Below are 72089 nucleotides of genomic sequence, written 5' to 3'. Positions count from 1 at the left end.
AGAGTCAAAAGAAAGATTTCTTGGACTCTCAAATTCTGGAAGTGGTGCTCTTTTATTTATAAAATGGTACAGGACAACATGGCGACAGGACCCATGGGCAGTAAATAGTTGCTGCATGGGGACAGGACCTATGGGCAGTGAAGAGCTGCTGCTGCTGCAGCATGGGGAAAGGTTCCATAGGCAGTCAGAGGTCCTGCTGCTGCCCTGAGTTGAAGGTAAGGGCTAATTTTATAATGCATTGGTATGTGACATTTTTACTGGAAAAAGAAAATATGATTTTAAAAGTCATTAAATGATTTCAGTTCAGATGGGGTCTGGTTATTGTGTGGTCATATAGCATTAAATACCAATCTGTCCATATAGATAGGCATGTAGGTGAGCATGAAATGGGCTTCTATCACTGGGACACCTCTAATTCATACCAAAAAAAAAAAAAACACACCGGGTCACGTAGTTTGGTATGTAGGCCAGGTAACCTTGGGCTTTTCGAGCTGGGGCAGCCTTAATCCACATCATTCGTCATGGTCTTTCACAGCTATCTCCCATAGATATTCTTATCAGTCTTTTCTCCCCTCATTCCAAGTTATGAATTTTGTGTTTCTTTATTCACCATATGTTCTCTAGGGGTCCAGATTTACGGCCTAAAACTTTGGAGGCTGAAAGAGATTAGAGAAGATGAACTTTCAAGGATTGGTAATCACCTCAAAATGCTTAATGATGCTACAGAAAGGAAGACCATTACAAAGAGTTGAAGAAGAACATTACCTAGAGAACACGTTCCGTGCTAAACTCAGGAGCCAAAAGAGAAGGTTACAGTCCACAATGTTACTACTAATTACCATTACGAATAACCAAAGCAGGCCAACATCATCCCTAGTTCAGGCAAAAGTTTGATCCAAAAGTCCATTTCAGTGCTGGCCCTGTGGTGTACTGGGTATGTGCCCACGTTCCGCCTGGGCGGCCAGGGCTTCATTGGTTAGCACCACGGGTGTGGATCAGATTAGTAGCATTAGCAAATATAGATTTCACGGTATGGTGCGGAGAGACATCCTAAAGAAATCGAAATTTTGAAGAGATGTTATGAGTACACACCAGAAAAAGAACCATGGGAATATTACAAACTATGAATGCATCAGGAACACCTCCCCAAATAATGAATGAAGGACAATATGTGACCTGCCAAAGTGGAATTGTCAGACTGCTAGGAGATGACATGATCATTGTACATCAGAGGATTGCCTGGGAAGTCATCTTGGGAGGGCCTCCGGCACTTTCTCTTGGGAAAGTCCACCCATTTGGCCTCATCCACAAAATATAAGAGAGAAAACCCAGATTAATCCGAAAGGAAAGAAACCAGTGTCTAGAGGGAAGGTAGCAGACCTTTTCAAGTTTGAGGAAAAAGTTAGAAACAGACAAGAAATACATAACGACGAAAACTACCCTACCTGGAAAGGGGGAGTAATCAGACTGGGATGAGATGCTTCTGAAGAACTGTGTGCATATAGGTCTTCAGGACAACTTCGAATTCTGAGGGTGTTTATGATATCACTGTAAATATGTCACCCAAGATGGCCACAGGTTTCCAGCCCGAGGATTGACATAGGCTAGGATATTCAAGTGAGGGATACTCAGAAACAGCTTTTGCCCACAGAAACAGGGCACAGAAAGTTGAAGAGATCAAAGATACGGTAATTCAAGGGATAAGACAGGAATCATTGGGAAGAAGCCATAATAGAGGGACAAGCACTGAGAGGAGAACATTGCCATCTCCTCACGTCGAAGAGGAGGCCGTTCTGATTCAAGCTTGAAACTTGATTTGAAACAAGAGGCTGGAACTATGAGACCTATGTTGTCCTTCTGCCTCACTCATAATCCAAAGTCAAGAATGATCTCTTGAGGTCATTGTAGAGAAAAATCAAGGCCGCCGTCCTAGGCCACTAGCATTTTTTAAAGAGAAGTCTCACTTTGCATAGCTGTGGCATCACGGGTGCCCACTGGCTACATGCTAATGTGTCACAAGACACCTCTTTGAAGCCTGGAAGGAGTGGACCCCTGTCATGCTTAGGGTATGTCTCTTGGTTTGGAAGGACTCTAGAAGTTGCTCAAAAGCACCCTTTTGCAGAGGGGTTCATTCCTTGGTGAATGCTGCACTCCAAGGCTAGAGTCCTAAGTTGGGATCAATGAGATTCTCTCCCCCTTCTCTTGCCGTAGAAGGAGTATTGATTATGTGTTTCAACACCACATGTAACGATGTTGGCTGAAAATTAGAATATTATCATTATATTTAAGGAAAAATAAACACGCCACAGGTGAGGATATAAATCAAACAAATAACAAACCCTGTGGAAACAAAGTAAGCCAGTATCTAGACATAATCTAGCAGAGCGTTCAAGGATCAGGGGTGAAGTTCGAACTTTCCAAATCCAGAAATAGACAGAAGGATCTCTCACCTGGAAAGAGAAATTCATCAGATTCGTCTAATTTGTTGCGGAACCATTGTGTCCGTGAAGATGGTTGCCAGGACAACCTGAAATCTGGAGTTTCTGATCTCAGAATCTCTAACCAAGGAAGATGACCACATGTTCTCAGTGCTCAGTGTCACCTCGGCCAGGATAGCAGAGATTCCTTCAAGTGACCGATGGAAATTCAAAGACAACACCCAACAATCACGAAAGCACTCACACAACGGCCAACAGAACATATCGTGATCAAAGAAATGCAAAATTTATAACTTGGAATGAAAAGGGAACACACTGATAAGCATATCTAAGGGAGATAGCTTAGCAATACCATGATGATTAGCCTATGGAAAATAAAAAAAGGTCCCAGAAAATGTAAGGCAAACAGAAATCACAACTGAATAATCCACAGTGAAAGACGGCCGTGTTTAGACAGCTTCTGCTTAAACGTTTGAAAGTCAGAAAAGTCACAACCCCAAAACCTGCAGTGAAGGTCAAACCTGGGCTAAATGGAATGGGAGAGTTCTGAGACTGCTCCAAGCGGGCTCTGAAACCTTGTGTCCATGAAGCTTGCTGGCACAGCACAGACACAATTCTCAGAAATCCTATGACATCACAGTGGACCAGGAAAACAACATGGCTTCATCTACACAGGGCCAGAGCTGGGCTCCAGTAGCATATTGAAGTCACATTCCAAAACAGCAGGTTGCCAATGGAACATGAAAGGGGCTGGCCACTGCTGAAGCTGTGAAGTCCGTGCCTTCTGGGTCCACAGCCCGTGGTCGTCTTGGGGTTGAACCTCCTCACCGCTGGTACAGCCATCCTGGGAGAGTCCTGGGAGGTAGTGTAGAGGCAGATGGGAAGTGACGTTAGACAGTGCCACTCTTGCTCAGCAAATACAGCAGCACGACCAGCAGATGTGAGCACTGCCATAAACTTCTGCCAAAACAGAACCAATTAAAAGTTGCAAAGAATACAAAAACTGAGCCTCAAAAAAAGAAGCATGTCACTAAGAATAATAAGATATCTAGGACTAACCTTCACTAAACAGGTGGAAACATTGTAAACCAATATTAGCAAAGCTTTGGCTAAAGAAATTCCAGAAGACACAACAAAACGGAAGACTATTCCGTGCTGTTGGAATGGAAGAACTAACACACTTGAAACGTCCATAGCGGATAGAGGAATCTGTGGATTCCAAGCAATCCCAGTCAAAGTTACAGTGATCTTTCCCACAGAAATAGAAGAGAGAATAATAAAGTCTCTATCCAGAAGGAAAGGACCCTGAATACCCAAAGGAATCCTGAAGAAAATGAACAAAGCAGGACGTATCACACTTTCTGATTTCCACATATAGGACGAAGTGCTAGGAACCGAAACGGCACAGTCTGGGCCCAAAAACAGGCACACAAATCCATGGAACAGAATCGAGAGCCCAGAGGTCAACTCACGCATATATGCACATGCATACATGCACAACACATTTTCAACCAGGGAACCAAGAGTACACAGCGGAGAAAGGAGAGTCTCGACAAGAAACGGTGCTGGGAAGACTGCACAGCCAAATGTAACACAATGAGAGTAGAGCATGATGTTACTCTAGTCACACACACCACCTCGAAACGGATTAAAGACTTGAATGGAAGACTTGAAACCGGGAGACTTCTAGGAGAAAACCTAGGCAGCATGCTCGTTGCCATCTGTCTTAGCAGCCTATTTGGAAGAAGCGTGTGTGACAGGAATGGGCAACAAAGGAAACAGGCAGATGGGAAGCGACGTTAGACTGGGCCAGTCTTCCTCAGCAAATACAGCAGCATTGCCAGCCGATGTGAGCACAGCAGTAAACATCTGCCTAAATAAAACCAATCAAAAGTTGCAAAGGATAGATAAACTGAACCTCAAAAAAAAAAAAGCATGCTAGTAGGAAGAACAAGGTATCTAGGAATAACCTGTGCCAAACAGGTGAAAGCTATGTAAACCGAGAAGTAGCAAAGCTTTGGGGAAAGAAATTCCACAAGATACAAGGAAACGGAAGGGCATCAGTGCGCATGGAATGGAAGAAAACGAAGGAAGAATGAAGTATCATCACAATGATACCTTTCTTATCCCTGGAATCAGCATCTCTTTGATCTCTTCAAGTTTCTGTGCCTGGTTTCTGTTTGGAAAAGCTGTTTCTGGGTATCTCTCACTTGAGTATCCCAGCCTAAGCCAATCCTGGTACTGTAAACATGCAGCCATCTGGGGTGACACGTTCACTGTAATGTCATAAACACTCCCAGAATTCAGAGTTGTCCTGACAACCTCCATGCACACAGTGTTTCAGAGCCGTCTCCTCCCAGCCTGACTACTCCCCCTTTGCAGGAAGGATAGTTTTCCTTGTTCTGGATGTGTTGTCGGTTTTCAACTTTGTCCTCTAACTTGGAAAGGTCTACTACATTCCCACAGACACCGGTTTCTTTCCTTGAAGATTATCCTGGGTTTTATCGCATATCGTTTGTGGATATGGGCAAATGGGTGGACTTTCCCCAGAGAAAGTCGTGGACTCCCTCCCAAGTTGACGTTGCCCAGGAAATCCTGTGATGCACAATGATCGTGTGATCTCATGGCAGTCTGACAATTCCACCTTGGTGGGCCACATATTTTCCTTCCTTCATGATTTGGGAAAGCGTACCAGATGCGTTCATAGACTCCAATATTCTCATGGTTCTTTTTCTGGTGAGTATTGATAAGGTCTCCTCACAATTACTACTTCTTTATGATCTCTGTGCCAACCATACCTTGAAATCTGGATTTCCTAATGCTAGAAATCTGATCTGTACCCATGATGCTAGCCCCTGAAGCCCGGGCCACGCAAGAGGAAGTTGGGCACTTACCTGCTGCACCACAGGACCGGCAATGAATTAGACTTCTGCACCAACCTTTGGCCTGAACTTGGGAAGATGTTGGCCTGCTTCAATCATTCGTGAAGGGAATCAGTAGTAACATCATGGAAGGTATTATTTTCCATTGGTTCATGAGTTTAGGACGGAACATGTTCTCTTGCTAGTATTCCGCTTCATCACTTTGCGAAGGTCTACCTTTCTGTAGCATCATTAAGCACTTTGAGGTGATTAGCAATCCTTGGAAGTTCATCCTCTCTGATCTCTTTCAGCCTATAAAGCTTTAGGTCGTAAGTCTGCACCCCTTTTTGGAGTTTTGATTTTATTTGGATTGATTGCCGTAACCCTGCATTCTAACATGCTATGGCTTTCAGATCTACATCCTCATAGATTTAGACTTCTGAGTAGGTTACATCATCTTCACCACCGTAAGGCTAATTACAGGCTCTCACGATACTTGTGCCTAATCAACTCTTTCTCCCTCTGGCCCTCGCCTACTTTTCCTCTGGGAACTACCAATCCCATGTCACATGCTACCTGTTTGTTGGTCCGTTTTTCCTCTTCTCCTGTACGTGAGATCCTGTGGTATTTGACCTTACCCCGGCGCTTGTTTCAGTTCCTCTAGTACCCTCAGGAGCCATTCTGGTGGTCACAAATGGCTGGACTGCATCCGTTCCGACAGCTGAATGCTATGCCACTGTGTGGCTATAGCCTATCTTCCTTCTCCATTCGTCCCTTGATGGGCATCAGAGAGGCTTCCAAGTCTTGGATATCGGGAGTAAGGCTGTGGTGCACACAGCAGTGCACGGATCTCTGTGCATTACTGTTTCCATGATCTTTGGATATATACGTCACAGAGGAATAGCTGGATCATATGCTAGGTGGATTCTGAAACATTCTGAATTTTCACTCCTTTGTGTAGTGGCTGCATCGGCTCAAACTCCCACCTGCAGTGCAGGAGGCTTCCCTTCTCTCCACCTCCTCTCTGAAACATGTTGTTTCGTGTCTTCACCCTTATAGCCATTCTGTCCACTGTGAGCTGCTATCTCATTGCACTTCGGATTTGCATTGGCCTCAGACTTAATGATGAGGAACATGTTTTCATACAGCCTGTTGGCCATCTTTCTATCTTCCTGGGAGAAATGTGTGTTTCCATCTTTTGCCCAAGTTTTGTTGGGCTCATTGTTTTTTTTCCTGTGGAGATGTATGAGTTCACTGGATCTTATGGCTGTTCACCCCTTCTCCGATGTCTGTTCTGCAAACATCCTGTCGCAGTTGTTGTGCTGTCTTTGCATTGAGTCGATGGAGTCGTTGGCCAGGTAGAAGCTTCTGCGTTGGATGGAGTCACGCTTGTTTCTTGTTTCTTTTGTTGCCCTTACCCAGTCACACATGCTTCTTCCAAGTAGGCGGCTATGCCAGATGGCAAAGAGCAAGCTGCCTGCATTTTCCCGCAGAAGTTTCATGGTTTCAAGTCTTCCATTCAAAGCTTTAATCCATTTCAATGTGGTATGTGTGCCTGGTGTAACATCATGGTCTAGTCTCATTGTGCCACTTGTGGCTCTGAAGTCTTCCCAGCACTGTTTCTTTTCGAGACTCTCCTTTCTCTGCTGTCTCCTCTTGGCTCCCGTGTCGAAAATGGGCTGCCCATATATGTGGCAGTTGACTGCTGGGCTCAATTCTGTTCCATGGGTCTGTGTGCCTATTTTGGGGGAAAGGCTGTGCTGTACCGGTACCTAGTGCTTTGTCCTATATTTGGCAATCAGAAAGTGTGATACATGCTGCTTTGTTCGTTTTCCTCAGGATTCCTCTTCCTATTCAGGGTCCTTTGTTGCCACATAGAAACTTTAGTATTCTCTCTTCTATTTCTGTGGGAAAGATTGCTGCAACTTTGACTGGGACGACATGGAATGCAGACATTGCTTTTTCCGGTCTGGATGCTTAAAGTGTGTTCGTTCTTCCATTCAAAGAACATGGAATAGACTTCCGTTTCCTTGTGTCTTGTGGAATTTCTTTGCCCAAAGCTTTGCTAGATTTCGGTAGACATAGCTTTCTCCTGTTTGGCCAATGTTATTCCTAGATGTTTTTTTCTTTTTACTGGCATGCTTTCTTTTTTGCCGTTCCTTTTTTCTATTCTTAGCAACATTTAATTGGTTTGTTTTGGCAGAAGTTTATGGCTGTGCTCACATCTGCTGGCCATGCTGCTGTATTTGCTGAGCAAGAGTAGCGCGGTATAACGTTGCTTCCCATATGCGTCTACACTGGGTCGCACGCCTGGCCCAGAACGGCTGGATGAGCGGTGAGGAGGCTCACCCCCAGGATTCCACGTGGCCGACCCTGGGATGCTGACTCAGAACGCAGGGACTTCACGGCTGCCCCACTGGCTGGCCCCTTTCATGTTCCATTGGCAACCTGCAGTTGAGTGGAATGTACTTTAACATGTTACTTGAGCCCAACTCTGGCCCTGTGTAGATGAGGCCAGCTTCTTTTTCTGCACCACTGTGATGTCAGGGTATTTGTCAGAATCGTGTCTCTTTTCCAATCAGGCTTCGGGGACACAGGGTTTCCGAGCCTGCGTGGAGCAGTCTCAGAACTCACCCTTCCCAGTTAGCACAGGTTTGACCTTCAATGCAAGTTTTGGGGTTGTGACTTTCTCCGACTTTTAAACGTTCAAGCGGACCTTAACTAAACACTGAAGTCAATCACTGTGGATTATTGAGGTGTGATTTCTGTTTGCCTTCCATTTTCTGGGAGCTTGCTTTCGTTTCCATAGTCTAATCGTCATGGTTTTCAGCTATCTCCCTTCGATATACTTATCAGTGTGTTCTCCTTCATTTCAAGTTAGGAGTTTGGTATTTCTTTAATCACCATAGGTTCTGTAGGCTGATGTGTGAGTGCTTTCGTTACTGTTGGGTGTTGTCTTTGAATTTCCATCGGTCATTTGAAGGAATCTTTGCTATCCTAGCCTAGACCCAACTGAGCACTGAGTAAACGTGGTCATCTTGGTTGGTTCAATATTGTGAGATCAGAAACGCCATGTTTGAGGTTGTCCTGGAAACCACCTTCCCAGACACAATGGTTCCGAGACAAATTAGATGAATCTGATGGATTCCTCTCTCCAGCTGAGAGATCCTTCTGTCTCTTTTCTAGATTTGGAAAGTTCAGAACTTCACACCTGATCCTTGAACGCTCCACTAGATTACGTCTAGATACTGGCTTACTTTATTTCCACAGGTTTTGTTATCTGTTTAATTTACCTCCTCAGCTGTGGCATGTTTATATTCCTTTAAATAGAATGGTAATGTTCTAAGTTTCAGCAAACATCGTTATGTGTGGTGTCAAACACCTAATCAATACTCCTTCTATGGCAAGAGATGGGGGAGAGAATCTCATTGATCTCAACTGAGCACTCTAGCCTTGGAGGACAGCCTTCACACAGTAACAAAGCTTTCTGCAAAAGGGTGCTTTTGTGCACTCTTCCTGAGTCCTTCCAAACCAAGAGACATACCCCAAGCATGACAGGGGCCCATTCCTTCCAGGCTTCAAAGAGATGCCTAGTGACACATTACCATGTACCCAGTGGGTGCCTATGACGCCAGAGCTATGGAAAGTGAGACTTCTCTTCAGAGAATACTAGGGACCTAGGACCGGGGCCTCTATTCTTCTCTTCAATGTCTTCAAGAGATCATTCTTGACTTTGGATTATGAGTAAGGCAGAAGGCCAACATAGGTCTGATAAGCCCAAGGTCCGGCCTCTTGTTTCAAGTCAAGTTTCAAGCTTGAATCAGCATGGCCTCCCCATCGACTTGAGGAGATGGCAATGTTCTCCTCTCAGTGCTTGTCCCTCTGTTATCACTGCTTCCCAATGATTCCTTTCTTATCTATTGAATTAGCGTCTCTTGCATCTCTTCACGTTTCTGTGCCCAGATTCTGTTTGCGAAAGCTGTATCTGGGTATCTGTCACTTGAGTATCCAAGCCTAGGCAAATCCTCGGGCTGGAGACCTGCAGACATCTTGGGTGACATGTTTACTGTGATGTCATAAACACCCTCAGAATTCTAAGCTGTCCTGAAAACCTCCATGCACACAGTTCTTCACGACCATCTCATACCAGTCTGACTACTTCCCCTTTCCAGGTAGGATGGTTTTCCTTGTTCTGGATTCCGCGTCTGTTTATAACTTTATCCTCGAACTTTGAAAGGTCTACTACAATCCCGCTAGACACCAGTTTCTTTCCTTTCAGATTATCCTGGGTTTTATCTCTTATCATTTGTGGATGAGTCCAAATGGGTGGACTTTCCCCAGAGAAAGCCCTGGAGTCCCTCCCGAGATTGATTTTCCTGGTCAATCCTCTGATGCATAATGATCGTGTCATCTCCATTTCTACCTTGGCAGGTCACATGTTTTCCTTCCTTCATCATTTGGGGAGGTGTTCCTGATGCGTTCATAGATTGTAATATTCCCATGGTTCTTACTCTGATGTGTATTCATAACGTCTCTTCACAATTGCTACTTCTTTAGGATGTCTGTCTGCACCATACCGTGAAATCTATATTTGCTAATGCTACTAATCTGATCCACACCCGTGATGCTCGCCGATGAAGCCTGTACCACCCAAGTGGAATGTGGGAACTTACCCAGTACACCACAGGGCCGGCACTGAATTGGATTCTTGGACCAACATTTTGCCTGAACTGGGGAAGATGTTGGCCTGCTTTGATTATTTGTAAAGGTAATTAGTAGTAACATCATGGAGGTAACCTTTTCCTTTGGATCCTGAGTTTAGCACGGAACATGTTCTCTTGGTAGAGTTGTTCTTCATCTCTTTGCCACTGTCTACCTTTCTGTAGCATTATTAAACACTTGGAGGTGATTAGCAATGCTTGGAAGTTCATCTTCACTAATCTCTTTCAGCCTCCAAAGCTTTAGGCCATAAACCTGCTTGCCTTTTTGTAGTTTTGATTTTAAATGAATTGATTGCCATAACCCTGCATTATAACACCCTATTGTTTTCAGATTTACAACCTCCTAGATTTAGACTTCTTTGTATGGTACATCATCTTCACCACCGTAAGCCTAATGACATGCCCATACCACACACTGGTGCCTAACCAACTCTTTCTTCCACTGCCTTCTGCCACCGATTCTCTCTAGGAACCACCAATCCCTTGTCATGTGCTACCGGTTTGTTTCTCCTTATTTTACTCTTCTCCTTGTAAGTGAGATGCTACGGTACTTGACTTTCTCCCTGGGGCTTCTTTCAGTTCCCCTCATACCCTCAGGAGCCATTCTGGTGTCACAAATGGCTGGACTGCACCCTTTCTTGCAGCTGAGTGCTATCCCATTGTGCGGCTATAGCCAATCTTCCTTCTCCATTCATCCCTTGATGGGCCCCAGGGCGATATCCAAGTCCTGGACATCAGGATTAGGCTGTGGTGAGCACAGCGGTGCAGGGATTCCTATGCGTTGGTGTTTCCAAGTTCTTCAGATAAATATGACACAGAGGAATAGCTGGATCATATGGTAGATGGATTCTGAAATTTCTGCAGAAATTCCACACCGCTTTGCGTAGTTCCCGCACCGGCTTTCACTCCCACCAATGGTGCAGAAGGCTTCCCTTCTCTCCACCTCCTCTCTGACACTTGTTGTTTCCTGTCTTGTTCCTTATGGGCATTCTGACCACAATGTGCTGTTATCTCATTGCCATTTGGATTTGCATTGGCCTTAGTCGTAATGATTATGAACATGTGTTCATACAGCTGTTGGCCATCTTTCTATCTTATTTGGTAAAACTCTGTTTCCATCTTTTGCCCAGGTTTTAATGGGCTTGTTGTTTTTTCTCTTGTGTTGGCATGTGCGGTCGTTGGCTCTTTTGGCTATTCAGTCCTTCTCCGATATGTGGTTTGAAACATCCACTCGCAGTTGTTGTGCTGTCTTTGCATTGAGTGGATGGTTTCCTCGGCTGGGCAGAAGCTTCTGCGTTGGATGCAATCCCATTTGTTTCTTGTTTCCTGTGTTGCCCTTCCCCAGTCACACATCCTTCTTCCAAATAGGTGGCTATGCCACATGGCCATGAGCAAGGTGCCTGGTTTTCAACTGGAAGTTTCACGGTTTCAAGTCTTCCATTCAAGGCTTTAATCTAATTCGAGGTGGTGTGTGAGCCTGATGTAACATCATGGTCTACTCTCATTGTGTCACATATGGCTGTGCAGTTTTCCAGCACCTTTTCTTCTTGAGACTCTCCTTTCTCCACTGATCCTCTTGCCTTCCTCATTGCAAATGGGCTGTCCATATATGTGTGAGTTGACCTCTGGGCTCTCGATTCTTTTCCGTTGATCTCTGTGTCTGTTTTTGAGACCAGACTGTGCCATTTCGGTACTTCGCACTTCGTCCTACATGTTGAAATCAGTAAATGTGATATGTCCTGCTTTGTCTGTGTTCCTCAGGATTCCTTTGGGTATTCAGGGTCCCTTGTTGCTGGATAGAGACTTAAGGATTCTCTCTTATATTTCTGTGGGAAAGATTCTGCAACTTTGACTGGGATTGCATGGAATCCAGAGATTGCTTTATCCGTTATGGAGGTTTCAAGTATTTTAGTTCCTACATTCCTATAGCATGGAATACCCTTCCATTTGCTTGTGTCTTCTGGAATTTCTTTCCCCAAAGTTTTGCTAGTTTCCGATTTCCATAGCTTGCACCTGTTTGGCTAAGCTTATTTCTAGAGATCTTATTCTTTTTTTTCCTGAGGTTCGCCTTTTCTGTTCTTTTCAAGTTTTCATTAGTTTTGTTTCGGCTGATGTTTATGGCTGTGCTCAGATCTGCTGTCGATGCTGCTGTATTTGCTGAGGAATACTGACGCTGTCTGACTTGCTTCCCAGCTGCCTCTACACTACCTCCCATGCCTCCCCGAGAATGGCTGGACCAGCGGTGAGGAGGTTCACCCCCAGAATTCCGCATGGCCAGCCCCGGGCTGCTGACCCAGAACGTGCAGACTTCACCACTGCACCACGGGCCGGCACCTTTCATGTTCCATTGGCAACCTGCAGTTGAGTGGAATGGGACTTGAATATGCTACTTGAGCCCAACTCGGGCACTGTGTAGATGAGGCCAGTTTGTTTTTCTTCTCCACTGTGATGTCAGAGGATTTGTCAGAATTGTGTCTCTGCTGTCCCTGCAAACTTCATAGACTCAGGTTTTCAGATCCTGATTTTAGCAGTCTCATAACTCACCCTTACCAGTTAGCCTAGGTTTGACTTTCGCTTGGGTTTTTGGGATTGTGACTTACTCTGACTTTCGAATGTTCAGAGTATGTCTAAAACTGACATCTTTCTTTATGTATTATTCATGTGTGATTTCTGTGTGCCTTCCATTTTCTGGGAACGTTTTTTATTTTCCGTGGTACAATCGTTGATATGGGCTCAGCGAGCTGAAGACTCGAATGAAAGATTGCTTGGACTCTCAAGATCCTGCATTGGTGTTCTTTTATTGAGAGAACAGTACAGGGTAGCATGGGGACAGGACACATTAGCAGTGAAGAGCTACTGCTGCTGCTGCCTGGGGACAGGACCCATGGGTAGTCAGGGCTCCTGCTGCTGCCCTGACTGGAGGGTTAGGGCTAATTTCATAAGGCATGGGTATATGACTTATTTTTACTCGAAAAAGAAATAATGATGTAAAATGTCTTTAAATGATTTCAGTACAGATGGGGTCTGGCCATTGTGTTGTCATATTTTTAGATACGAATCTGGCCATATAGATCAGCATGTAAGTGAGAATGCCCTGGGCTTCTTGCCCTGGGGCAGCCCTAATTCATACCATAAAAAAATCCACTGGGTCCTATAGTTTGGCATATATTCCAGGTCACCTTCAGCTTCCCTAGCTGGGGCAGCCCTGATCCACATCATAAAACCTCCCTGAACCTATTTGGACTGGAAATCTTTGGGGATATGGATGATGGTCACTCTTCTGTGACTACTTCTGGCTGTACAGGGTCGTAGAGCTGTCCCTAAATGGGGCCATAGGTACACTTAGGCAGTTTAGTGGACCAGAAGGCTTGCCCCATTGAGTTCAAGCCTGACAAGTTATACAGATCCTCTGGAGATGAGAGAGTCATTGACAAGAGGTGGTCCAGGAAGTGAAACATTTTTGACATGCATAAGACAAACAATGAAACAGACAACAAAATATCATAAGAAATACAAGCAGTATGTTTAACCCAATGAATAAGGTTTTGAAGTAGTGCAGAAACCTTGTCCTGACTAGGAGTTCAACCAATCATTTAGATTTAGGGTTGGTCAGACATGGATTTAATTTGGTGGCTGGGATACCAAGCCAGAAATATTTTGATGGTAGTCAGGAATATAGACACAACATTCAGTTTTTATAATGGCACAGGTGCCCCCTTGTGCTGCTGTCAAGACATCCAGAGCCATTTGGATTTGGAGGACTGCCTTACACACTTGGGATACTTCTAAATTGAGCAGCGAAATGCTAAGTTGTGTATCATTCAATGGCTTCATACTAAATTTGTTTAGGACTTCCATGTGCAAGACGACACTTTCGATTCCCAATTGGTGAAAGAAAATTGCGGAAAGATGGTCATACCGATGGAAGACAGGGCTGGCCAAGTGCTGTTGCAAGTTGGGTAGGTTAGCAGGAGGAGATATAGTAAATATAGTTCCACCTTGCATCCAGACAAAGCCTAGAGTGCATCGTCCAATCCATGCAGGTGGTAGCCAAGGTCATAAATTGGAGCCACATATCCACTGAGCACTGTTAGGGGCTAACCAATGCGTGTTGAGCCATGTATCCCAGTCAGTCTGAAACCAATCAGTATTTTTTTTAAGGCTATGATATGAGAACACATATAACAGGGATTTATTCCCATAGGTCGAGTGCTATAAGGCCATGTATCACAGGGGTGATTTTTTTCCCCAAAAGAAAGTGGCCTTTTACTGAGTTGCCCACTAGTAGGAGTGAACCAAATATATTCATCCCAAAGTTTGTATTGTCCATCCTGTGTGTATTAATAAGTTGGGGACATTACCTTTGGAACTTGTTCTGTATGATCCAAGTGTGACAAGGCAAATCTAGTTAGTATTTGGACAGTAGTATTGAAGGAAAATGTTTGATTGTGGCCAGGGAACTTCCAGGTGTCAGAGGTAGATGGCCACAAGGAGACATTAATATTAATAATACATGAATATTGCAGAAGAAAAGAGCTAGACTCTAATATCCATGAATGCCTACTATAGCTTCTAAAGAAACATAATTTTTTCCTCTCTTAAATCACTCTCATTTTTACAAAAGATAGTCAAATCAGGATTAACGGGTTTGAAAATCAAGTGTAGTTTCAATACAACTTGCTCCAATTATTTACATAAGAGCAGCAAGAATAGTAATTGTTCATACAGGCTTTGTTAAATGTGCTTCACGGGATCTTTTCCTGCAGAATCTCAGATTGAACTGTGAAGGCCTCTAGAGGCCAGAAAAGCCAAGCCAAGGATTTGCCATCAGATTTGGCCTGCAGTACCTACAGATTTGAGTGGTGTTCTCTTTGAGGTCTCCCCAAATATTCGGAGGTTCCTTGCACCTGCCAGATAAGAAAGCTTCCTTACTTACCGGGTAAGATTGCCAAAATCTCAGTAAACAAGGTACCAGGTCTGTGTTTCCCAGTGGCTGTATTCCAGAAAGTCCAATCTTTGTTCCTGAAACGCTGTCTTGTCATGTCAGAGACTGTGTGTTTCAAATATGACATTCCAGTCAAAGCCTTGGTAATATAACCAATGTGTCCTGTTATAAGGAGAACAGATTCTTATGGAACTTATGCAAATATTGCCACGAAATGACCATACTCAGTCACAAAGGGTTTCCAAATTCAGGAGGGATAAGGTAGGCAGAAAAAGATAAATGTTTCAGTTTTGCTCATAAGGGTATAATTTCACCAAATGGCTGTAAGTTATAGTTAGCATAAGAGAAAAGAGAAAGAGATTTCCTTCATTATGAGAAAACAAAACAACACATCCAAATTCAACAATATTTCAAACAGAAGTCCTAAAAATTTATAATCGTCCTAATCAGTGCACACAGTCCTGTATAATCAATTCTTGAGCTGAATCTTCTGTTAGCAGATGGATGAGCATAGTTTCTGTTAGAATTCTGTCATTTCTTACTCCGTTCAGTTTTACAATCTGAAGGTTTATCAGAAACCTGTCGTTTAGACTCTTTGTGTCAGAATCATTTCCAGGAATTTTTCGGAAGTTGAAACATATTTGCAAAAGGAAAAAGCATCAGAGTAAAACAACAACTATCTGCAAATGGACAAAGAACTCAAAAAGGCAATTGGCAAAGAAACTTGACTACTTCTGTGACATATAACACTGCCAGATAATAAGTGAACTTATCACTGACAACCAGGGCAGATGAGAATTTTAGGAATGCTATCTAATTTTGGGACGTCTATATTAATAACATTTACCCATCAAATACCAGCTAAGAAAGTCTATTGTCGCTTATTTCACAATGTTTTCCATTTAATTTAATAGACCAAATAAGCCAAATTACTTTAGCATTTTCCTCCTTGTAGGAAGAGAGAGCAAATTTCTTTGAGAAGTCTCAGGGACCCTCTGAAAATCCTCAGAGTAATCATTCTTCTGTCTACCAGGTCTAAAGAACGCCTTCATTCAGGATTTGAATATTTCTGAGGGAGAAGCTTGTCACAACATATCAAAAGTTTTTTAAATGTTGTTCAAATAGCAAACAACACTCACTGTGAAACAATGCTCAGGTATCCATTCAAAGTGATAACAGAAAGAGTAAAAAATATTAAGAGTAACCTCAGCCATTATTTTCACAAAACAGATTTGTCTCTTAGGTAGACGTACTCAAAGGAACAGCTCTTACATCCTCTTTACCAAGAGCAGATCAAAAGTTCAAGAAAATGTATACTTTTAGAAAAAACCAAATTTGAATTTCTGCACCTACTTATGTTTCACATTCAAACTCATTCACTTAATTGAACTTACTTTAGTCTACTTGAGCAGGCATAAAACTCATTTCAGAATTCCTCCTTCACAAACCTTCTACATCTTTCTTTTTCATTTTCAGTACTTGTCCCAAAGTCTTTCTTTTTTCCTTTCTACTATATCAGGAGCAATTTATCTTTCTTAACCCATCAAACAAAAATATTTCCATTCTTTATACCTTTTTTACTGAAAACATACATTTTAACTTCCTTGAATACAGAGCTCTTTTGCTTAGTAATTTCCAGTAGCTTTAATTCCATAGGTTAGTTAGAACCTTTAACGCTTAACGGACCTAGTAAACACTAAAAAGGTAAACAATTATGAAATTTCTTTTATATCAGCATTCTAAACACTTCACAACTTAAGAAACATGACACTTCGCAATAAAACACAAGGCATGCTTTTTGATACACCCAAACGCTTTTAGCCTCTTCAATAAGAAGCCAAAAGTAGATAACTTAGATATGTTTAACAATAATGTGTGAGAGTTCCGTTCTATCCAAAAGTGACCCGCATATTCATCTTTTAATCATTTAACTTAACTTGGCAAAACTCAAGATTGTTACCAAAAAGGATTTCGAAGCTGTTTTTTTCCCCAAATATACAGACCATAAAAGTTATTGTACTCACTTTTATGAGTTTTATGTATGTAAACCATTTATTTCCAACAATTATGTTCAGATTACTACGGAAGCCTGATGAGGCATTAGACAAAACTGGTCATCATTTAAAGCTATTATTTTGCTGACAACTTCAACAGACAACGTGAACTTATATGACTAGTAAACCGAGCCTGAATGCCTGCATCCTATGCAAATACTGACAACTCTGACAAGAAGACAATTTTCAATGAAACCAACAAACTTAAACAAGCTTTCATTTACCAAAGGTTAATTCACGTCACGTTAACTTTGAAAGTCACTCTGTTAATTTCGACTACATTTAGAATTTAAGAAAGCACTTACTTTAAGCCAACGAAACAGAGATCTTAATTTTGGCCAGACCATCCAGGGGTTAAAATATCACACGTATGATGTACACGTAGACACCTGTACACAGAGACTGTACAACTATTGTTTTAAAAACTACTGCCATGAATCAGGTACAGTAATATAAAGGTCACCAGTTACAAATAAAAACTTTGTTTTGAGCCTTTTTACTAATACTTATGGAGAAGACCCTCAAGAAGCTAGACTTTTTGCAAGGGCACACTTATGGCCATTTATCCTTTCCCCTCCTTTTTTTTTTTTCAGTCTTAAGAAAGAGTGATATGCTAGATAGTAGTTCCTGGAGAGGGGGGAAGATAATCCTTTTCATGGTAAAGGAACAAGGTGGAATCTGAACTGCCTCTAGAACTGTATTTCCAGTCTTGCAAGGATTTTCTAAGGACGGTTGCTCTTGATTTCTCAGAAACTGGACTGTAACTTGAAGGACGTTCTAGGTTGATGTGCCTGTCCAACTGCACCAGAAAGACAGAGAGAAACATCACACATTTTCTACCAGCTGGAGTTTCTGGGGCATAACCCATACAATTGAAAGTGTTTCTAATTAGTTAGAATGACCCTGAGTGATGAGTCTTAAGGGACGCTTATCTCATTCTCCACAGCAGTAAAGCCAGTGTCTGACTGACAGTGAAGTGGAGAAGGGTGGAATGCATACAAAGGGCTTGAACTGGCTGGAGACCGGGGCTCCCAGTACCCGGGTTGAGAATGAAGTTCCTTGCAAAAGGTTTTCAAGTTTTCTGATTTTACAGAAGTTCCAGGTTCTGGTCAAGTCCAGCCTGAACTTAACCAAGACTTGGTGACAACAGAGGACATGATGAGCAAAACAAAGAAAGGAAATGAAGACATCAGACCTCACCCTCATGGCCGCTCAAAGAGGGTTCTCAAGAGAAGACTCACTCAACAGTTCCCATGCTCGGGCGCACTACTGTAGCATGACAGTTCACAGAATAACTCACAGGTCTGCTACCCTCATAGCCAACTCAGTAGGTGACTAAAACACTCAATGACTCACCCCCCAAGAGAGAGCACCCTACTTGGGCTTTCCGGGGTGATCAGGCCCAGAAATGCCAAGTTTGGGGTCCCAGGGGTGGAGGCCATGACTGTTGACAGATTTCTTTGCTTCCCTGTTGCAAAGCTCAAAAGGAGACGCAAAAATCCATTGCAACTCTAAGAAAGATGAAAGAGAGAGGTCCATTACCTTGAAAATCCCCCCTGAACCTGGGGCAGCATCCTACCTGTCATTCCTACTGTGGGGTTCCTATAACAAGGGGTGATGGGTGTGTCCCCCAGCATTGCCTCCATTGCATATCTTCCGTGGTATGCCTGGAAGTTACAGGTGCCTGGTGAACATCTTTCCTATTCTGCCTGGCAGTAATAGGTGCCTGGTGAATGGTCCCCAAGAGAAAGGGAGAAGTTCAAGAGAGAACAGGATGGAGAAAATTAGTGAGGCATTTTCCGCCGCTCTGGGGGACATTCTACCCAATTGCGTGTTGGAGGCATTCTCCGAGAAGGGCTTCCCATACGCAACCAAAGGTTAGACTTTGGTACTTTCCTTGAACTGGAGTCCCAATTGGGACATTCACACAGTTCAGATCATGGTCAGGTGCCATGGGAGGTATCCCAATCCAACCTTAGGAAAGGAACCTTACAGGGGAGTCTTGCAGATTGCTGACCATCCTAATGACTTAAGTGGCTGACCCGTGCCCACCTAAAATTTGTATATTAGAGATAGAGTCAGGAAGGAATGCAGTGATTCACTCTACATCGCCCTTAGGCTTAAGGTAGTGATTCTCTGCAAGCTGAATGCCATGATTTGCCCCATAGAGTAGCCATGGGCAGCAAACGTGGATTCATACAGCTATCAAAGACAGTTCCTGATGGAGAAGTGAATTTAGATTCATCCTCGAAACAGAGAGAGGCACAAGGAAGAAAAGGGCACTTACCAGAAGTTGAGCTCAGAAACCGATGAAGCAAGTTCCCGGTAGGGGGGCCACAATATATGATGGTGGGTCAGCGAGCTGATGAGTCAGAAGAAAGATTTCTTGGTCTCTCAAGGCCTGGCAGAGGTGCTCTTTTATTTAGAGAATGGTACAGGATAACATAGGGACAGGACCCATGGGCAGTAAAGAGTTGCTTCATGGGGACAGGACCTATGGGTAGTGAAGAGCTGCAGGCATGGGAACTGGACGCACGGGCAGTGAATAGCTGCTGCTGCTGCATGGGGAAAGAAGCCATGGGCAGTCAGATGTCCTGCTGCTGCCCTGAGTTGAGGGTAAGGGCAAATTTTATAAGGCATGGGTACGTGACATTTTTACTGGAAAAAGAAAAGATGATGTAAAAAGCCATTAAATGACTTCAGTACAGATGGAGTCTGGTTATTGTGTGGTCGTATAACATTAGATACGAATTTGGCCATATAGATAGGCATGTAGGTGAGCATCACCTGGGCTTCTCTCACTGGGGCACCTCTAATTCATACCAAAAAAAATTCACCGGGTCATATGCTTTGACATGTAGGCCAGGTAACCTTGGGCTTTTCGAGCTGGGGCAGCCTTAATCCACATCAATCGTCATTGTCTTTCTCAGCTATCTCCCATAGATACGCTTATCAGTCCATTCTCCTTCATTCCAAGTTATGAATTTTGTGTTTCTTTAATCACCATATGTTCTCTAGGCTGATGTGTGAGTGTTTTCATGATTGTTGGGCATTGCCTTTGAATTTCCATCTTTCACTTGAAGGAATCTTTGCTATCCTAGCCTAGGTCCAACTGAGCACTGAGAACACGAGGTGATCTTGGTTGGTTTGACATTCTGAGATCAGAAACTCCAAATTCTAGGTTGTCCAGGCAACCACCTTATGGACATAATGTTTCTGAGACAAATTAGAGAAATCTGATGAATTCCTGTCTCCAGGTGAGATATTTTTATGTCTCTTTTCTAAATTTGGGAAGGCTGGAACTTGACCCTGGATCCATGGTCCTCCTAGTAGATTACATCTAGATACTGCTTTACTTTATTTCTGTAGGGTTTGTAAGTTGTTTGATTTACACCCTAAGCTCTGGCATGTTTATTTTTCATTAAATATAAGTGTAATGTTCTAATTTTCAGCCAGCTTCCTCACATATGCTGTCAAAACACATAGTCAATAATCTTCTACGGCCAGAGATGGGAGAGAATTTCACTGGTGCCAAACTGAACACTCTAGCTTTGGATGTCAGCCTTCACTTTGGATTGGTGATTCCCAGAGGGAATGAAAAAATCCAAAAAGGCGTGCTGATTTGGGGCATAAAGGATTTGAGGCTGAAAGAGATTAGAGAAGATGAACTTCCAAGGACTGTGAATCTCCTCCAAACGCTTAATGATGCTACAGAAAGTAGACCATTGCAAATAGATTATGGGGAATACTATGAAGAGAATGTGTTCCATGCTAAACAGATGAACCAAGGGAAAATGTTACCGTCTATGATGTTACGAGTAATTACATTCACGAATAATCACAGCAGGCCATCTTCTTCCCAAGTTCAGGAAAAATATTGGTCCACAAGTAAAATTCAGGGCCAGCCATGTGTTCAGGAGTTTAAGTGCCCACATTCCTATTGGGTGGCCTGGGATTCATGGATTCGCATCACTGGTGCTGATCAGATTAGTAACATTGGGAAAGATAGATCTCACGGTATGGTGTGTACAGAGATCACAAAGAAGTCGAATTTGTGAGCATACATTAGAGATAGGCAATAGGAAAAAAACATGAAAATATTGCAATCTATGACACATCTGGTACACTTCCCTAAATACAGACTGAAGGAAGTGATGTGACCTGCATAGGTAGAATTGGCGGACTGCATGAGCTGACACGATCATTGCACATCAGAGGCTTGAGTGGGCAACTTCAACTTTGGATGGACTCCAGGACTTTCACTGGGGAAAGTCTACACATTCGGCCATATTCACAAAATGTAACAGATAAAACCCAGGATAAACTTAAAGTAAAGAAACCATGTCTAGAGAGAATGTAGTAGACATTTAAAAGTTCAAGGATAAAGTTAGAAACACACAAGAAATCCAGGAAATGGAAAACTATTCAAGCTGGAAAGGGAGAGTAGTCATGCACATAGAAGATGCTGGGAGAACTTAGAAGTTTGAGGGAGTTTATGACATCACAGTGAACATGTCACCCAAGATGGCCTCATGGTTATAGTCTGAGGATTGTCCTAGGCTACGATACTCAAGTTAGAGATACCCAGAAGAGAATTTAAAAACAGAAACCAGGCACTGAAACTTGAAGAGAGAGAATACACGCTGATTAAAGGGGTAAGAAAGAAGTCATTGTGAGGAAGCAATAATAGGGGGACAAGCGCTGAGTGGAGAACATTGTAATCTACTCAAGTGTATGGGGAGGCCATGCTGATGCAAGCTTGAAACTCGATTTGAAACCAGAGGCTGGACTTGGGGCTTATCAGACCTACATTGTCCTTCTGCCTTAATCATAATCCAAAATTAAGAATGATCTCCTGAAGACACTGTAGACAATGATTGATGCTTACTTTCCTATGCCCCTAGCATTCATTGAAGAGAAGTCTCACTTTCCATAGCTCTGGCATTACAGAGGCCCATTGGGTACATGCTAATGTGTCACAAGATATCTCTTTGAACCCTTGAAGGAATGGACCCCCGTCATGCTTCGTGTATGTCCCATTGTTTGACAGGGCTCCAGAATTGTGCTGAGAAGCACCCTATTCCAGACGGATTCATTGCTTTGTGAGGGCTGCCCTACCAGGCTAGTATGCTTGGTTTGGCTTCAATGAAATTCTCTCCCCGTATCTCTTGAAGTAGAATGATTATTAATATCGTGTATTGACAGCATATGTAAGGAGGTTGGCTCAAAATTAGAACATTACAATTATGTTTATAGAAAAATAAACATGCCAGAGCTGAGGATGTAAATCGAACAAGTAAAACACTCTATAGAAATATAGTAAGCCAGTATCTAGACGTAATCTAGTGGAACACTCAAGGATCAGGAGTAAAGTTCGAAACTTCCAAAATCCAGAAATGAGACAGAAAAGTATCTTACCTGGAGCGGAGTTCATCAGATTTCTCTAATATGTCTCGGAAACATACTGTCCGTGAAGGCGGTTGCCAGCACAACCTCAAATCTGGAGTTTCTGATCTCAGAAAGTCAAAGCAACCAAGATGACCACGTGTTCTCAGGGCTCAGTGTCACCTCGGCCAGGATAGCAGTTTCCTACAGGTGACCGATGGAAATTCCAAGACAACACGCAACAATCACGAAAAGACTCAGACCTCGGCATACAGAGCATATGGTGATTACAGAAATATAACAGTCATAGCTTGCAATGAAGGAGAACGGACTGATAAGCATATCGAAGAGAGATAGGTCAGAAAGACCATAACGATTAGACTTTGGAAAAGAGAAAAAAATCCTTGAAAATGGAAGGCCAATAGAAATCACATCTGAATAATCCACAGTGAAAGACTTCAGTCATTAGACAGACTCTGACTGGACGTTTGAAAGTCTGAGAAAGTCACAACGCCAAAAACTGCAGCGAAGGTCAAACCTGGACTAACTGGGAAGGGTGAGTTATGGGACTGCTCCACGCGGGCTCTGAAAGCCTGCATCCACGAAGCTAGACTGGACAGCAGACACACGATTCTGACAAATCCTCCGACATCACAGAGGGCCAGAAAAAGAAGCTGGCCTCATCTACACAGGGCCAGAGGTGGGCTCAAGTAGCATATTCAAGTCACGTCCCACTCAACTGCAGGTTGCCAATGGAACACGAAAGGGGACGGCCAGTGGGGAAGTGGTGAAGTCCGCGCATTCTGGTTTGGGAGCCCGGCTTCGGCCACATGGAATCCTGCAGGTGAGCATCCTCACGGCTCCTCCAGCCATTCTGGGGCAGATGTGTGAGGTAGTGTGGAGGTAGATGGGAAGCGACATTAGACTTCTCCACTCTTCCACAGCAAATACAGCAGCATGGCCCGCAGATGTGAGCGCAGCCGTAAACTTCTGCCAAAACAAAGCCAATCGAAAGTTGCAAAGAATTGAAAAATTGAACCTCACAAAAGAAAGCATGCCGGTAAGAAGTCAAAGATATCTAGCAATAACCTTGGCCAAACAGGAGAAAGCTATGGAAACAGAAATCCAGCAAAGATTCTGGGGAAGAAACTCCAGAAGACACAAGGAGACGGAAGGCTATTCCGTGTTCTTCGAATGGAAGAACTAACACACTTGAAGCGTCCATACCGCATAAAGCCATCTCTGGATTCCATGCAGTCCCAGTCAAAGTCGCAGCACTATTTCCCACAGAAATGGAAGAGAGAATCCTAGAGTTTCTATCCAGCAACAAAGGACACTGAATAGCCAAAGGAATACTGAGGGAAACGGACAAAGCAGCAGGCATCGCACTTATTGATTTCCAGATATAGGAGGAAGTGCTAGGTACGGAAACAGCACAGCCTGGCGCCCAAAAGAGGCACACAGACCCATGGAACAGAATCGAGAGCCCAGAGGTCAACTGAAACACATATTTACAGCCCATTTTTGACCAGGGAGCCAAGAGGAGACAGCAGAGAAAGGAGACTCTCGACAAGAAATGGTGCTGGGAAGACAGCACAGCCAAATGGAACACCGTGAGAGTAGACCGTGATGTTACACCAGGGACACACACCACCTCGCAATGGATAAACCCTTTAACGGAAGACTTGAAAACGTGCAGCTTCTAGGAGAAAACGCAGGCAGCTTGCTCTTTGCCATCTGGCTTAGCCACCTGTTTGGAAGAAGCATGTGTGACCGGGCAAGGGAAACAAAGGAAACAAGAAACAAGCGGGACTCCATCCAACGCAGAAGCTTCTGCCCAGACAAAGACACCATCGACTGACTGCAAAGACTGTGCAACAACTGACAGCAGATGTTTGCAAACCGCACATCGGAGAAGGGGTGAACAGCCATAAGATCCAATGAACTCATACGTCTTCACAGGAAAAAAAACAGCGAGCCCAATAAAACCAGGGCAAAAGATGGAAACAGACAGCTCTCCCAGGATGATAGAAAGATGGACAACAGGCTGTATGAAAACATGCTTGTCATCGTTAAGTCTCTGCTCAATGCAAATACGAACGGCACTGAGATAGCAGCTCACAGTGGTCAGAATGGCTATAAGGATGAAGACAGGAACCAACAAGTTTCAGAGAGGAGGTGGAGAGAAGGCAAGCCTCCTGCACTGCTGGTGGGAGTGTAAGCCGGTGCAGCCACTACGCGAAGTGGTGTGGAATTGCCTCAGAATTTTCAGAATCCATCTACCACATGATCCAGGTATTCCTCTGTGGCGTATATATCCAAAGATCTTGGAAATACTAATGCACAGAGATCCGTGCATCGCTGTATTCCCCACAGCCTTACTCCTGATATGCAACATTTGGAAGCCTCCCTGATGCCCATCAAGGGACAAATGGAGAAGGAAGATGGGCTATAGCCACACAATGGCATAGCACTCAGCTGTAGGGACACATGCAGTGCAGCCATTTGTGACCACCTGAATGGCTCCTGAGGGTATCAGGGGAACTGAAACAAGCACTGGGGTAAGGTCAAATACCACAGGATCTCACCTACAAGGAGAAGAGGAAAAATGGACCAACAAACAGGTAGCAGGTGACATAGGATTGGCAGTTCCCAGAGGGAAAGGGGTCGGGGGACGGAGGGACAGAGTTGATTAGGCACAAGTGTGTGGTGAGGGCCTGTAATTAGGCTTACGCTGGTGAAGATGATTTAGCCTACACAGAAGTCTAAATCTATGAGCATGTAGATTTGAAAGCTATAGGATGTTAGAATGCAGGGTTACGGAAATCAATTCACATAAAATCAAAACTCCAAAAAGGGGTGCAGATTTACGGCCTAAAGCTTTGGAGGCTGAAAGACATTAGAGAAGATGAACATCCAAGGATTAGCATTCGCCTCCAAATGCTTAATGATGATACAGAAAGGTAGACCTTTGCAAAGAGATGAAGAGGAATACTACCAAGAGAACATGGTCCGAGCCAAATCATGAATCAACGGAAAATGTTACCGACCCTGATGTTACTACTGCTTCCCTTCACGAATGATCGAAGCAGGCCAACATCTTCCCAAATTCAGGCCAAAGGTTGGTCCAAAAGCCCAATTTGGGGCCGGGCTGTGGTGTAGCAGGTAAGTGCCCACATCCGCTTGAGCGGCCTGGGCATCACCAGCTACAATCACGCTTGGGGATCAGATTACTAGCATTAGGAAATACAGATTTCAAGGTCTGGTGGTCACAGAGATCATAAAGAAGTAGAAATGGTGAGGAGACCTTATCAGTATGCACCAGAAAAAGATCCACGAGAATATTACAATCTATGAACGCATAAAGAACACTTCCCCAAATGATGAAGGAAGGAAAACATGAGACCTGCCAAGGTGGAATTGTCAGACTGCTAGGAGATCACACGATCAGTGTGCATCAGGGGAATGCCTGGGCAACTTCAACATGAGAGGGCCTCCCGGACGTTCTCTGGGGAAAGTCCACCCATTTGGCCATATCCACAAAAGATAAGAGATAAAACCCGGGATAAGCTTAAAGGAAAGAAACCGGTGTCTAGAGGGAAAGTAGTAGACCCTTCAAGTCCTGGGAGAAAGTTAGAAACCAACAAGAAATCCAGAGCAAGGAAAACTATCCTACCTGGAAAGGGGGACTAGTAAGATTGGGATGAGACGGCTCTGAAACACTGTGTGCATTGAGGTTGTCAGGACAACTTAGAATCTGAGGGTGTTTATGACATCACGGTGAACATGTCACCCAAGATGGCCGCATGTTTACAGTCCGAGGATTGGCCTAGTCTAGGACACTCAAGTGAGAGATACCCAGAAACAGCTTTTCCAAACAAAAACTTGAAAGGATCAAACAGACTCTGATTCAAGGGAGAAGAAAGGAATCATTGGGAACAAGCGATAATAGATGGACAAGCACTGAGAGGAGAACATTGTCACCTACTCAAGTAGATGGTGAGGTCGTGCAGATTCAATCTTGGAACTTGATTTGAAACAAGAGGCCAGACTTGGGGCTTATCAGACCTACATTGTCCTTCTGCCTTACTCATAATCCAAAGTACAGAAAGATCTCTTGGGGACGTTGAAGAGAAGAATCGAGGACTCCTTTCGTAGGCCCCTAACATCCTTTGAAGAGAACTCTACCTTTGCATAGCTCTGGCCTCACGGTGCCCAACTGGCTACATGCTAAGGTTTCCCAAGAGATCTCTTTGAAGCCTTGAAGGCATGGACACCTGTCATGCTTGGGGTATGTAGCTTGGTTTGGAAGGGCTCTAGAAGTGTGCTGAAAAGCACCCTTTTCCAGAGGGCTTCATTCCTGTGTGAAGGCTGCCCTCCCAGGCTACAGTGCTCAGTTGGGCTCCAATGAAATTAACTCCCCCATCTCTTGCCGTAGAAGGAGTACTGATTCTGTGTTTTGACACCATATGGAAGGAGGTTGACTGAAAACTAGAACATTACCATGATATTTAAAGAAAAATACACACGCCAGAGCTGAGGATGTCAATCAAACAGTAACAGACTCTGTAGAAATAAAGTAAGCCAGTATCTAGATGTAATCTAGGGGAGCGCTCAAGGTTCAGGGCTGAACGTCGAAACTTCCCAAATCCAGGGGAAGAGACGGAAGGATTTCTCACCTGGAGAGAGGAATTCATCAGACTCATCGAATTTGTCTCAGAACCATTGTGTCCGTGAAGGTGGTTGCCAGGACAACGTCTAACCTGGAGTTTCTCATCTCACAATGTCAAATGAAGCAAGATGGACACGTGTCCTCAGTTCTCAGTTGGACGTAAGCTAGGATAGCAAAGATTCCTTCAACTGACAGATGGAAATTCAAAGACAACATCCAACAATCACCAAAGCACCCACACGTCGGCCTACAGAACATATGGTGATTAAAAAAATACAGAATTCTTAACCTAGAATGAAGGAGAACCCACTGATAAGTATATCGAAGGGAGAGAGCTCAGAAAGACCACTACGATTAGACTAAGGAAAGAAAACAAGCTCCCAGAAAATGGAAGGCAAACAGAAATCACACCTGAATACTCCACAGTGAATGAAGTCAGTGTTTACAAAGAGTCTGCTTGAACGTTTGAAAGTCCGAGAAAGTCACAACCCCAAAATTTGCAGTGAATGTCAAACCTGGGCTAACTGGGAAGGGTGAGTTCTCAGACTGCTCCAAGCTGGCTGTGAAACCCTGTGTCCATGATGCTTGCTGGGACAGCAGAGACCCAATTCTGACAAATCCCAGTGGACCGGAAAAACAACCTGGCCTTGTCTACACTGGACCAAATTTGGGCTCAAGTAGCATATTCAAGTCACATTCCACTCAACTACAGGTTGCCAATGGAACACGAAAGGGGCCGGCCAGTGTTGCATAGGTGACGTCCGCGTGTTCTGTGTCGGCAGCGTGTGGTTGGCCGCATGGAATTCTGGGGGTGAGCCTCCTCACTGCTCATGCAGCCTTTCTGGGGCAGGCGTCCGAGGTAGTGTAGAGGCAGATGGGAAGCGACTTTAGTCTTCCTCAGCAAATACGGCAGCATTGCCAGCAGATATGCGCACAGCAGTAAACATCTGCCTAAACAAAACCAATTAAAAGTTGCAAATGATAGAAAAACTGAACCTCAAAAAAAAAAAGCATGCTAGAAAGAAAAACAAGTAATCTAGGGATAACCTGCACAAAACAGGTGAAAGCTATGTAAACCGAGAAATAGCAAACCTTTGGGAAAGAAATTCCAGAGGACACAGGGAAACGGAAGGGAATTCAGTGCTCTTGGAATGGAAGAAAACGAAGAAAGCATGAGGTATCATCACAATGATTCCTTTCTCATGCCTTGGATCAGCGTCTCTTTGGTCTATTCAAGTTTCTGTGCCCGGTTTCTGTTTGGAAAAGCTGTTTCTGGGTATCTCTCACTTGATTCTGCTAGCCTAGGCCAATCCTTGGACTGTAAACATGTGGCCATCTTGGGTGACATGTTCACCGTGATATCATAAACACCCTCAGAATTCTAAGTTGTACTGACAACCTCCATGCACTCAGTGTTTCAGAGCCATCTCATACCAGTCTGACTACTCCCGTTTTCCAAGTAGGATAGCTTTCCCAGTTCTGGATTTCTTGTTGGTTTCTAACTTTCTCCTCGAACTTTGAAAGGTCTACAACATTCCCTCTAGACACGGGTTTCCTTCCATGAAGATTATCCCCGGTTTTCTCCCTTATCTTTTGTGGATGTGGTCAAACGGGTGGACCTTCCCCAGAGAAATTCCTGGAGCTCCTCCCAAGTTGAATTTGCCCAGGCAATTCTCTGATGCACAATGAGCGTGTCATCTCCTAGGAGTCTGACAATTCCACCTGGGCAGGTCACATGTTTTCCTTCCTTCATCATTTGGGAAATTGTACCTTATGCATTCATAGGTTGTAATATTCTCAGTGTTCATTTTCTGGTGTGTATTGAAAATGCCTCCTCAGAATTTCTACTTCTTTATGATCTCTGTGCCCACCATACTGTGAAATCTGTATTTCCTAATGCTAGCAATCTGATCTGCAACCCTGATGATAGCAGGTGAAGCCCAGGCCGCCCAATCAGAACTTGGGCACTTACCTGCTACACCACAGGGCCGACCCTGAATTGGGCTTTTGGACAAACCTTTGGCCTGATCTTGGGAAGATGTTGGCCTGCTTCGATTATTCGTGAAGGCAGTTAGTAACATCATGGACGGTAGCATTTTCCGCTGGTTCACGAGTTTAGCATGGAACACGTTCTCTTGGTAGTGTTCCTCTTCGTCTCCTTGCAATGGTCTACCTTTCTGTAGCGTCATTAAGCATTTTGAGGTGATTACCAATCCTTCGAAGTTCATCTTCTCTAATTTCTTACAGACTCCAAAGCTTTAAGCCGTGAACCTTAACGTCTTTTGGGAGTTTTGATTTTACGTGAATTGTTTGCCATAACCCAGCATTATAACATCCTATACCTTTCAGATCTACATCCTCATAGATTTAGACTTCTGTGTACGTTACATCATCTTCACCACCGTAAGCCTAATTACAGGCCCTCACCACACACTTGTGTCAAATCAACTATTTCTCCCTCTGGGCCCCGCCACCTTTCCCTCTGGGAACCAGAAATCCCATGTCACTTGCTACCTGTTTCTTGGTCCTTTTTTTCCTCTTCTCCCTGTAAGTGAGACCCTATGGTATTTGACCTTCCCTCTGGGGCTTGTTTCCATTCCCCTAAAACCCTCAGGAGCCATTCTGTTGGTCACAAATGGCTGGAATGCTTCTGTTCCTGCAGCTGAGTGCTATGCCGTTGTGTGGCTATAGCCCATCTTTCTTGTGCCTTGATGGGCACCAGGGAGGCTTCCCTGTCTTCAATATCGGGAGTAAGGCTTTGGTGAGCACAGCGGTGCACGGATCTCTGTGCATTAGCGTTTGCAAGTTCTTTGGATATATATGCCCCAGAGGAGTACCTGGATCATGTGGTAGATGGATTCTGAAAATTCTGAGGCGATTCCACACCACTTCGCGTAGTGGCTGCACCGGTTTACACTCCCACCAGCAGTGCAGGAGGCTTGCCTTCTCTCCACCTCCTCTCTGAAACTTGTTGGTTCCTGTCTTCATCCTTATAGCCATTCTGACCACTGTGAGCTGCTATCTCAGTGCCGTTCGTATTTGCATTGAGCAGAGACTTAATGATGATGAGCATGTTTTTATTCAGCCTGTTGGCCATCTTTCTATCTTCCTGGGAGAGCTGTCTGTTTCCATCTTTTGCCCAGGATTTATTTGGCTCTTTGATTTTTCTCCTGTGGAGACATATGACTCCATTGCATCTTTGGCTATTCACCCCTTCTCCGATGTGTGGTTTGCAAACCTGCTGTCGCAGTTGTTGTGACGTCTTTGCACTGAGTCGATGGTGTCGTTGGCTGGGAAGAAGCTTCTGTGTTGGATGGAGTCCCGCTTGTTTCTTGTTTCCTTTGTTGCCCTTGCCCAGTCACACATGCTTCTTCCAAATAGGCGGCCAAGCCAGATGGCAAAGACCAAGCTGCCTGCGTTTTCTCCTCGAAGTGTCACGGTTTCAAGTCTTCCATTCAAGGCTTTAATCCATTTCGAGGTGGTGTGTGTGCCTGGTGTAACATCACGGTCTACTCTCATTGTGTTACATCTGGCTGTGCAGTCTTTCCAGCACCATTTCCTGTCTAGAGTCTCTTTTCTCCGCTTTCTCCTCTTGGCTCCCTGGTCGAAAATGGGCTGTCCATAGATATGTGAGTTGATTTCTGGGCTCTCGATTCTGTTCCATGCAGCTGTGTGCCTCCTTTGCAGGCCAGGCTGTGCTGTTTTAGTACCTAGCTCTTCGTCCTATATGTGGAAGTAAGAAAGTGTGATAATTGCTGCTTTGTTCATTTCCCCCAGGATTCCTTTTGCTACTCAGGGTCCTTTGTTGCTGGATAGAAACTTTAGGATTCTCTCTTCTATTTCTGTGGGAAAGATTGCTGCAACTTTGACTGGGACTGCATGGAATCCAGACATTGCTTTGTCGACAAAAATAATCCGTAACCAATCTGTAAATGAAAATTTGGGGGAGTTTATTCTGAGCTTCAATCTGAGGATTATAACCCAGGGCCTTTCTACCCAAAGGAAGAAAGAACATCAGAGAAGTGGGGTGCACAGACTGGTTGTATTCCCCTCATAGAGGATGTTTCACATAGGATTGAAATGTCCCATTTACAATAGTCGCAAGACTGCTCTGTTGGCACAGCGATTGATGGAAATAGCAGGTAGGTCTTCTGTCTCAGTGAACACAGTAGGGTGGCAGTCTGTTTTCTATAGCTGACTGGTCACAGGTGAGCTGGGTGGTCAAAGGTGAGTGCAGCAATCAGTTCCTAGCCTAGGGAGAAATGCTTATCCCTAAAGAAATGCTAATGTGGGGGGAAGTTGCACCTTTATCTCAAGGGCCATAGGAAATGTCTAAGCAGATATGCAATGCGTGCTAAATAGCCATAGTCAGGCCCTTTTGGAAAAAACAAAATCAGGCCAAATTAGGTCTATACCAAATGGCTTCCTCATATAGTCCAATATATCCAGTTGCTTCCCATTTTTACTTGAGCTTTATGCCGTATGGACCTTTCAAGTGTGTCCCTTATTGCATTCGAAGTGCACGGAATAGCCTTGCGTGTCCTTGTGTCTTGTGGAATTTCTTTCCCCAAAACTTTGCTAGTTTTTGGTTTCGATCGCTTTCTCCTGTTTGTGCAAGGTTATTCACAGGTATCATTTTCTTCTCACTGGCATGGGTTTTTTTTGAGGTTCAGCTTTTCTATTCTTTGCAACTTTTAATCGGTGTTGTTTGGCAGAAATTTATGGCTGTGCTCAAATCTGCTGGCCGTGCTGCTCTCTTTGCCGAGGAAGAGTGGCGCTCTCTAACATCACTTCCCATCTGCCTCTACACTAGCTCCCACGCCTGACCCAGAATGGCTGGACGAGCGTTCAGGAGGCTCACACCCAGGATTCCATGCGGCCGACCCTGGCCTGCCGACCCAGAGCACGTGGACTTCACTGCTGGCCCACTGGCTGGACCCTTTCGTGCTGCATTGGCAACCTGCGGTTGAGTGGAATGTGACTTGAATATGCTACTTGAACCCAACTCTGGCCCTGTGTAGATGAGGCCAGGTTGTTTCTCTGGCGCACTGTGATGTCGGAGGATTTTTCAGAATCGTGTCTCTGCTGTCCAGTCTAGCATGGTGGACACAGGGTTTCACAGCACGCGTGGAGCAGTCTCATAACTCACCCTTCCCAGTTAGGCCAGGTTAGACCTTCCCTGCAGTTTTGGGGTTGTGACTTTCCCGGACTTTCAATCGTTCAAGCAGAGTCTGTCTAAAGACTGACATCTTTCACTGTGGATTATTGAGGTGTGATTTCTGTTGGCCTTCCATTTTATGGGACCCTGTTTTCTTTTCCATGGTCTAATCGTCATGTTCTTTATGAGCTTGTCCTTTGACATGCTTATCAGTGCGTTCTCCTTTACTCCATTTTAGGAATTTTGCATTTCTTTAATCACCATATGTTCTGTAGGCCAAGGTGTGAGTCCTTTCGTCATTGTTGGGTGTTGTCCTGGAATTTTCATCGTTCACTTGAGGGAATCTTTGCTATCCCAGCCTAGATCCAACTGAGCACTGACTACACGTGGTCATCTTGGTTCGTTTGACATTGTGAGATGATAAACTCCAGGTTCGAGGTTATCGTGGCAACCACTTTCATGGGCCCAATGGTTCCGACACAAATTAGATGAATCTGATGAATTCCTCTCTGCAGGTGAGAGACCTTCTGTCCCTTTGCTGGATTTGGGAAGTTTCGAGCTTGACCACTGATCCTTGTACTTTCCACTAGATTACATCTAGATACTGGCTTACTTTATTTCTACAGGGTTTGTTATTTGTTTGATTTACATCCTCAGCTGTGGCACGTTTATTTTTCTTTAAGTATAATGGTAATGTTCTAATTTTCTGCCATCCTTTCTATGTGTGGTTTCAAAACACATAATCAATACTCCTTCTACGGTAAGAGATATGGGGAGAGAATCTCACTGATTCCACTGAGCTCTGTAACCTGGGAGGCCAGCCTTCACAAAGGATGGAAGTCCTCTGCAAAAGGGTACTTTTCAGCACACTTCTAGAGCCCTTCCAAACCAAGAGACATACCCAAGCATGGCAGGGGTCCATTCCTTCAGGGCATCAATGAGCTCTCTTGTGAAATATTGGCATATACCCAGTGGGCCCCCGTGACTTGAGAGCTGTGGAAAGTGAGAATTATCTTCAAGAATGCTAGGGGCCTAGGAAAGGAGGCCTCGATTCTTCTCTTCAATGTCCTCAATTGATCAGTCTTGACTTTGTATTATGGGTAAGGCAGAAGGACAACGTAGGTCTGATAAGCTCCGGGTCCGGCCTCGTTTTTCAGAACACATTTCCAGCTTGAATCAGCATGGCCTCCCTAGACTTCCGTAGATGACAATGTTGTCCTCTGAGTACTTGACCCTCTATTGTCTCTTCTTCCCAATGATTCCTTTCTCATCCCTTGAATTAGCGTCTCTTTGATGTCTTCAAGTTTCTGTGTCCGGTTTGTGTTTGGAAAAGCTGTTTCTGTGTACCTCTCACTTGAATATCCTAGCCCAGGCCAATCCTAGAGCTGGAAACCTATGGCTAACTTTGGTGACGTGGTCACCGTGATGTCATAAACACGCTCAGAATTCTAAGTTGTCCTGACAACCTCCATGCACACAGTGTTTCAGAGCCATCTCATAGCAGTCTGACGACTCCCCCTTTCCAGGTGCGATAGTTTTCCTTTTTCTGGACTTCTTGTCGGTTTCTAACTTTATCCTCGAACCTTGAAAGTTCTACTACATTCCTTCTAGACAGTGGTTTCTTTCCTTTAAGATAGTCCTGGGATTTATCTCTTATCTTTTGTGGATGTGGCCAAATGTGTGGACTTTCCCCACAGAAAGTCCTGGAGTCCCTGCGAAGCTGAAGTTACCCAAGCAATCCTCTGATGTGCAATGATCATGTCAACTCATAGCAGTCTGGTGTTTCCACCTTGGCAGGTCAGATGTTTTCCTTCCTTCATCATTTGGGGAAGTGTACCTGATGTGTTCATAGATTGTAATATTCTCATGGTTCATTTCCTGGTGTGTATTCATAAGGTATCCTCACAATTTCTACTTCTTCATGATCTCAGACGGCACCATACCTTGAAATCAATATTTCCTAATGCTCCTAATTGGATCTGTACCTGAGATGCCAGCCTGCCAGTCCCAGGCCGCCCAAGTGGAACATGGACACTTACCCACTACACCAGAGGGCTGGCCCTTAATTGGACTTTTGGACCAACCTTTGGCTTGAACTTGGGAAGATGGTCTGCATTGATTATTCGTAAAGGTAATTAGCAGTAACATCGTGGACAGCAGCATTTTCAGTTGTCTCAGGAGTTTAGCACGGGTCATGTTCTGTTGCTAGTGTTCCTCTTCATCTCTTTGCAATGGTCTACCTCTATGTTGCATCATTAAGCATTTCGAGGTGATTATCAATCCTTGAAGTTCATAATCTCTAAACTCTTTCAGCCTGCAAACTTTATCCCTTAAACCTGCTTGCCTTTATGGAGTTTTGATTTTAGGTGAATTGATTTCAATAACCTAGCATTAGAAAATCCTATAGCTTTCAGATTTACATCCTCATAGATTTAGACTTCTGTGTATGCTACATCTTCTTCCCCACAGTAAGCCTAATTACAGGCGCACACCCCACACTTGTGCCTAATCAACTCTTTCTCCCACCGTCCACTGCCACCCGTTCCCTCTGGGAACCACCAATCCCATATCACGTTCTACCTGTTTGTTGGTCCTTATTTTAATCTTCTCCTTGTAAGTGAGATGCGATGGTATTTGATTTCTCCCTTGGGCTTGTTTCAGTTCCCCTCCTACCCTCAGGAGTGATTCTGCAGTCACAAATCGCTGGACTGCACTCTTTCTTACAGCTGAGTGTTTTGCCTTTGTGTGGATATAGCCCAACTTCCTTCTCTATTGGTCCTTTGATGGGCACCAGGGCGGCTTCCAAGTCTTGGATATCGGGAGTAAGGCTGTGGTGAACACAGTGGGGCACGGATCTGTGTGCATTAGTGTTTCACAGTTCTTTGGATAAACACGCTGGAGAGGAATAGCTGGATCATAAGGTAGATGGATTTGGAAATTTCTGACGCAATTTCACATGGCTATGCCTAGTGCCCTCACCAGTTTGCACTCCTACCAGAGGTGCAGGACTCTTCCCTTCTCTCCACCTTCTCTCTGACACTTGTTGTTTGCTGTTTTGTTCCTTATAGCCATTCTGAACACAGGGAGCTGTCATCTCATTGCCGTGAGAATTTTGTTTTGGCCTTATACTTAATGGTGTTGAACATGTGTTCATACAGCTGTTGGCCACCTTTCTGTCTTCTTGGGGTAAATCTCTGTTTCCATCTTCTGCCCAGTTTTAATGGGCTTGTTGTTTTTTCACTTGTGGAGACGTGTGGTTTGAAACATCCTCTCTCTGTTGTTGTGCTGTCTTTGCATTGACTGGACGGTTTCCCCAGCTGGACAAAAGCTTCTACGTTGGATGGAGTCCTGCTTCTTTCTTTTCTTTGTTGCCCTGGCCCAGTCACACATGCTTCTTCCAAATAGGCGGCTACCCCAGATGGCAAAGAGCAAGCTGCCTGTGTTTTCTCCTAGAAGTTTCACTGTTTCAAGACTTCCATTGAAGGCTTTAATCCATTTCGAGATGGTGTGTGTGTAACATCATGATCTACTCTTATTGTGTTACATGTGGCTGTGCAGTCTTCCCAGCACCATTTATTTTAGAGACTCTCCTTTCTCCACTGTCTCCTCTTGCCTTCCTCATTGCAAATGCGCTGTCCATATATGTCTGAGTTGACCCTTGTGTTCTCCATTCTGTTCCATTGGGGTTTGTGCCTGTTTTTGGAACCAGGCTGTGCTGGTTCGGTACCAAGCGCTTCGTCCTACATGTTGAAATCAAAGTGTGATACGTCCTGCTTTGTTCGTTCTCCTCAGAATTCCTTTGGGTATTCAGGGTCCCTTGTTGCTGGATAGAGACTTTAGGATTTTCTCTTCTATTTCTCTGGGAAAGATTGCTGCAAATTTGACTGGGATTGCATGCAACCCAGAGATTGCTTTATCCATTGCGGACGTTTCAGGTGTTTCAGATCTTACATTCCTAGAGCACAGAATACCCTTCTGTTTCTTTGTGTTTTCTGGAATTTCTTTCCCTAAAGCTTTGCTAGTTTTCGGTTTCCATATCTTGCACCTGTTTGTCTAAGCTTATTCCTAGAAATCTTATTCTTCTTACTTGCATGTTTTTTTCCAGAGGTTCAGTTTTTCTATTCTTTGAAACTTTTCATTGGTTTTGTTTTGGCAGATGTTTATGGCTGTGCTCACATCTGGTGGTGATGCTGTTGTATTAGCTGGGCAAGAATAACGCTGTCTGATGTTGCTTCCCATCTGCCTCTACACTACCTTGGACGCCTGCCCCAGAATATCTGAACCATCGGTGAGGAGGTTCACCTCCAGGATTCTGCATGGTCTGCCCTGGGTGCCGACCCAGAATTTGTGGACTTCACCACTGCACCACTGGCCAGCACCTTTCATGTTCCATTGGAAACCTGCATTTGATGTGGAATGTGAGTTGAATATGCTATTTGGGACAAATCTTGCACTGTGTAGACGAGGCCAGTTTGTTTTTCTTCTCCACTGTCATGTCAGAGGATTTCTCAGAATTGTGTCTCTGCTATCACGGCAAACTTCATTGACACAGGTTTTCAGAGCCACATTTTAACAGTCTCATAACTTACCCTGACCAGTTAGCCTAGGTTTGACATTTGCTACAGTTTTTGGGTTTGTGACTTTCTCTGTCTTTCGAACGTTCAGGGAATGTCTAAAACGGACATCTTTCATTGTGGATTATTCAGCTGTGATTTCTGTGTGTCTTCCATTTTCTGGGACGGTTTTTTGTTTTCCATGTTATAATTTTTGATATGGGCTCAGCGAGCTGAAGACTCGAATGAAAGATTTCTCGGACATTGAAGGTCTGGCACTGGTGCTCTTTTATTTAGAGAATAGTATGGGATAGCATGGGGACAGGACCCATGGGTAGTGAAGAGTTGCTGCTGCTCCCTGGGGATGGGGCCCATGAGCAGTCAAACCTCCTGCTGCTGCCCTGAGTTGAGGGTTAGGGCTAGTTTTATAAGTCATGGGTGCATGATTTATTTTTACTGGAAAAAGAAATGATGTGGTAAAATGTCTTTAAATGATTTCAGTGCAGACGGGGTCTGGTCATTGTGCAGTCATATAACTTTAGATACGGATCTGGCCCTGTAGATCAGCATGTAGCTGAGGATGCGCTGAGCTTCTCACCCTGAGTCAGCCCTATTCCACCTGCTCATATAGTTTGGCATGTAGGCCAGATCACATTGGGCTTCCCTAGCTGGGGCAGCCTTAATCCATATCATAAACACCCCCTGAACCCATTTGGACTGGAGAGGTTTGGGGATATGGACGATGGTCAGTCTTCTGTAACTACTTATGGCTGTACAAGGTCGCAGAGCTGTCCATAAATGGGGTCATAGGTACAGGTAGGATGTTCAGTGGACTGGAAGGCTTCACCTGTGGAGTTCAAGGCTGACAAGGTATACAGAGCTTCTGGAGACGAGAGAATCATTTGACGAGAGGTGGTCCAGGAGGTGAAACTTTTTTCACATGCGGAAGACAGACAATGAAACAGACAACAAACTATAGTAAGAAATACAAGCAGTATGTTTAACCCAATGTATAACGTATTGAAGTAGTGCAGAAACCTGGTCCTGACTTGGAGTTCAACCAATCGTTTAGAGTTAGGGTTGATAAGACATGGATTTAATTTGGTGGTTGGGATAGGAAGCCAGAAATATTTTGACAGTAGTCAGGAATATAGACACAACATTCAGTTTTTATAATGGCATAGGTGCCCCCTTGTGCTGCTGTCAAGACATCCAGTGTCATTTGGATTTGGAGGACTGCCTTACACATTTGGGATACTTCTAAATTGAGCAGCGAAATGCTATGTTGTGCATCATTTAATGCCTTCATAATAAATTTGTTTAGGACTTCCATGTACAAGACGACACTTTCGATTCCTAATTGGGGAAGGAAAATTGCGGAAAGATGGTCATACCAGTGGAAGACAGACCTGGTTCAGCGCTGCTGCAAGTTGGGTAGGATAGCAGGAGGAGATGTAGTAAATGTAGTTCTACCTTGCATCCAGACAAAGCCTAGTGTGCATCGTGCAATCCACATAGGTGGCAGCAAAGGCCATAAATTGGAGCCGCATAGCCACTGAGCACCATTAGAGACTAACCAAAGCGTGCTGGGCTGTCTATCCAAGTCAGTCCCAAACCAATCAGTACTTTTTTAAGACTATGATATGAGAACACATATAACAGCGAATTTTTCCCATAGGTCGGCTGTTATTAGGCCATGTATCACAAGTGTGATTTGTTTGTTCCCAACAGAGAGTGACCTTTTACTGAGTTCACCACTAGTAGGAGTGAACCAAATACATTCATCCCAAATTTCATATGGTCCATCCTGTGTGTATCCATAAGTTGGGGGCTTTCCCTTTGGAACTTGTTGTTTCGGATCCACCTGTGACAAGGCAAATCTAGTTAGTATTTGGGGAGTAGTTTTAAAGGAAAATGTTTGATTGTGGCCAGGGAACTTCCAGGTGTCAGACATAGATGAGCACAAGGAGACATTATGATTAGTAATAGATGAATCTTGTGGATGAAAAGAGCTAGAATCTAATATCCATGAATGCCTACTATAGCTTCTACAGAAACATAATTTTTTCTCTCTTAAATCACCCTCATTTTTCAAAAGATAGCCAAATCAGGATTAACAGGTTTGCAAGTCCAGTGTAGTTTCAATACAACTTGCTCCAATTATTTACATAACAGCTACAAGAATAGCAATTTTTTGTACAGGCTTTTTAAAGTATGCTTTGCTGGAAATTTTTATGAGGAATCATAGATTGAACTGTGAAAGCCTCTAGAGGCCAGAAAAGCCAAGCCAAGGATTTGCCATCAGATTTTGCCTGCAGTACTTACAGATTTGAGTGGAGTTCTCTTTCAGGTCCCCCAAAATATTCGGAGGTTACTTGCACTTTCCAGATAAGCACGCTTCCTTACTTAACGGGTAAGATTGCCAGAATCTCTATAAACAAGGTACCGGGCCCGTGTTTCTGAGTGGCTGTATTCCAGAAAGTCCAATCTTTGTTCCTGAAATGCTGTCTTGTCATATCTGAGCCTGTATGTTTCAAATATGACATTCCAGTCAAAGCCTTGGTAATATAACCAATGTGTCCTGTTATAAGGAGAACAGATTCTTTTGGAACTTATGCAAATATTGCCACGAAATGACCTTACTCAGTAACAGAGGGTTTGACAATTCCTTAGGGATATGGTAGGGAGTAAAACATAAATGTTTCAGTTTTGCTCATAAAGGTATAATTTCACCAAATTGCTGTAAGTCAAGGTTAGCATAAGAGAAAAGAGAAAAATATTTCCTTCATTATGAGAAAACAAAACAACACATCAAAACTCAACATTTCAAACAGAAGTCCTAAAAAATTATAATAGTCCTCATCAGTTCACACAGTCCTGTATAATCAATTCTTGAGCTGAATCTTCTGTCAGCAGATCGAGGAGCTTAGTTTCTGTTACAATTCTGTAGTTTCTTACTCAGCTCAGTTTTACAGTCTGAAAGTTTATCAGAATCCTGTAGTTTAGAACCTCTGTGTCAGAATCCTTTCCCGGAATATCTCAGAAGATGAAACATATTTGCAAAAGAAAAAAGCAGCAGAGTAAAACAACAATTATCTGCAAATGGACAAAGGACTCAAAAGGGCAATTGACAAAGAAACTTGGATACTTCTGTGACATATGACCCTTCCAGATAATAAGTGGACTTATGACTGATAACCAGGACAGATCAGAATCTTAGGAATTCTATATAATTTGAAGACATCTATATTAATAACATTTACACATCTAATACCACCTAAGAATATCTATCACTTGTTTCACAATGTTTCTCATGTAATTTAATAGAAAATATAAGCCTGATTAGTTTAATGTTTTCCTCCTTACAGGAACAGAGAGCAAATTTCTTTGAGAAGTCTCAGGGGCCCTCTGAAAATCCTCAGAGTAGTTTCTGTTCTGTCCACCAGGTCAAAAGACAGACTTCATTCAGGATTTGAATATTTTTGAGGGAGAAGCTTGTCAAAACATAGCCAAAGTTTTTAAAATGCTTCTTCAAATAGGAAACAACACTCACTGTGAAACAATGCTCAGGTATCTATTCAAAGTGATGACAGAAAGAGTCAAAAATCTTAAGAGTGACCTCAGTCATTATTTTCACAAAACACATTTCTCTCTTAGGTAGACTTACTCAAAGGAACAGCTTTTATAACCTCTTTATCAAGAGCAGATCCAAAGTTCAAGAAAAAGTATCCTTTTAGATAAAACCAAATTTCAATTTCTGCACCTACTTATTTTGAACATTCAAACTCATTCACTTAATTGAACTTACTTTAGTCTACTTGAGTAGGCATAAAACTCTTTTCAGAATTTCTACTTCACAAACCTTCTACAACTTTCTTTTTGGTTTTCAGAATGTGTCAACAACTCTTTCTTTTTTCCTTTCTAGGACATTAGGACAAATTTATCTTTTTTCATCCATCAAACAAAAATATTTCCATTCTTTATACCTTTTTTACTGAAAGCATACATTTTAACTTCCCTGAATACAGAGCTCTTTTCCTTATTAATTTCCTGTAGCTTTAATTCCATAAGTTAATTAGAACTTTTAAGCCTTAACAGATCTACTAAACACTAAAAAGTAAGCAATTATGAATTGTCTTTTATATCAGCATTCTAAACACTTCATAACTTTAGAAACATGCAGCTTTACAATAAAACACAGGCATGCTTTTTGATACACCCACACTCTTTTAGCCTCTTCAAGAAGAAGCCCAAAGTAGATAACTTAGATATGTTTATTAATAATGATTCAGTGTTTCAGCCTATCCAAAAATGATCCACATATTCATCTTTTATCATTTAACTTACCTTTGCAAAAGTCAAGATTGTTACACAGAAAAATTTTGAAGCTGTTTTGTTTCAACAAGTATACTGACCATAAAAGTTATTGTACTCACCTTTATGAGTTTTATGGATTTAAACCATTTGTTTCCAAGAACCATGTTCAGATTAGCTATGAAAAAGTCATGAGGAATTAGACAAAACTGGTCATCATTTAAAGCTATTATTTTACTGACAAATTTAAGAAAGTGAACTTATATGACTAGATAACCCAGGCTGAATGCCTGCATCCTATGCAAATACCGACAACTCTGACAAGAAGATAATTTTCAATCAAACCAACAAACTTTAACAAGCTTTCATTTACCAAAGGTTAATTCACATCACGTTAACTTTGAAAGGCACTGAGTTAATTTCTACTACATTTAGAATTTATGTAAGCACTTTCTTTAAGCCAACTAAACAGAGATCTTAATTTTGGCCATACCATCCATGGGTAAAAATATCACACGTATAATGTACACATAGACACACATAGACAGAGACTGTATAACCATTGTTTTAAAAACTACTCCAGTGAATCAGGTACAATAATATAAAGCTCACCAGTTATGAATCCACACTTTGTTTTGAGCCTTTTTACTAATACTTATGGAGAAGACCCTCGAGATGGTAGACTTTTTGCAAGGGTGCACTTATGACCATTTATCCTTTCCCCTCCTTTTTTTTTTTCAGTCTTAAGAATGAGTGATGGGCTACATAGTAGTTCCTTCAGAGGGGGAATGAGAATCCTTTTCATCATAAAGGAAGTAGGTGGAATCTGAACTGCCTCTAGAGCTGTCTTTCCAGTCTTGCAAGGATTTTCTAAGGACGGTTGCTCTTGATTTCTCAGAAACTGGACTGAAACATGAAGGACATTCTAGGTTGATCTACCTGTCCAACTGCACCAGAAAGGCACAGAGATACATCACAAATTTTCTCCCAGATGAAGTTTCTGGGGCATACCCATACAATTGAAAGTGTTTCTAATTAGTTAGAATGACTCTAAGTGGTGAGTCTCTTGGGATGCTTACATCATTCCCCATGGTAGTAAAGCCAGTGTCGGACTGACATTGAACTGGACAAGGGTGCAGTGCCTACAAAGGCCTGGAACATGCTGGAGGCCGGGGCTCCCAGTAGCCGGGTTGAGAGGTAAGTCCCTTGCAATATATTTTCAAGTTTTTTAATTTTACAGAATATCCAGGTTCTGGTCAAGTCCAGCCTGAAATTAAGCTCGACTTGGTGACAACAGAGGACATGATGAGCAAAACAAAGAAATTAAAAGAAGACACCAGACCTCACCCTCATGGCCATTCCCAGAGGGTTATCATGATAAAAGTCACACAAAAGTTCCAATGCTGGGGCACACTACCCTAGCATGACAGTTCACAGAATAAATCACAGGTCTCCTAACCTCATAGCCAATTCAGTAGGTGACTAAAATACTCAATGAGTCAACCGCCAACAGGGGGCACCCTACTTGGCATCACCGGGGTGATCAGACCCAGAAAGCCAAAGTTGGGGCTCCCAGTGTTGGAGGACTTGACTCTTGAAAGATTTCTTTGTTTCCCGGTTGCAAAGCTCAAAAGGAGACGAAATTGGCCATTGTAACTCTAAGAAAGATGAAAGAGACAGGTCCATTACCTTGAAAATCCCCCCTGAACCTAGGGAAGGATCCTACCTGTTGTTCCTACTGTGGGGTGCCTATAGCAAGGGGTGATGGGGGTGTCCCCCAGAATTGCATCCCTTGGGTACCTTCCCTGCTATGCCTGGCAGTAACAGGTGCCTGGTGAACATCTTTCGTATTCTGCCTGGAAGTAATAGGTGCCTGGTGAGTGGTCCCCAAGAGAATAGGAGAAGTTTAAGAGAGAACATGATAGAGAGAAATAGTGAAGAAGTTTCCACCATGCTGGGGTCATTCTACCCAATTGCGTGTTGGAGTGATTCTCCAAAGAAGGGTTTCCAATACTCAGCCAAAGGTTAGACGTTGGTACTTTCCTTGAACTGAAGTCCCGATTAGGACATTCACACCATTCAGATGGTCAAGTGCATGGGAGGTATCCCAATCCAGCTTTAGGGATAGAAACCTTCCACGAGAGTCTTGGAGATTGCCAACCATCCTAATGACTTAAATGGCTGACTCTTTCCCACGTAAAATTTATGTATTAGAGATAGGGTCAGGAAGGAATGGATTAATTCATTCTACATCACTCTTAGGCTTAAGGTACTGATTCTCTTCAAGCTGAATGCCAGATTTGCACCATAGAGTAGCCATGGGCAGCAAACATGAATTCATACAGCTATTCAAGACAGTTCCTGATGGAGAAGTGAATTTAGATCCATCCTCGAAAAAGAGAGAGGCACAAGGAAGGAAAGGGCACTTACCAGAATTCGAGCTCACAAACCAATGAAGCACGTTCCCTATATGGGCCACGAGATATGATGTGGGGTCGTCAAGCTCAAGAGTTGAAAATAAGATTTCTTGGACCCTCAAGGTCTGACAGTGGTGCTCTTTTATTTAGAGAATGGTACAAGATAGCATGGGGACAGGACCTATGGGCAGTGAAGAGCTGCAGGAATGGGGACAGGACCCATGGGCAGTGAAGAGCTGCTGCTGCCGCTGCATTGGGAAAGGACCCATGGGTAGTCACAGCTCCTGCTGCTGCCCGGAGTTGAGGTTAAGGACTAATTTTATCAGGCATGGTTACGTGACTTATTTTTCCTGGAAAAAGAAAAGATGGTGGAAAACGTCATTAAATGATTTCAGTTCAGATGGGTTCTGGATATTGTGTGGTCATATAACACTAGATATGAAACTGGCCCCATAGATAGGCATGTAGGTGAGCATGACCTGGGCTTCTCTCACAGGGGCACCTCTAATTCATACCAAAAGAAATTCAACGGGTCGTATAGTTCTGCATGTTCACCAGCTAACCTTGGGCTTTCGAGTGGGGGCGGCCTTAATCCACAGCAATCCTCATGGTCTTTCACAGCTGTCTCCCATAGATATGCTCATCAGTGTGTTCTCCTTCATTCCAAGTTAGGAATTTTGTATTTCTTTAATCACCATATGTTCTCTAGGCCGATGTGAGTGCTTTCGTGATTGTTGGGTTTTGTCTTTGAATTTCCAGCGTTCACTTGAAGGAATCTTGGCTATCCTAGCCTAGGTCCAACAGAGCACTGAGAACACGAGGTCATCTTGGTTGGTTTGACATTTTGAGATCAGAAACGCCAAATTCTAGTTTGTCCTGGCAACCACCTTATGGACATAATGTTTCCGAGACACATTAGACAAATCTGATGAATTCCTCTCTCCAGGTAAGATATTTTTATGTCTTTTTTTCTGAATTTGGGTAGGCTAGACCTTGACTTCAGATCCTTCATTGTTCCAGTAGATTACGTCTAGATACTGGTTTACTTTATTTCTGTAGGGTTTGCTAGTTGTTTGGTTTACATCCTCAGCTCTGGCATGTTTATTTTTCATTAAATATAAGTGTAATATTCTAATATTCAGCCAACTTCCTCACATACGGTGGCAAACCACATAATCAATACTCTTCTATGACAAGAGGCGGGGGAAAGAATTTCATTGGGGCCAAATGGAGCATTTTAGCTTTGATGGCAGCCTTCACTTTGGATTGGTGGTTCCCAGAGGGAAAGAAAAAATCCAAAAAGCTGTGCAGATTTCCGGCATAAAGCTTTTGAGGCTGAAAGAGATTAGAGAAGATAAACTTTCAAGGATTGTGAATCTCCTACAAATGCTTAATGATGCTACAGAAAGGTAGACCATTGGAAATATATTAAGAAGAATACTACAAAGACAACGTGTTCCATGCTAAACTCATGAACCAAGGGAAAATGTTACCTTCTGTGAGGTTACTACTCATTACCTTCACGAATAATCACAGCAGGCCAGCTTCTTCCCAAGTTCAGGCAAAAGATTGGTCCAAAAGTAAAATTCAGGGCCAGTCATGTGTTCTGGTGTGTAAGAGCCCACTTTCCTAGTCTGTGGCCTTGGACTCATGGATTCGCATCACGGGTGCTGATCAGATTAGTAACATCAGGAGAGATAGACTTCATGGTATGGTGCGGGCAGAGATCATACACAAGTGGAAATTGTGAGCATACCTTATACATATGCACCAGGAAAACAACATGAAAATATTGCAATCTATGATGCATCTGGTAGACTTCTCAAATACAGAATGGAGGAAGTGATGTGACTTGCATAGGTGGAATTGTCGGACTGCGCAAGATGACACGATCATTGAACATCAGAGGATTGGCTGGGCAACTTCAACTTGGGAGGGACTCGTGGACTTTTTCTGGGGAAAGTCTACATATTTGGCCATATCCACAAAATGTGACAGATAAAACCAAGGATAAACTTAAAGTAAAGAATTCAGTGTCTAGAGAGAATGTAGTAGACATTTAAAAGTCCCAAGATAGTTATAAACAGACAAGAAATCCAGGAAATGGAAAACTATCAGACTGGTATCAGATGGCTCTGAAATACTGTGTGCATGGAAGACACCGGGACAACGGAGAAGTTTGAGGGTGTTTATGACATCACAGTGAACATGTCACCCAAGATGGCCTCATCTTTATAGTCCGAGGATTGTCCTAGGCTACGATACTCAAGTGAGAGATACCCAGAAAAGAATTTAAAAACAGAAACCAGCACTGAAACTTGAAGAGTTAGAATTGCCGCTGATTAAAGGGATAAGAAAGAAGTCATTGTGGAGAAGCAATAAATAACAGAGAGACAAGCACTGAGTGGAGAACATTGTTATCTACTCAAGTAGATGTGGAGGCCGTGCTGATTGAAGCTTGCAACTTGATTTGAAACCAGAGGCTGGACTTGGGTCTTATCAGACCTACGTTGTCGTTCTGCCTTAATCATAATCCCAAATCAAGAATGATCTCCTGAGGACATTGTAGAGAAGGATCGATGCTTCCCTTCCTATGCCCCTAGCACTCATTGAAGAGAAGTCTCACTTTCCATAGCTCTGGCTTTACGGAGGCCCACTGGGTACATGCTAATTTGTCACAATACGTCTCTTTGAACCCTTGAAGGACTAGAAACCCGTCATGCTCCAGGTATGTCGCATTGTTTGGCAGGGCTCCAGAAGTGTGCTGAGAATCACCCTTTTCCAGAGGGCTTCATTGCTTTGTGAGGGCTGCCCTACCAGGCTAGTGTGCTCAGTTTGGCTCCAATGAAATACTCTCCCCCATCTCTTGGAGTAGAATGATTACTGATGACGTGTATTGACATCATGTGAAAGGAGGTTGTCTGAAAATTAGAACATTGCAATTATCTTTATAGAAAAATAAACATGAGGTTGTAAATCAAACAAATAACACACCTTATAGAAATACAGTAAGCCAGTATCTAGACGTAATCTACTGGAACGTTCAAGGATCGGGGGTCAAGATCGAAACTTCCCAAATCCAGGAATGAGACAGAAAAGTATCTTACCTGGACGGAATTCATCACTTCTGTCTAATTTGTCTCGGGTACATTATGTTCATGAAGAAGGTTAACATGACAAACTAGAATTTGGAGTTTAAGATGTCAGGACGTCAGACCAACCAAGATGAACACGTGTTCACAGTGCTCATTTTGACCAAGGCTAGCATGGTAAAGATTGCTACAAGTGACCAATGTAAATTCAAAGACAACACCCAACAATGAAAAACACTCACACCTAGGCCTATAGAACATAGGGTGGTTAAAGAAATAGAAAATTGATACCTTGGGATGAAGGAGAACTGGCTGACAAGCATACCAAACGGGGAAATCTGAGAAAGACCACGATGATTATGCTATGGAAAAACAAAACGGGCTCAAAAGAAGGAAGGCAAACACAAATAACACCGGAATAATCCACAACGAAAGATGTCAGACTTTAGACAGACTCTGCTTGAACCTTTGAAAGTCAGAAAGTGACACAAACCAAAAAACTGCAGCGAGGTAAAACCTGGGCTACCTGGAAAGGGTGGGTATGAGACTCCTCCAAACGTCCTATGAAACCCTGTGTCCATGAAGCTTGCCGGGAGAGCAGAGACACAATTATGACAAATTCTCTGACATCGCTGTTGACCGAAAATACAAACTGGCTACATCTACTCAGTGCCAGAGTTGGGCTGAAGTAGCCTATTTAAGTCACATTCCCCTCAAATGCAGGTTGCCGAGGGAACATGAATGGGGCTGGTCAGTAAAGAATTGGGGAAGTCCACGCACTCTGAGTTGGCAGCCAGGAGTTGGCAGGGTAGAATCCTGGGGGTAAACCTCCTCACCACTGGTACAGCCATTCTGGGGCAGGCGAGGGAGGTAATGTAGAGGCCGATGAGAAGCGACATTAGACAGAGCCACTCTTCCTCAGCAAATACAGGAGCATTTCCAGCAGATGTGAGCACAGTGATAAATCTCTTTCAAAAGGAAACAAATTAAAAGTTGCAAAGAATAGGAAAATTGAACCTCAATAAAAAAGAAAAAGGATGCCAGTAAGAAGAATAAGATACCTAGGAATAACCTCACCCCAACAGGTGAAAGCTCTGTAAACAGAAAACTAGCAAACCTTTGCAGAAAGAAATGGGAGAAGACACAAGGAAGCGGAAGGATATTCCATGCTATTGAAATGGAAGAATTAACACACTTGAAATGTCCACACCACATAGAGAAATCTCTTGAGTCCCAGTCAAAGTTGCAGCAATATTTCTCACAGAGATAGAAGTGAGCATCCTAAAGTTTACATCCAGCAAGAAAAGACCCCGAATAGCCAAAGGAATCCTGAGGAAAAAAAACAAAGCTCAATGTATCACACCTTCTGATTTCAACATATAGGACGAAGAAATTGAAATGGAAGCAGCGCAGGCTGGGATGCAAAACAGAGAAACAGAACCACGGAACAGAATCAAGAGCCCAGTGGTATAGGGTCACATATATGGACAGCCCATTTTCGATCATGGCGCCAAGAGGAGACAGTGGAGAAAGGAAAGTCTCTACAATGAACGGTGTTGGGAAGAGTGCAGAGTCTCATGTAAGACAAGGAGAGTAGACCATGGTGTTACACCAGGCACAAACACCAACTCAAAATGGATTAAAGTCTAGAATGTAATACTGGAAACCATGAGACTTCTGGAAGAAAACGTAGGTAGGGTGCTCTTTGTTATTTTTCTTAGCCTCATACTTGGAAGAAGCATATCTGTCTGGGAAAGGGCAATAAAGGAAACAAGAAACAAATGGGACTACATTAGACAAAAAAGCTTCTGCATAGCCAAGGAAATCATTGATGCAATGCAAAGACAGCACAACAACTGGGAGAGGATGTTTGCAAACCACACATTGGTGAAGGGGTGAATAGCCAAAAGATCCAATAAACTCATACGGCTCCACAAGAAAAAAAAAAAAACAAGCCCCATTAAAATCTGGGCAAAAGCTGGAAACAGAGATTTCTCCCAGGAAGATAGAAAGATGGCCAACAGGCTGTATGAAAACATGTTCATCATCATTAAGTCTCTGGTCAGTGCAAATCTGAAAGGCAATGAGATAGCAGCTCACGGCGGTCAGAATGGCTATAACGATGAAGACAGCAAATAAGTTTCGGAGAGGAGGTGGAGAGAAGAGAAGCCTCCTGCACTGCTGGAGGGAGTGGAAACAGGTGCAGCCACGACACAAAACGGTGTGGAATTGCCTTAGACATTTCAGAATACATCGACCATATGATCCAGCTATTCCTCTGTGGTGTGTTCATCCAAATAACTTGGAAACACTCATACACAGAGATTGGTGCACACCTCTATTTACCCTGGCCTTATTCCAAGACTTGGAAGCCTGCCTGGTGCCCATCAAGGGATGAATGGAGAAGGAATATGGGCTATAGCCACACAAAGGCATAGCAGTCAGCTATAGGAACAGATTCAGGCCAGCCATTTGTGACCACCAGAATGGCTCCTGAGGGTATTGGGGGAACTGAAAGAAACCCCAGGGGTATGGTCAAATACCACAGGATCTCACGTACAAGGAGAAGAGCAAGAAGGGACCAACAAACAGGTATCACATGACAATGGATTGGCATTTCCCAGAGGGAAAGTGGGGCAGTGGCCAGAGAGAGAAAGTGTTGATTAGGCACAGGTGTGTGGTTAGGGACAGTAATTAGGCTTACGTTGGTGAAGATGATGTAACCTACTCTGAAGTCTAAATCAATGTGGATGTAGATCTGAAAGCTATAGATCATTATAATGTTGGGTTACGGCAATCAATTCACATAAAACCAAAACTCCCAAAAGAGATGCAGATTTACAACCAGAAGCTTTGGAGACAGAAAGAGGTTAGAGAAGATGAACTTCCAAGTATTGGTAATCACCTCAACATGCTCAATGATGCTACAGAATGGTAGACTTTTGCAAAGAGATGAAGAGGAATACTACAGAGAGAACATGCTCTGTGCTAAACTCATGAACCAACAGAAAATGTTACCGTCCATGATGTTACTACTGATTCCTTCACGAATGATCGAAGCAGGCCAACATCTTCACAGCTCAGGTCAAAGGTTGGTCCAAAAGTGCAATTCAGGGCCGGCCCTGTGATGTAGCAGGTAGGTTCCTACATTCCACTTGGGTGGCCCGGGCTTCACCAGCTAGCATCAGGGGTGCGGATCAGATTACTAGCATTAGGAAATATAGATTTCAAGGTATGGTGGGCACAGAGATCATAGAGAAGGAGAAATTGTCACGAGATCTTAACAATATGCACCAGAAAAAGAACCATGAGTATATGACAATCTATGAACGCATCAGGAACACTTCCCCAAATGATGAAGGAAGGAAAACATGTGACCTGCCAAGTGGAATTTTTAGACTGCTAGGAGATCGCACGATCATTGTGCATCAGGGGATTGCCTGGGCAACTTCCAATTGGGGGGGCCCCCAGGACTTTCTCTGAGGAAAGTCCACCTAATTGGGCATATACACAATGGATAAGATATAAAACAAGGGATAATCTTAAAGGAAAGGAACAAGTGGGTAGAGGGAATGTAGCATACCTTTCAAGTTCCACGAGAAAGTTAGAAACTGACAAGAAATCCAGAACAAGGAAAACTATCCTACCTGGAAAGATGGAGTCGTCAGACTGATATGAGATGGCTCTGAAACACTGTGTGCCTGGAGGTTTTCAGGACAACTTAGAATTCTGAGGGTGTTTCTGACGTCACGGTGAATGTGTCACCCAAGATGGCAGCAAGTTTAGAGTCCGAGGATTGCCCTGGCTAGGATACCCACGTGAGAGATATCCAGAAACAGCTTTTCCAAACAGAAACTGCACACAGAAACTTGAAGAGATCAAAGAGGCACTGATTCAAGGGATAAGAAAGGAATCATTGGGAAGAAGGGATACTAGAGGGGCAAGCACTGAGAGGAGAACATTGTTATCTACTCAAGTAGATGTTGAGGCCGTGCTGATTGAAGCTTGCAACTTGATTTGAAACAAGAGGCTGGACTTGGGGCATATCACACCTACATTTTCCTTCTGCCTTACTCATAAACCCAAATCAAGAATGATCTCTTGAGGACGTTGAAGAGAACAATTGAGGCCTTCTTTCCTAGACCCCTAGCATTCTTTGAAGAGAGGTCTCCCTTTGCATAGCTCTGGCGTCACGGGGTCCCACTGGGTACACGCTAATGTGTCCCAAGACATCTCTGTGAAGACTTAAAGGAATGGATGATTGTCATGCTTGGGATGTGTCCTTTGGTTTGGAGGGCTGTAGAAGTGTGCTTAAAAGCACCCTTTTCTAGAGGGCTTCATTCCTGTGTGAAGGCTGCCCTACCAGGCTACAGTGCTCAGTTGGGCTCCAATGAAATTCTCTACCCCATCTCTTGCCATGGAAACAGTATTGATTTCTTGTTCTGACAACATATGGAATGAGGTTTGCTGAAAATTAGAACATTGCCATTATGTTTAAATAAAAATACACCTGCCAAAGTTCAGAATGAAAATCAAACCAATAGCAAATCATGTAGAAATAAAGTAAGCCCAGTATCCAGACGTAATCTGTTGGAGCATTCAATGATCAGGGGTCAAGTTTGAAACTTCCCAAATCCATAAAAGAGACAGACAAATCACTTACCTGGAGGGAGGAATTCATCAGATTTCTCTCGAAAACACAATGTCCGTGAAGGTGGTTGTCTCGACAACCTCGAATCTGGAGTTTCTGATCTGAGAATCTCAAACCTACCAAGACGACCATGTGTTCTCAGGGCTAAGTGTCACCTGGGCCGGGATAGCAAAGATTCCTACAAGTGACCGATGGAAATTCCAAGACCACACCCAACAATCACGAAATGACTCACACGTCGGGCTACAGAACCTATGGTAATTAAAGACATACAAAACTCCTAACTTGGAAAGAAGGAGAACGCACTGATAAGCAAATCGAATGGAGATATCTCAACAAGACCATAACAATTAGACTATAGAAAAGAAAAAAGTATCCCGGAATATGGAGGCCAACAGAAATCAAAGCTGACTAATCCACAGTGAAAGACGTCAGTCATTAGACACACTCTGTTTGAACGTTTGAAAGTCAGAGAAAGTCACAATGCCAAAAACAGCAGCAAAGGTCAAACCTGGCCTAAAGGAGAAGGGTGACTTATGAGACTGCTCCCCGCGGGCTCTGAAACCCTGTGTCCACGAAGCTAGACTAGACAGCAGACACGATTCTGACAAATCACCCAACATCACAGTGGGCCAGAAAAGCAAGCTGGCCTCATCAACACAGGGCCAGAGTTGGAATCAAGTAGCATATTCAAGGCACAATCCACTCAACTGCAGGTTGCCAATGGAACATGAAAAGGGCCAGCCAGTGGGGCCGTGGTGATGTCCGCACATTCTGGTTCAGCAGCCCAGGTTCGGTGATGTGGAATCCTGGAGGTGAGCCACCTCACTGCTCGTCCAGCCATTCTGGGGAAGGCATCTGAGGTAGTGTAGAGGCAGATGGGAAGCGACGATAGACATCGCCGTTCTTCCTCAGCAAATACGGCAGCATGGACAGCAGATGTGAGCACAGCCATAAACTTCTGTCAAAACAAAACCAATTGAAAGTTGCAAAGAATAGAAAAACTGAACCTCAAAAAAGAAAGCATGCCAGTAGGAAGAAAAAGATATCTAGGAATAAACGTGGCCAAACAGCAGAAAGATATGGAAACAGAAAACTTGCAAAGGTTTGGGCAAATATATTACAGAAGACACAAGGGAACGGAAGGCTATTCCGTGCTCTTCCAATGGAAGAACGAACACACTTCAAACGTCCATACTGCATAAAGCAGTGTCTGGATTGCATGCAGTCCCAGTCAAAGTTGCAACGATCATTCCCACAGAAATACAACACAGAATCCTAAAGTTTCTATCCAGCAACAAAGGCGCCAGAACAGCCAGAGGAATCCTCAGGAAAACGAACAAAGCAGCAAGTATCACACTTTCTGATTTCAACATATAGGACGAAGCCCTAGGTACGGAAACAGCACAGCCTGGGCCCCAAAATAGGCACACAGACTCATGCAACAGAACGAGATGCTGGAGGTCAACTCACACATCTACTGACAGCGCATTTTCGAACAGTGAGCCTAGAGGAGAAAGTGGAGAAAGGAGAGTCTCCACAAGAAACGGTGCTGAGAAGACTGCACACCAACAGGTAACACAATGAGAGTAGACCATGATGTTACACCAGACATACACACGACCTCGAAATGGATTAAAGCCTTGAATGGAATACTTGAAACCGTGCAACTTCTAGGAGACAACCCAGGCAGCTTGCTCTTTGCCATCTGTCTTGGCTGCCTATTTGGAAGAAGCATGTGTCAGTGGGCAAAGGCAGCAAAGGAAACAAAAAACAAGCGGGACTCCATCCAATGCAGAAGCTTCTGCCCAGCCAACGACTCCATTGACTCAATGCAAACACAGCACAACAACTGCGACAGGCTGTTTGCAAACCACACATCGGAGAAGGGGTGAGGAGCCAAAAGATCCAATGAACTCATACGTCTTCACAGGAATAAAAACAACGAGCCCAATAGAACCTGGGCAAAAGATGGAAACAGACATTTCTCCCAGGAAGATAGGAAGACAGCCAACAGGCTGTATGAAAACATGTTCATCATTAAGTCTCTGGTCAATGCAAATCCGAACGGCAATGAGATAGCAACACACAGTGGTCAGAATGGCTATAAGGATGAAGACGGGAAACAATAAGTTTCACAGAGGAGGTGGAGAGAAAGGAAGCCTCCTGCACTGCTGGTAGGAATGTGAACCGGTGCAGCCACTACGCAAAGTGGTGTGGAATTGCCTCAGAAATTTCTGAATCCACCTACCGTGTGATCCGTGTATTCCTCTGTGGCGTATATATCCAAACATCATGGAAACACTAATGCACAGAGATCGATGCACTGCTGTGTTCACCACAGCCTTACTCCCGATATCCAAGACTTGGAAGCGTCCGTGGTGACCATCAAGAGATGAATGGAGAAGGAAGATCGGCTATAGCCACACGATGGTATAGCTCTCAGCTGTAGGAATGGATGCAGTCCAGCCATTTGCGACCACCAGAATGGCTCCTGAGGGTCTTAGGGAAACTGAAGCAAGCCCCAGGGATAAGGTTGAATACCACAGGATCTCACGTACAAGGAGAAGAGGAAAAACGGAGCAACAAAAAGGTAGGACGTGACATGGGATTGGTAGTTCCCAAAGGGAAATGGATGCGGGGGTCTGAGGGAGAAAGAGTTGATTAGGCACAAGTGTGTGGTGAGGACCTGTAATTAGGCTTACAGTGGTGAAGATGATGTAACCTACACAGAAGTCTAAATCTATGAGAATGTAGATGTGAAAAGCTATAGGATGTTATAATGCTGGGTTACGGCAATCAGTTCACCTAAAATCGAAACTCCAAAAAACGGTGCAGATTTACGGCCTAAGCTTTGGAGGCTGAAAGAGATTAAAGAAGATGAACTTCCAAGGATTGGTAAGCACCTCCAAATGCTTAATGATGCTACAGAAAGGTAGACCTTAGCAAAGAGATGAAGCGGAATACTAGCAAGAGAATATGTTCCATGCTAAACGCATCAACCAAAGGTGAATGTTACCGCCATTCATGTTACTACTGATTCCCTTCACGAATGATCGAAGCAGGCTAACATCCTCCCAAGATCAGGCCAAAAGTTGGTCCAGAAGTCCAATTCATTGGCACACCTGTGATGTAGCAGGTAAGTGCCCACGTTCCGCTTGGGTGGCCTGAGCTTCACAGGATAGCAACACGGTTGTGGATCAGATTACTAGCATTAGGAAATCCAGATTTCATGGTCTGGTGGGCACAGAGATCATAAAGAAGTAGAAATGGTGAGGGAAACTGAGCAATGTGCACCAGAAAAAAACCATGTGAATATTACAATCTATGGACGCATCAGCTACACTTCCCCAAATGATGAAGGAAGGAAACATGTGACTTGCCTGGTGGAATTGTCAGACTACTAGGAGATGACACGATAAGTGTGCATCAGGGGATTGCCTGGGCAACTTCAACTTGGGAGGGAGTCCATGACTTTCTCTGGGGAAAGTCCACCCATTTCACCATATCCACACAAGATAAGAGATAAAATCTTTGATAATCGTAACGGAAAGAGACTGGTGTGTAGAGGGAATGTAGTAGACCTTTCAAAGTTCGAGGAGAAAGTTAGAAACCGACAAGAAATCCAGAGAAAGGAACACTATCCTACCTGGAAATGGGGAGTGGTCAGACTGGTATGCGATGGCTCTGAAACACTGTGTGCATGGAGGTTGTCAGGACAACTTAGAATTCTGAGGGTGTTTATGAACATGTCACCCAAGATGGCCACATATATACAGTCCGAAGATTGGCCATTGTGTGGCTATAGATCGTCTTCCTTCTCCATTCATCCCTTGATGGGCACCAAGCAGGCTTCCAAGTCTTGGATATCGGGAATAAGGCCAGGGTAAATAGAACTGTGCACCGATCTCTGTGCATGAGTGTTTCCACGTTCTTTGGATAAACACACCACAGATGAATTGATGGATCATATGGTCGATGTATTCTGAAATGTCTAAGGCAACTCCTCACCGTTTTGTGTCGTGGCTGCACCTGATTACACTCCCCCCAGCAGTGCAGGAGGCTTCCCTTCTCTCCACCTCCTCTCCGAGAGTTGTTGTTCCCTGTCTTCATCCCTATAGCCATTCTGACCACAGTGAGCTGCTGTCTCATTGCCGTTCGTATTTGCATTGCCAAACAATTAATGATGAAGAACATGTTTTCATACAGCCTGTTGGCCATCTTTTATCTTCCTGGGAGAAATATCTGTTTCCATCTTTTGCCCAGATTTATGGGGATCGTTGTTTTTTTACTGTGGAGACATATGAGTTCATTGGATATTTTGGCTAATCACCCCTTCTCCGATGTGTGGTTTACAAACATCCACTCACAGTTGTTGTGCTGTCTTTGCATTGAGTCGATGGAGTCGTTGGCTGGGCAGAAGCTTCTGCATTGAATGGAGTCCCGCTTGTTTCTTGTTTCCTTTGTTGCCCTTGCCCAGTCACACAGGCTTCTTCCAAATAATTGGCTAAGCCAGATGGCAAATAGCAAGCTGCTTGCGTTTTCTCTTAGAAGTTGCACCGTTTCAAGTCTTCCATTCAAAGCCTTTATCCATTTCCAGGTGGTGTGTGTGGCTGGTGTAACATTATGGTCTACTCTCATTGTGTTACATGTGGCTGTGCAGTCTTCCCAGCATCATTTCTTGTCGAGACTCTCCTTTCTCCGCTGTCTCCTCTTGGCTCCTTGGTCTACAATGGGCTGTCCATATATGTGGGAGTTGACCTCTGGGCTCTCAATTCTGTTCCTTGTGTCTATGTCCCTCTTTTTGTGGCCAGCCTTTGCCGTTTCGGTACCTAGCAGTTCGTCCTATATGTGGAAATTCGAAAATGTGGTACTTGCTGAGTTGTTCGTTTTCCTCAGGATTCCTTTGGCCTTTCCTGCTCCTTTGTTGCTGGATAGAAACTTTAGGATTCTCTCTTCTATTTCTGTGGGAAAGATTGCTGAAACTTCGATGGGGCTTGCGTGGAATCCAGAGATTGCTTTATCCAATATGGACGTTTCAAGTGTGTTCGTTCTTCCATTCAAAGAGCGTGGAATAGACTTCTGTTTCCTTGTGTCTTCTCTAATTTCTTTCCGCAAAGCTTTCCAGTTTGTTGGTCCTTGTTTGTCTCTTCTCCTTGTAAGTGAGCTCCTATGGTATTTGAGTTTCTCTCTGCGAGTTGTTTCACTTCCAATGAAACCCTCAGGAGCCATCCTTCTGGTCACTAATGGCTGGATTCTCTACTTTGTTATGGCTCATTGATATGCCATTGTGTTCTTAAAGCCCAGCTTCCTTCTCCAATCTTCCCTATTTATTCTTCCTTCTGCCTTGATGGGCATCAGGGCGGCTTTCAAGTCTTGGATAACGGGAGTAAGGCCAGGGTGAACACAGGGGTGCACATATATCGGTGCACGACTTCTTCCAAGGTCTTTTGATAAACACGCCACTGAATAATAGCTGGATCATATAGTAGATGGATTCTGACATGTCTGAGGCAATTCCACAGGGCTTTGCATCGTGGCTGCACCAGCTTACACTCACAGCAGCACTGTAGGAGTCTTCCCATCTCTGCAGCTCCTCTCTGACACTTGTTTCCTGACTTTTTACCTATAGTCATTCTGACCACATTGAGCTGCTATCTCGCTGCCATTTGGATTTCAATTGCCCTGAGTCTTAATGATGATGAACATGTTTTCATACACCTGTTGACCATCTCTATCTCTTCTTGGGCGAAATCTCTGTTTCCACCTACTGCCCAGGTTTTAATGGGCGTATTTTTTTTCTCTTGTGGACCCATATGATTTTACTGCATCTTTTGGCTATTCACCCATTCACTGATGTGTGGTTTTCAAACATCCTCTCCCAGTGGTTGTACTGTCTTTGCATTGAGTCGATGGTTTCCTTGGCTGGGCAGAAGCTTTTGCATTTGATGTAGTCCCATTTGTCTCTTGTTTCCTTTATTGCCCTTGCCCAGACAGAAAGGCTTCCTCCAAATAGGAGGCTAATACAGATGACAAAGAGCAAGCTGCCAGCGTTTTCTTCCAGAAGTCTCATGGTTTCCAGTCTTACATTCAAGACTTTAATCCATTTTGAGTTGGTGTTTGTGCCTGGTGTAACACCGTGGTCTATTCTCCTTGTCTTAGGTGAGGCTCTGCAGTCTTCCCAGCACCATTTATTGTAGAGACTTTCCTTTCTCCCCTGTCTCCTCTTGGCGCCATGGTCGAAAATGGGCTGTCCATATATGTGTACGTATACCTCTGGGCTCTTGATTCTGTTCCATGGTTCTGTGTGTCTGTTTTGCATCCCAGCCTGTGCCGTTTCCATTCCTAGTTCTTCGTCCTCTATATTCAAATCAGAAAATGTGATACATTGAGCTTTGTTCTTTTTCCTCAGGATTCCTTTGGTTATTTGGGGCCTTTTGTTGCTGGATGTAAACTTTAGGATGCTCGCTTCTATCTCTGTGAGAAATATAGCTGCAACTTTGACTGGGATTTCATGTAATCTAGAGATTGCTTTAGCTGGTGTGGAGGTTTCCAATGTGTTCATTCTTCCATTTCAAGAGCATGCAATATCCTTCCGCCTCCTTGTGTCTTCTCCCATTTTTCTTCCGCAAAGGTTTGCTAGTTATCAATTTACAGAGCTTTCACCTGTTGGGGTGAGGTTATTCGTAGGTATCTTATTATTCTTACTGGCATTTTTTTTGAGGTTCAATTTCCCTATTGATTGCAACTTTTAATTTGTTTCCTTTTGACAGAGGTTTATCACTGGGCTCACATCTGCTGGAAGTGCTCCTGTATTTGCTGAGGAACAGTGGCCCTGTCTCACGTCGCTTCTCATCTGCCTCTACACTCCCTCCCACGCCTGCCCCAGAATGGCTGGACCAGCGGTGAGGAGGTCTGCCCCCAGGATTCCACCCAGCCAAGTGCAGGCTGCCGACCCAAAACCCGTGGACTTCCCCAGTTCTCCACTGCCCGACCCCTTTCAAGTTCCCTTGCAACCTGCAGTTGTGTGGAATGTGACTTAAATAGGCTACTTCAGCCCAATTCTGCCACTGAGTTGATGTAGACGGTTTCTATTTTTGCTCAACTGTGATGTCAGAGAATTTGTCATAATTGTGTCTCTGCTGTCCAGGCAAGCATCATGGACACAGAGTTTCAGAGCAGGTTTGGAGCAATCTCAGACTCACCCTTTCAAGGTAGCCCAGGTTTTACCTCGCTGCAATTTTTTGGTTTGTGACTTTCTGACTTTCAAAAGTTCAAGCAGAGTCTGTCTAAAGTCTGACATCTTTCGTTGTGGATTATTCAGGTGTTATTTGTGTTTGCATTCCCTTTTCTGAGCACATTTTGTTTTTCCATAGTATAATCATCATGGTCGTTCTCAGATTTCCCCCTTTGGTATACTTGTCAGTCGGTTGTCCTTCATCCCAAGGTATCAATTTTCTATTTCTTTAAGCACCCTATGTTCTATAGACCTACGTGTGAGTGCTTTTCGTTGTTGGGTGTTGTCTTTGAATTTACATGGTCCCGTGTAGCCATCTTTGCCATGCTAGCCTTGGTGAAGATGAGCACTGAGAACACGTGTTCATCTTGGTTGATCTGACATTCTGAGATCTTAAACTCCAAATTCTAGGTAGGCATGGCAACCTCCTTCATGAACATAATGTAGCCGAAGCAAATTCGGCAAATCTGCTGAATTCCGCTCCAAATAAGATACTTTTCTGTCTCATTTCTGGATTTGGGAAGTTTCAGTCTTGAACCCCATCCTTGAACGTTCCTCTAGATTACGTCTAGATACTGGCTTACTTTATTTCTATAGGGTGTGTTATTTGTTTGATTTACATCCTCAGCTCTGGCAAGTTTATTTTTCTATAAAGATAATTGTAATGTTCTAATTTTCAGCCAACCTATTTACATATGGTATCAATACACGTCATCAATAATCATTCTACTCCAAGAGATACGGGGATAGAACTTCATTGGAGCCAAACTGAGCACACTAGCCTGTTATGGTGGCCCTCACAAAGCAACGAAGCCCTCTGGAAAAGGGTGCTTCTCAGCACATTTCTGAAGCCCTGCCAAACAATGAGACATCTGCAAAGCATGACGGGGGTCCATTCCTTCAAGGATTCAAAGAGACATCTTGTGACATATTAGCATGTAACCTTTGGAGCTCCATAATGCCAGAGCTATGGAAAGTGATACTTCTCTTCAATGAATGCTAGTGGCATAGGAAAGGAAGCATCAATCATTCTCTACAATGTCCTCAGGAGATCACTCTTGATTTTGGATGATGATTAACGCAGAAGGAAAATGTAGGCCTGATAAGACCCAAGTCCAGCCTCTGGTTTCAAATCAAGTTTCAAGCTTGAATCTCCATGGCCTCCCCCTATACTTGAGTAGATCACAGTGGTCTCCACTCAGTGATTGTCCCTCTATTATTGTATCTTCACAATGACTTCTTTCTTATCCCTTTAATCAGCGTCTATTCTATCTCTTCAAGTTTCAGTGCCTGGTTTCTGTTTTTAAATTCTCTTCTGGGTATCTCTCCCTTGAGTATCAGTAGCCCAAGACAATCCTTGGACTATTAACATGAGGCCATCTTGGGTGACATGTTCACTGTGATGTCCTAAACACCCTCAAACTTCTCAGTTGTCCCGGCATCTTCCATGAACACAGCATTTCAGAGCGATCTCATACCAGTCTGACTACTCACGCTTTCCAGCTAGAATAGTTTTCCATTTCTTAGATTTCTTGTCGGTTTCTAACTTTATCCTTGAACTTTTAAACGTCTAGTAAATTCTCTCTAGACACTAGTTTCTTTACTTTAAGTTTATCCTGGGTTTTAGCTGTTACATTTTGTAGATATGGCCAAATGTGTAGACTTTCCCCAGAGAAAGTCCTGGAGTCCCTCCCAAGTTGAAGTTGCCCAGCCAATCCTCTGATGTGCAATGATCACGTCATCTCGTGCAGTCTGACAATTCCACCTATGCAGGTCACATCACTTCCTTCATTTTGTATTTAGAGAAGTGTACCAGATGTGTCATAGACTGCAATATTTTCATGTTTATTTCCTTGTGCGTATGTATAAGGTATGCTCACAATTTCCATTTATTTATGATCTCTGTCTGCACCATACCATGAAATCTATCTTTCCTAATGTTACTAATCTGATCAGCACCCATGAATTGAATCCATGAATCCCAGGTTGTCCACTAGGAACGTGGGCACTTACACACCAGAACACATGGCTGGACCTGAATTTTACTTTTGGACCAATCTGTTGCCTGAACTTGGGAAGAAGCTGCCCTGCTGTGATTATTCGTGAAGGTAATTAGTAGTAACCTTACTCATGGTAACATTTTCCCTTGCTTCATGAGCTTAACACAGAACACGTTCTCTTCGTTGTATTCCTCTTAATCTATTTGCTATGGTCTACCTTTGTGTATCATCATTAAGCATTTGGAGGAGATTCACAATCCTTGGAAGTTCATCTTCTCTAACGTCTTTCAGCCTCAAAAGCTTCGTGGTGCAAATCTGCATGCCTTTTTGAACAGTATTGATTATGTGTTTTGAAAACATATGTGAGAAAGTTTGCTGAAAATTGAAACATTACACTTATATTTAAAGAAAAATAAACATGCCAGAGCTGAGGATGTAAATCAAACAACAAACAATCCCTACAGAATTAAAGTAAAGCAGTCCTTAGACGTAATCTACTCTAACGATCAAGTTCGAGCCTTCCCAAATTCAGAAAAGAGACATGAAAATATCTTACCTGGAGAGAAGAATTCATCAGGTTTGTCTAATTTGTCTCAGAAACATTATGTCCATAAGTTGGTTGCCTGGACAACCTAGCATTTGGAGTTTCTGATCTCAGAATGTCAAACCAACCATGATGACGATGTGTTCTCAGTGCTCAGTTGGATCTAGGCAAAGATTCCTTCTAGTGAACAATGGGAATTCAAAGACAATACATAACAATCACAAAAGCATTCATGCATCGGCCTACAGAATATATGGTGATTAAAGAAATACAAAATTAATAACTTGGAATGAAGGAGAATGGACTGATAAGCATACCTATGAGAGATAGCTGAGAAAGCAAAAGACGATTGATGTGGATTAAGGATTGAAAATAGTCTTTTTGTCAGAGTTGTTGGTATTTGCATAGCATGCAGGCATTCAGCCTGGGTTTTCTAGTCATATAAGTTCACGTTGTCTGTTAAATTTGTCAACAAAATAATAGCTTTAAATGATGACCAGTTTTGTCTAATGCCTCATGAGGTTTCTGTAGGTAATCTGAACATAATTGTTGGAAACAAATGGTTTAAATACATAAAACTCATAAAAATGAGTACAATAACTTTTATGGTCAGTATACTTGTTGAAAAAAAACAGCTTCAAAATTCTTTTTGGTAACAATCTTGAGTTATGCCAAGTTAAGTTAAATGATAAAAATCTGAATATCTGGGTTGTTTTTGGATTGGATGTAACACCGAAACATTATTAATAAACATATCTAAGTTATCTACTTTTGGCTTCTTATTGAAGAGGCTAAAAGCGTTTGGGCGTATAAAAAGCATGCCTTGTGTTTTATTGTAAAGTGGCGTGTTTCTAAAGTTATGAAGTGTTTAGAATGCTGATATAAAAGTCGATTCATAACTGTTTGCCTTTTTAGCGTTTCCTGCGTCTGTTAAGGGTTAAAAGTTCTAATTAAACTATGGAATTAAAGCTACTGGAAATTACTAAGGAAAAGAGCTCATATTCAAGGAAGTTAAAGTCTACGCTTTCAGTAAAAAAAGGTATAAAGAATGGAAATATTTTTGTTTGATGGGTTAAGAAAGATAAATTCGTCCTAATGTACTGGAAAGGAAAAAAGAAAGAGTTTGGGACAAAATCTGAAACCAAAAAAGAAAGTTTTAGAAGGTTTGTGAAGGAGAAATTCTGAAAGGAGTTTTCTGCCTGGTCACGTAGACTAAAGTAAGTTCAGTTAAGTGAATGAGTTTGAATGTTAAAAATAAGTAGGTGCAGAAATTCAAATTTGGTTTTCTCTAAAAGGATAAATGTTCTTGAACCTTTGATCTGCTCTTGATAAGGAGGTAATGAAAGCTGTTCCTTTGAGTAAGTCTACCCAAGAGACAAATCTGTTTTGCGAAAATAATGACTGAGGTCAGTCTTAATATTTTTGACTTTTTCTGTTATCATTTGGAATAGATACCTGAGCATTGTTTCACAGTGAGTATTGTTTCCTATTTGAAGAAGCATTTTAAAAACTTTTGATATGTTTGAACAAGCTTCTCCCTCAAAAATATTCAAATCCTGAATGAAGGCTATCTTTTCACATGGGAGACAAAAGAATGATTACTCTGAGGATTTTCAGAGGGCCCCTGAGACTTCTCAAATAAATTTGCTCTCTCTTCCTATAAGGAAGAAAATACTAAACTAATTAGGCTTATTTGGTCTATTAAATTACATGGGAAACATTGGGAAATAAGTGATGATAGATCTTCTTAGGTGGTATTAGATGGGTAAATGTTATTAATATAGATGTCTTAAAATTATATAGCATTCCTAGAATTCTGATCTGTCCTGGTTATCAGTCATAAGTCCACTTATTATCTGGAAGTGTTATATTTCACAGGAGTAGCCAAGTTTCTTTGTCAATTGCCCTTTTGATTCCTTTGCAAATTTGCAGTTAGATCTTGTTTTACTCTGCTGCTTTTTTCTTTAGCAAATATGTTTCATCTTCAGAGAAATTTCTGGAAAGGATTCTGACACAGAGGATCTAATCTACAGATTTATGATAAACTTTCAGATTGTAAAACTAAACTGAGTAAGAAACTACAGAATTCTAACAGAAACTAAGCTCCTCGATCTGTTGACAGAAGATTCAGCTCAAGACTTGATTATACAGGACTGTGTGAACTGATGAGGATGATTATAAATTTTTAGGACTTCTGTTTGAAATATTGTTCAGTTTTGATGTGTTGTTTTGTTTTCTCATAATGAGGGAAATCTTTTTCTCTTTTCTCTTATGCTAAATATGACTTACAGCAATTTGGTGAAATTATACCTTTATGAGCAAAACTGAAACTTTTATCTTTTTCTCCCTATCTTATTCCTCCGAAATTGGGAAACACTTTGTGACTGACTATAGTTATTTGGTGGCAATATTTGTATAAGTTCCATAAGAATCTGTTCTCCTTATAACAGGACACATTGGTTATACTACCAAGGCTTTGACTGGAATGTCATATTTGAAACATACAGGATCAGATATGACAAGACAGTATTTCCGGAACAGAGATTGCACTTTCTGGAATACAGCCACTTGGAAACATGGGCCTGGTACCTTGTTTACAGAGATTCTGGCAATCTCACCCGGTAAGTAAGGAAGCTTGCTTATCTGTCAGGTGTAAGGAACCTCCGAATATTTTGGGGGAACTCAAGGAGAACTCCACTCAAATCTGTAAGTACTGCAGGCAAAATCTGATGACAAGTCCTTGGCTTTGCTTTTCTGGCCTCGAGAGGCCTTCACAGTTCAATCTGAGATTCGTCAGAAAAAATTCTAGCAAAGCAGATTTTAAAAAGCCTGTATGAGCAATTACTATTCTTGCTGAATATGTAAATAATTGGAGAAAGTTGTCTTGAAACTGCACTTTATTTGAAAACCAGTTAATCCTAATTTGGCTATCTTTTGTAAAAATGAGGGTGATTTAAGAGACAAAAATTATGTTTCTGTAGAAGCTATAATAGGCATTCCTGGATACTAGATTCTAGCTGTTTTCTTTGGCAAGATTCATCTATTACTAATCGTACTGTCTACTTGTTGCCATCTATGTCTGACACCTGCGAGTTCCCTGGCCATCATCAAACATTTTCCTTCAATACTACTGCCCAAATACTAACTACATTTGCCTTGTCATAGGTGGATCCTAAACAACAAGTTCCAAATGTAAAGTCCCCAACCTATCGATATGCATAGGATGGACAATATCAAATTTGGTATGCATATATTTGGTTCACTCCTACTCGTGGTCAACTCAATCAAAGGTCACTCCCTGTTGGGAACAAACCAATCACGCTTGTGATACATCGCCTATTAACACCTGACCGATGGGAAAAATTCACTGTTATATGTGTTCTCATATCATAGGCTTAAGAAAATACTGATTGGTTTGGGACTGACTGGGATAGATGGCCCCGCACACATTGGTTAACCCCTAATTGTGCTCAGTGGCTATGTGGCTCCAATGTACAGCCTTGGCTGCCACCTGGATGGATTGGATGATGCACCCTAGGCTTTGTCTGGATGCAAGGTACAACGAGATCTACTATATCTCCTCCTGCTAACCTACCCAACTTGCAGCAATGCTGAACCAGCTGTGTCTTCCACTGGTATGACCATCTTTCCTCAATTTTCCTTCCCTCATTAGGAATCCAAAATGTCGTCTTGCACCTGGAAGTCCTAAACAAATTTATTATGAAGGCATTAAATGACACTCAATATAGCACTTCACTGCTCAATTTAGAAGTATCCCAAATGTGAAAGGCAGTCCTCCAAATCCAAATGGCACTGGATGTCTTGACAGCAGCACAAGAGCAGCACTGTGCCATTATAAAAACTGAATGTTGTATCCATATTCTTGACTGCCATCAAAATATTTCTGGCTTCCTATCCCCACCACCAAATGAAATCCATGTCTTATCAACCCTAACTCTAAACGATTCATTGAACTCCTAGTCCGGATCAGTTTTCTGTACTACTTCAAAACCTTATTCATTGGGTTAAACATACTGCTTGTATTTCTTATGATAATTTATCTGTTTCGTTGTTTGTCTTCCGCATGTCAAAAATGTTTCACCTCGTGGACCACCTCTCATCAAATGATTCTCTTGTCTCCAGAGGCTCTGTATACCTTGTCAGCCTTGAACACCATGGGTGAAGACTTACGGTCCACTGAACTTCCTACCTGTGCCTATGGTCCCATTTAGGGACAGCTCTATGAACCTGTACAGCCAGAAGTAGTCACAGAAGACAGACCATCCTCCATATCCCAAAAGATTTCCAGTCCAAATGGGTTCGGGGGGGTTATGATGTGGATTAAGCTGGCCCCAGCTAGAGAAACCCAAGGTGACCTGGCCTACATGCCAAACTATGTGACCAGGTGGATTTCTTCATGGTATGAATTAGGGCTGAGAGGCCAGGGAGAGAAGCCCAGGGCATAATCACATACATGCTGATCTATATTGCCAGATTCGTATCTAAAGTTATATGACCGCACAATAACCAGAGCCATTCTGCACTGAAATCATTTAAAGATATTTTACATCATCATTTCTTTTTCCAGTAAAGGTAAGTCATGTACCCATGCCTTATAAAATTCACCATAACCCTTAACTCAGGGCAACAGCAGGAGCTCTGACTGCCCTTGGGTCCTGTCCCCATGCTATCCCGTACTATGCTCTAAATAAAAGAGCACCAATGCCAGACCTTTAGATTCCAAGAAATCTTTCAATCGAGTCTTCAGCTCGCCGAGCCCCTATCAACGATTATACCATGGAAAAGAAAAAACGGTTCAAGAAAATGGAAGGCACACAGAAATCACACCTGAATAATGCAGAATTAAAGACTTCAATTTTGGACATACTCTGAACGTTCTAAAATCAGAGAAAGTCACAACTCCAAAAACTGCATCGAAGGTCAAACCTAGGTTAACTGGGAAGGGTGAGTTACAAGACTGCTAAAATCAGGCTCTGAAAACCTGTGTCGATGAAGTTTGCTGGAATAGCAGAGACACACTTCTGACAAATCCTCTGACATCACAGTGGAGAAGAAAAACAAACTGGGCTCATCTACACAGCGCCAGAGTTGGGCTCAAGTAGCATATTCAAGTCACATTCCACTCAACTGCAGGTTGCCAATGAAACATGAAAGGCTCCACCAGTGGCGCAGTGGTGAAGTCCGCATGTTCTGGGTCGGCAGCCCGGGGCCGGACACGTGGTATCCTGGGTGTGAACCTCCTCACTGCTGGTCCAGCCGTTTTCCAGCAGGCGTCCGAGGTAGTGTTGAGGCAGCTGGGAAGTGATGTCAGACAGCATCACTCTTCCTCAGAAAATACAGCAGCATCGCCTGCAGATGTGAGCACACACATAAACATATGCCAAAACAAAATCAATGAACAGTTGCAAAGAACAGAAAAACTGAACCTCAAAAAAAAAACAAACATGCCAGTAAGAACAAAAAGATTTCTAGTAAAAACCTTAGCCAAACAGCTGCAAGCTATGGAAACCGAAAGCTAGCAAAGCTTTGTGGAAAGAAATTCCAGAAGACACAAGCAAACGGAAGGGTATTCCGTGCTCTAGGAATGTAAGAAGTAAAACACTTGATACTTCCGTAATGGATAAAGCAATCTCTGGATTCCATGCAATCCCAGTCAAAGTTGCAGAATCTTTCCCACAGAAATAGAAGAGAGAATCCTAAAGTCTCTATCCAGTGAAAAGGGACACTGAATACCCAAAGGAATCCTGAGGGAAACAAGCAAAGCAGGACGTATCACACTTTGTGATTTCAACATGTAGGACGAAGTGCTAGGTACTGAAACGGCACAGTTTGGTCTCAAAAACAGGCAAACAGACCAATGGAACAGAATCCAGAGCCCAGAGTTCAACTCACACATATATGGACAGCACATTTGCAATGAGGAAGGCAAGAGGAGACAGTGGAGAAAGGAGAGACTAACAGAAACAGTGCTGGGAAGACTGAAGAGACACATGTAACACAATGAGAGTAGACCATGATGTTACACCAGGCACACACACCATCTCGAAATGGATTAAAGCCTTCAACGGAAGTCTTGAAACCGTGAAACTTCTTGGAGGAAATGCAGGCAGCCTGCTCTTTACCATCTGGCTTAGCAGCCTATTTGGAAGAAGCATGTGACTGGGCAAGGGCAACAAATGAAACAAGAAACAAACGGGATTCCATCCAATGCAGAACCTACTGTCCAGCCAAGGAAACCATCTGCTCAATGCAAAGACAGCACAACAACAGGGAGAGGATGATTCAAACCACACATCAGAGAAGGGCTGAATAGCCAAAACATCCAATGACCACACACGTCTCCACAAGAGAAAAAACAACAAGCCCATTAAAACCTGGGCAAAAGATGGAAACAGAAATTTACCCCAAGAAGATAGAAGGTTGGGAAATAGCTATATAAACACATGTTCATCATCGTTAAGTCTAAGGCCAATGCAAATCCAAACGGCAATGAGATAACAGCTCACTGTGGTCAGAATGGCTACAAGGAACAAGACAGGAAACAAGTGTTGGAGAGGAGGTGGAGAGAAGGGAAGAGTCCTGCAGAGCTTGTGGGAGTGTAAACCAGTGCAGGCACTACGTAAAGCCATGTGACATTACCTCAAAAATTTCAGAATCCATCTACCATATGATCCAGCTATTCCTCTCTGGTGTGTTTATCCAAAGACCTTGGAATCACTAAGGCATGGAGATCCCTGCACTGCTTTGTTCACCACAGCCTTACTCCCGATATCCAAGACTTGGAATCCTCCATGGTGCCCAGCAAGGGCTCTTGGAGAAGGAAGATGGGCTATATCCACACAATGGCATAGCAGTCAGCTGTAAGAAAGTGTGCAGTCCAGCCATTTGTGACACTAGAATGGCTACTGAGTGTATGAAGGTAACTGAAACAATCCCCAGGGAGAAAGTCAAATACCATAGGATCTCACTTACAAGGAGAAGGTTGAAACAAGGAGCAACAAACAGGTAGCATGTGACAGGGGATTGGTGCTTCCCAGAGGTAACAGATGGCAGGGGACGGAGGGAGAAACAGTTGATTAGGCACAAGTGTGTGGTGTGGGCCTGCAATTAAGCTTAGAGTGGTCAAGATGACGTAGCATACACAGAAGTCTAAATCTATGAGGATGTAAATCTGAAAGTTATAGGATGTTATAATGCAGGGTTCCAGAAACCAGTTCATATAAAATCAAGACTCCATAAAGGCAAGCAGGTTTATGGCATAAAGATTGCAGGCTGAAAGAGTTTAGAGAAGATGGGCTTCCATGGATTGATAATCACCTTCAAATGCTTAATGATGCTACAGAAAGGTAGACCATTGCAAAGAGATGAAGAGGAACACTACCAAGAGAACATGTTCCATGCTAAGCTCATGAGAGAACGGAAAATGTAGCTGTCTATGATGTTACTACTAATAACCTTTATGAATAATCAAAGCAGGCCAACATCTTCCAAAGTTCAGTACAAAGGTTGGTTCAAAAGTCCTATTCAGGGTCGGCCCAGTGGTGTAGCGGGTAAGTGCCCATGTTCTGCTTGGGCGGCCTGGGCTTTGCTGGCCAGCATCACAGGTCCGGATCAGATTAGGAGCATTTGGAAATATAGATTTCAAGGTATGATGCAGACAGAGATCATGAAGATGTAGAAATTGTGAGGATACGTTATGAATACACACCAGAAAAAGAACCATGAGAATATCACAATCTATGAATGCATCAGGTACACTTCCCCACATGATGAAGGAAGTAAAACATGTGACCAGCAAAGGTGGAATTGCCAGAGTGCTATGAGATGACACGATCATTGTGCATCAGAGGATTGCTGGGAACATAAAGTTGGCAGGGACTTTCTGTGGGGAAAGTCCACACATTTGGCCACATCCACAAATGATAAGAGATAAATCCCAGGACGAACTTAAAGCAAAGAAACCAGTGTCTAGAAGGAATGTAGTAGACCTTTCAAGGTTCGAGGATAAAGTTAGAAACTGACAAGAAGTCCAGAAAAAGGAAAACTGTCCTACCTGGAAAGGGAGAGTAGTCAGACTGGTTTGAGATCGCTCTGAAACACTGTGTGCATGGAGGTTGTCAGGACAACTTAGAATTCTGAGGGTGTTTATGACATCATGGTGACCATGTCACCCAAGTTGGCTGAGGTTTCCAGCCAGAGGATAGGCCTAGGACAGTATATTCAAGTGACAGTTACCCAGAAACAGCTTTTCCAAACAGAATCCTGGCACAGATTGTTGAAGAGATAAAAGAGACACTGATTCAAGAGTTGAGAAAGGAATCATTGGGAAGAAGCGATACTAGAGGGGCAAGCACTGAGAGGAGAACAGTGTCATCTACTCAAGTAGATGGGGAGACTGTGCTGATTCAAGCTTGAAACTTGTTTAGAAAAAAGAGGCCGGACCTGGGGCTTATCAGACCTATGTTGTCCTTCTGCCTTACTCATAATCCAAAGTGAAGAATGATCACTTGAGGACATTGAAGAGAAGAATCAAGACCTCCTTTTCTACGCCCCTAGCATCTTGAAAACAAGTCTCTCTTTCCATAGCTCTGGCTTCACAGGGGTCCACTGGGTACATGCCAATGTGTCTCAAGAGATCTCATTGAAGCCTGGAAGGAATGGATCCCTGCCATGGTTGGGTATGTTTCTTGCTTTGGAAAGGCTCTAGATGTGTGCTAAAAAGCACCCTTTTCCAGAGGGCTTCGTTCCTTGGTGATGGCTGCCCTCCCAGGCTAGAGTGCTCAGTTGGGATCAATGAGATTCTCTCCCCCATCTCTTATCTTAGAAGGAGTATTGATTATGTGTTTCAAACTACATGTAAGGAGGTAGGCTGAAAAAGTAGAACATTTCCATTATATTTAAAGAAAAATAAACATGCCACATCTGAGGATGTAAATCAAACAAATAAAAAAACCCTGTAGAAATAAAGTAAGAAACGATCTACACGTAATCTAGTGGAGCGTTCAGGGATGAGGGGTGAAGTACGAAACCACCCAAATCCAGAAAAGGGATGGAAGGATCTCTCCCCTGGAGAGAGGAATTCATCAGATTCATCTAATTTGTCTCGAAACCCTTGGGTCCTTGAAGGTGGTTGCCAGGACAACATGGAGTTTCTCATCTCACAATGTCAAACGAAGCAAGATGACCACATGTACTCAGTGCTCAGTTGCACCTAGACTAGCATAGCAAAGATTACTTCAAGTTACCAATAGAAATTCAAAGATAACACCCAACAATCACAAAAGCACTCACACACCAGCCTACAGAACATACAGTGATTAAAGAAATACAAAATTCCTAACTTGGAATGAAGGAGAATGAAATCATAAGCATGTCAAAGGGAGATAGCTCAGAAAGACCATGACAATTAGACTATGGAAAAGAAAACATGGTCCCAGAAAATGGAAGGCCAACAGAAGTCACACCTCAATAATCCACAGTGAAAGACGTCAGTCTTTAGACAGACTCTGCTTGAATGTTGGAAAGTCTGATAAAGTGACAACCCCAAAACCTGCAGTGAAGGTCAAACCTGGGCTAACTGGGAAGGGTGAGTTCTCAGACTGCTCCAAACGGGCTCTGAAACCGTGTGTCCATGAAGCTTGCCAGGACAGCAGAGACAAAATTCTGACAAATCCTCTGACATCACTGTGCACCGGAAAAACAACCTGGCCTAGTCGACACAAAGCCAGAGTTGGGCTCAAGTAGCATATTCAAGTCACATTCCACTCAACTGCAGGTTGGCAATGGAACATGTAAAGGGCCGGCCAGTGTTGCAGGGGTGAAGTCCACGTGTTCTTGGTCGGCCGGCCGTGTTCAGGAGAGTGGAATCCTGGGGTGATCCTCCTCATGGTTGTTACAGCCATCTGGGGCAGGCGTCCGAGGTAGTGTAGAAGCAGTTGGGAAATGACGTTAGACAGTGCCACTCATCCTCAGCAAGTACAGCACCATTGTCAGCAGATGTGAGCATAGCAATAAACGTTTGCCAAAACAGAAGCAATTAAAAGGTGCAAAGAATAGAAATAATGAACCTCAAAAAGGGAAGCATGCCAGTAGGAGAAATAAGATATCTAAGACTATGCTTTGCCAAACAGATGCAAGCTATGTAAACCAAAACCTGGCAAAGCTTTGCGGAAAGAAATTCCAGAAGACCTAAGGAAACGGAAGGCTATTTCATGCTCTTCGAATGGAAGAACTAATACACTTGAAACGTCCATACCCCATAAAGCAATCTGTGGATTCCATGCAATCCCAGTCCAAGTTGCAGCAATCTTTCTCACAGAAATAGAGAGAGGATAGTAAAGCCTCTATCCAGCAGCAAAGGAATCTGAATACCCAAAGGAATCCTGAGGAAAACGAACAAAGCATGACATATCACACTGTCTGATTTCCTCATGTAGGACGGAGCGCAACGAACCGAAATGGCACAATCTCGGTCCAAAAACAGGCACACAGACACATGGAACAGAATCGAGAGCCCAGAGGTCAACTTACGTACATATGGACAACCCATTTTCGACAAGGGAACCAAGAGGAGACAGCAGAGAAAGGAGAGTCTCGACAAGCAACGGTGCATGGAAGACTGCACAGCCACATGTAACACAATGAGAGTAGACCATGATGTTACACCAGGCACACACACCACCTCGAAATGGATTAAAGCCTTGAATGGAATACTTGAAACCGTGCAACTTCTAGGAGACAACCCAGGCAGCTTGCTCTTTGCCATCTGGCTTAGCCACCTATTTGGAAGAAGCATGTTTGACTAGTCAAGGTCAACAAAGGAAGCAAGAAACAAACGGGACCTCATACACTGCAGAAGCTTTTGCCCAGACAAGGAAATCATCGACTCAGTGCAAAGTCAGCACAACAACTGGGAGAGGAGGTTTTCAAAACACACATCAGACAAGGGGTTAAGAGCCAAAAGATCCAATGACCTCATACGTCTCCAAAAGAGAAAACGCAACAAGCCCACTAAAACCTGGGCAGA

This window comes from Equus asinus, chromosome 20 (genome assembly GCF_041296235.1).
Source record: "Equus asinus isolate D_3611 breed Donkey chromosome 20, EquAss-T2T_v2, whole genome shotgun sequence".
Lineage (NCBI taxonomy): Eukaryota > Metazoa > Chordata > Mammalia > Perissodactyla > Equidae > Equus > Equus asinus.
The sequence above is the reverse complement of the archived record's forward strand: the minus strand, read 5'-3'. Positions refer to the sequence as shown.